Source organism: Neolamprologus multifasciatus, chromosome 20 (assembly GCF_963576455.1).
Source record: "Neolamprologus multifasciatus chromosome 20, fNeoMul1.2, whole genome shotgun sequence".
NCBI classification, from domain to species: Eukaryota; Metazoa; Chordata; class Actinopteri; order Cichliformes; family Cichlidae; genus Neolamprologus; species Neolamprologus multifasciatus.
In genome coordinates, this window is record NC_140458.1 from 15,829,609 (window position 1) to 15,901,697 (window position 72,089).

At 40.5% G+C, this 72,089-nt stretch overlaps 2 protein-coding genes and 1 pseudogene across 3 annotated transcripts; 1 reads left to right on the forward strand and 2 right to left on the reverse strand.

The window, feature by feature from the left end:
- Positions 1-11,873: 11,873 nt before the first annotated feature.
- Positions 11,874-28,871, reverse strand: LOC146494684 (deoxynucleoside triphosphate triphosphohydrolase SAMHD1-like; annotated as a pseudogene). Its single transcript, XR_014871531.1, has 15 exons — positions 27,525-28,871; positions 26,997-27,157; positions 26,314-26,429; positions 25,994-26,144; positions 18,993-19,011; positions 18,067-18,216; positions 17,881-17,981; positions 17,652-17,760; positions 17,473-17,564; positions 17,265-17,378; positions 16,357-16,508; positions 13,320-13,349; positions 13,169-13,234; positions 12,690-13,015; positions 11,874-12,507 (listed from the first exon to the last, which is right to left on the reverse strand). The product of XR_014871531.1 is annotated as a deoxynucleoside triphosphate triphosphohydrolase SAMHD1-like (transcript).
- A 2,745-nt stretch (positions 28,872-31,616) lies between these two features.
- On the reverse strand, positions 31,617-36,131 carry LOC146494685 (uncharacterized). The gene is made up of 3 exons (XM_085147378.1): positions 35,181-36,131; positions 33,066-33,405; positions 31,617-32,316 (listed from the first exon to the last, which is right to left on the reverse strand). The coding sequence occupies exons 1-3, from the start codon at positions 35,603-35,605 to the stop codon at positions 31,981-31,983; spliced, it is 1,101 nt and encodes a 366-aa protein (XP_085003504.1). The 5' UTR covers positions 35,606-36,131; the 3' UTR covers positions 31,617-31,980.
- Positions 36,132-44,555: 8,424 nt separating this feature from the next.
- LOC146494686 (uncharacterized) lies at positions 44,556-49,639 on the forward strand. Its single transcript, XM_085146765.1, has 6 exons — positions 44,556-46,954; positions 47,201-47,336; positions 47,536-48,029; positions 48,212-48,809; positions 49,172-49,344; positions 49,496-49,639. Exons 2-4 carry the CDS (start codon positions 47,214-47,216, stop codon positions 48,540-48,542), a joined length of 948 nt encoding a protein of 315 aa, XP_085002891.1. The 5' UTR covers positions 44,556-46,954; positions 47,201-47,213; the 3' UTR covers positions 48,543-48,809; positions 49,172-49,344; positions 49,496-49,639.
- Positions 49,640-72,089: the final 22,450 nt, after the last annotated feature.

Genomic DNA, 72,089 nt, shown 5'->3' on the forward strand with positions numbered 1-72,089 from the left:
ACACACAGAGTAGGTAGATTCATTTCTAGGTAAGAGTTTGGACATATTTTGCAAGCTTGCAACTGCATTTTGTGCCTGTGTAAGTGATAGTTTGTTGCAGGACGTGCGTCTGATGTTCCAGAGATAAGCGAGAGCAAGACGAGCTACAGGAAAACACCTGGCGTGGAGATGGAGACAATGTTCTTTTCAAACTGTGTCAAAAGTTGCCAACAGAAAATTTGTGGTTTTGAAACTTATGTATGTGTTGTATCTGCTTGACGCATGAGGGGGCGTCATAAGAATACCCTGATGCTATAAAACAACTGCTTGTGTATTGTTTGGGCGGAGATCGATGCTGATTGTGTGACAGTGTTCATCTCCCCACGCGTGTGTTCATTAAAATCATTGTTTTACCTAACCCTCCTGTACCAGTGTTGTTTTTGTATCCCTCCTCAATATCTGAAACCGCAACAATTGCTAAAAGTCACATCTTGCTTTTTTTAATATAAATTCTCTATTCAAGCAGGCAGGTTCATTCCACTGCAGGGCAACCTGCCACTGTATGTGGCGAATAAAATTTGAACTTGAACTTAATTGTTTAGGGAAAATCATTGCAATGACAGAATATTATTCACTGGAAGAATCACCTTTTATCAGTGTTTGCACAGTGTGCCTTATTATCATGAACTTCTGTGTCTCTCTTCCTTTGTGTTGACTGTCTCACTGTTTGTGTATCCAAGGGTGTGGTGCTCCTCCCAGCTACCTGTTTGCACATCTGTCATCAATCATAACATCAGTGCTGTTATACTTCTGTCCACACAATGTATTTATATTGTCAAACACAATAAGTATTCATAATAATTTCTTACTATGATAAGTTGCATTCAACAGCTTATAATGAGCCCTCCATATCTCCCTCCAGGAAACAGGTTCTCTTACACAGAGCCCTCCACCTTTCACCAAAGTTTTGTAATGTTATGTTTATGTTACAGACATCAGAGGTTGTCCCACTGCAAATGGGGGCTATTTCATTTTCATTGTTATATGATGCCTCCAATTTATACTCACTGACCCTTTAAGTCTCCGGCATGACAGCGTCTCAGCCATCAGACTGCATCACCATTGTGCAACTGCCTGCCATTATTTCTACTCCACTCAGCTCCTCATCCCTACCTCTTCATGTGTTGCAATAACTTGCTGCTAACCATCTTCATTCTCTAACATTTCAGAATACTTATTTTAGTAGGCAATACTGTGATGTAAACTTAGGGATTATTTTGGTAGTAATCTTGTGACAAGACTTCTAACAGTAATTTGATACAACTCATGGCTGAAAGTTAAGGGGCCACCTGAAGCCTTACATCACACATAAATATTGTATTTCCTTCTGTGGAGGAAGCAGGAGCTGAGGACTGTTCAGCAACTCAAGTTGGTGCAGTTAACTCATTTAACTCAAGCATGGATGAAACATTTATTCTGATGTTGTTTATTCCAACAGATTCAGAAGATTTCTTATCACCCTGAACATTAAAAATAATAGGTAGTGAAGTAACTATCCAGTTGCTGTGACTGCTGGGTCCTTCAACAGAGCCTCCATCGAGAACATATTTACGTACATGCAACTGTACTGTTTATAAGATTGGGGAAACCTGCAGTCAGCTGAGACTGAAGAAGTCACTTGGATGAGTGATGAAACGTTTCTCCCACTGAAAAAGCTACGTCCAGATGAACAGAATCAACAGTATGCAGCAAGACATATGAATATGCCGTGTGAATTGATTTATTCTTGTACCTCCATGCCACAGTGGCTGAATTCTGCACCCCAGTAAAGGGGTGATCATTTTCTCCTCTCATTTTAATAAACTAAGGTGTTTGGTCTTTGTTCCCTAAAACATATCACAAAAATGTTAATTCGCAAAAATCAAAATTGGGTGTATGTAAGCAGCAATACATGAAAAAAATGTGGGACCCACCCTACAAGCTAGTTTACTATAGCGTTATTTTTGTGCCTCTATTCTGAGCGCACGTAAAACAAAATTGCAAGCACAAATATTGCATTTTGAGCAAAAATTTATTTTGAGCGAAGAAAAGTTTAATTTGAGCGAAACAAAAATTAATTTCTGCGTGCAAGAAATGTATTTCAGTGTTTGCTATTGTCCATATACACACACAATAACAATCGCTCTCACTCAGTTGTTGGCATTTGCTCTTGCTCAGATTTCTGCTCTGTGTGCTGACAGACATCTGTGGACCTGCTCTCAGTGTGTTGTTCGCGCTCACAACATCTCTGCTTCGTGTGCGCTCCACACTCTGTACACCGTTATAAGTGTGCCACAAAACCAATCAATCACAGACTTGAATGCAAACATTCTGATTGGCTGTTACAGTCTCCAATCAGTTCGCTAGCTACTGCATTCCGGAAACATGGTCCAGAATGTAGCTAAATCCATTTTCGGTTAGTATGTTTAATTATTTTATTCTAAATTATATAATTTTCAAGACCATTATTGGTTTTCATCTAGTTTAAATCAAACCACTCCACTGGACTTAGCTACGGTGTGCTGTTAACAAATTGAAAGAATAGAATAGAATAATCCTTTAATTGTCCCACAAGGGGAAATTTGGTTGTAACAGCAGCCAAAAAGACAAATATACTACAAACAGTACACAGGACACGGAACAGAAACATACACAATTTTTCTTACATATTTACATTAAGTACAATGGTTACTATAAACAGAGAGTACTGTACAGTTATTAAATTAAATAAAAATAATTACAGGTAAGAGGCAAACCAGGTTGTAGTGCGAATTGGTTAATTAACTAACTTATTGCAGTTACAGCATTGATGTAAACATCTATGTTTGTTGGGAGCAGTTCAGATTGTACAGTCTGACAGCTGCAGGGAGGAAGGACCTGCGGAAACACTCCTTCATGCATCTAGGATGCAGCAGTCTGTCACTGAAGGAGCTCTGCAGTTCAGCAACATCTACATGCATGGGGTGGGAGACTCTGTCCATCAGAGATGTTATTTTGGCCAGAGTCCTTCTGTCTCCCACCACCTGTACTGGGTCCAGGGTGCATCCCAGAACAGAGCTGGCCTTCCTGATGAGTTTATCCAACCTCTTCCTCTCAGCTGCCGATAAACTGCTGCTCCAACACACTACACTGTAAAAAATGACAGATGCCACCACTAAGTCATAGAAGGTCTTTAAAAGCGCTCCCTGGACTCCAAATGACCTCAGCCGCCTCAGCAGGTAGAGTCTGCTCTGACCCTTCCTGTAAAGAGCATCAGTGTTGTGGCTCCAGTCCAGTTTATTATTCAGGTGAACACCCGGGTACCTATAAGAGTCCACTATCTCAATGTCCACTCCCTGGATGTTCACCGGTGTCAGTGTGGTGGGTCTGCGTCTCCGGAAGTCCACCACCAACTCCTTCGTTTTCCCGGCGTTGATCAGCAGGTGGTTCTGCTGACACCAGTCAACAGAGTCCACTGTCTGTACTCTGAGTCGTCCTCACCTGTGATGAGGCCGACTATGGCAGAGTTGTCAGAGAACTTCTGTAGGTGGCAGCGTGGGGAGTTGATGGAGAAGTCTGCAGTGTAGAGGGTGAAGAGGAACGGTGCCAGCACAGTTCCCTGTGGGGCCCCCGTACTGCAGACCAGCGTGTCAGAGACACAGCCCTGTGACCTCACATACTGTGGACATTCTGTGAGGTAGTCCAGTATCCACTGGGACATGTGGGAAAGTTAACAGCACCTAAGATTAGAGCCCAGATAAGTGTTACACAGAGTTCTAGCTGCAGACACATCTCTGCACCAACTGTTCAGGCCAAAAAGCCGCTAAGAAGCCACTATTAAGGAAAAGCAACAAGCAGATGAGATTTGTTTTGGCCAAGAAACACAAGGAATGGACATCAGACCAGTTAAAATCTTTGCTTTGGTCTGAAGAGTCCAATTTGAGATCTTTGCTTGCGCCCACTGTGTGTTTGTGCAACACAGAAAAGGTGAATGGATGGTCTCTGCATGTATGGTTTCTAACGTGAAGCATGGAGGAGGAGGTGTGATGGTGCTTTTCTGGTTACACTGTTGCAGATTTATTCAAAATTGAAGGCACACTGAAACTTATGATAGTGAAATGTTATTATGAATAGTCTGTTTATGAAAATTTTCCAGCAAAAGGGTTATTTCCTCTAAACAATTAGCTTAAATAGAGAATTTCTAAAACAAAACTAGATATGACTTTAATCAATTTATTTTTAAAATTGCAAGAAGTTGCAAAATGGCACACTGAAGCAGCACCAACAGCTACATGCCATTCTTTCCAGTTTGCGTTTAGTTGAACCATCATCTTTTTTTCTACAGTACTGGACAGCAAAATGAACATCTGAGTCGTGTTGGGTTCTTTGGGTTACAAGGACAATGACCCCAAACACACCTCCAGGCTGTCTAAGGCTATTTGACGATGAAGGAGTGTGATGGAGTGTTGCGCCAGTTTTCTTGGCCTCCACAGTCACCTGATCTAAACACAATAGAGATGTTTGAGTGAAGGCAAAAGTGCAAACAAGTGCTCGGCATCTCTGGGAACTCTTTCAAGACTGTTGGAAAACCTTTTCAGGTGACTACCTCATGAAGCTCATCGAGAGAATGCCAAGAGTGTGCAAAGTATAATATAAAACATGTTTTGAGTTGTTTCACACTTTTTTGTTTACCATATAAACAAACGCATTTTCCATGTGTTCAAAACAGAAGTCGGGCCTAATGTGCTTTAGGATGAAATGAAAATGGAGTTCCTTATTCACTTGTCTACAACATCATTGGTCATTTAGAATTGAATTAATTTATCTTTTAAGAATTTTGAACTGCTATCTTGCAGACTTAGAAGGAGTTTCTAAATTCATGCAGCGTCTGTGAGGGCTGTGGCCGACAGAGATGGGCAGTAACACGTTACTTGTAACGCGTCACAACAGTAACGCGTTATGTGCTGGAATGTGCAGAAAATAGGTTTAAATGTTAAACTAATTTCTTCAAGTCAGAGAATGGTGCATATAATTTCATTTTTACTTAATGCATAAAGTTAAAAGATTAAAACTGATAAAACAAGTTTAAAAAAAGAGACTTTTCCATTTGATTACATTTTGTATGATGGATTATGCCGAAAAAGTAGAATTGGGCTGAAAGATCTATCACTTTATTACCTATTCAGGTTGTAAATCGTGTTTTTAAAATGTAACTAAGTAACTAAGTAATTAATTACTTTTGAAAATAAGTAATCAGTAAAGTAATGGGATTACTTTTTGGGGGAAGTAATCAGTAATTAGTTACTGATTACTTTTTTTAAGTAACTTGACCAACACTGGTGGCTGAGGTAGTAGCACCTACAAATTGAAAAGTCAGTGGATCAATCCCAGATTTTCCAGTCTGTATGCTAAATAAACTTTGGATTAGATATTGAACAGGACATTAGATATGTTTTGTGAAGGCAAGAAAGAAAGAGAAGTCTGGGAGAAAGTTTAGATGCAGCAGTCGACCAAGATTGTGTGCATTTCTGAGTTTCTGTTTGGACATCCATCCATCCATTTCCTTCTGCCTGCCTGGGCCAGGTCACAGGGGCAGCAGCCTAACCAGAGAAAACCCAGACCTCCCGCTTCTGGGCCACCTCCTCCAGCCTTTCCAGGGGAACACTAAGGCGTTCCCTGGCCAGCCTAAAGATAGATTCTCTTGAGTTTGTCCTGGGTCTGCCCCGGGGCCTCTTCTCGCTGGCTCCTTTCGATGTGGAGGAGCAGCGGTTCAACTCTGAGGCCCTCCCAGATGGCCAAACACCTGACCCTATCTCTAAAGGAGACAGGCCAGGTGTTTGCCAGCCACCCTTCAGGCAAAGCTGCTTTATCTGTGATCTTGTTCTTTCGGTCACTACCCAGTGCTCATGACCATAGTTGAGGGTAAGGATTTAGACCAACCGGTAAATTCAGAGCTTCGGTTTTACACTCTCCTTTTACCACAACAGACTGGTACAGCATCAATATCACTGCACTGATAGGTTCCTCACAGAGTTACTGCAAGCCAAGAAAATGCCCTCCAGAGTAAGAATCTGGATAGCCACTGTATTTCTAAGATTTTGAGGGCCATTTACAAAATCCTCAGTTTTATTAAAATTTAGAATCAGAAAATTAGAGCTCATCCAGGTCTTTATGTCTTAAAACACTGCTGCAATTTAACCAATTGATGTGTATTATCTGGCTTCATGGATAGATAAAGTTGGGTATCACCTACATAGCAGTGAAAATGTATGCTATGTCTTCTGATGTTACTGCCTCAGGGACGGATGTTTAATGTAAACAGAAGTGGTCCTAGCATTGAACCCCGTATCCAATGAATACTGAATCCATAATTAACCTTAGTGTGTGAAGAGGACTTTCTGGTTACATGACCAAATTGGAGTCTATTAGATAGATATGATATAAACCAGTGCAGTGTAGTACCCGTAATACCTACAGCATGTTCTAATCGCTGTAATAGAATATTATGGTCGACAGTATTGAAAGCTGCACTGAGGTCTAGCAGGACAAGCACAGAGATGAGTCCACTGTCAGAGGCCATAAGGAGATCATTTGTAACCTTCACTAAAGCTTTTTCTGTGCTGTGATGAGCTCTGAAACCTGACTGAAACTCTTCAAATTAGCCATCCCTCTGCAGATGATCAGTTAGCTGTTTGACAACTACTCTGTCAATAATTTTTGATAAGAAAAGAAGGTTAGGATTGGCCTATAATGAGCTAAGATCACTAAGCAGGAACAGTACAAAATAATCACTGAAAAAAGAATTTGTTGGTAGCTGTAATCAGTCTACTGCCTTTCTGTTTTCTCTTTCAACACATTTTTACTTCAGCTTTCTGCAGTTACTTTCATCCCATTTTCTTAATATGATTAAATGGCTATGAAAATATTCTCCCGAGCATCTTTAAGGTGTGGCTGATTGCACAACAAAAAAGGAAAGAGAAAACATGATGATCAGGAAGACTTGAGTATAGAAGAAGGAATACTTGTGGAACAATCACTCAAGGTTTGTTGTGTTGTTTTTATCCTGTGTGTCCAGTTTTTCTACTGCTTTATTTATTTTTGGTTCATGCATTAGGCGTGTCCAACATTGTTCAGACTTGTTTTACCAATTGTTTGAGCTCATACACGTGTTTTAAAGAAATCATGTGTACACTTAACTTAATGCTTGGACTCACTGCATATTCATGCATCAGCATTTGTATTTTTAAATTATTTTTCTCATATGAGAGTTTTGTATTTTATCTGAGAAACACACTTCACTGCACCAACATATGATTATTGCATGTTAATCATTATGCTCAACATACATTGGCCACCTCGTCTTAAAAAAACGTCTTGACTTCTTTAAGTTTCCTTAAGACGTTTCACCTCTCATCCGAGGAGCTTCTTCAGTTCTGTGAGTGCTTGGTGGAGAGACCAAGATTTAAGCTCTATTACGAATGTACCTAAGAGGGTCATGGACCCCCTATTAATCCTCTGCCTAATCACAGGAGGCAGGGTGTGAAAACGGGTGTAGGTCACAATCAGCCAAGGTAGGAGAATCCATTGTGAGACCTTGCTCACCCTATTATGGGACTAACTGAGATCAAATGACCCAAGATATGAGTGGGCGTTAAGGCATCTGGGAAGGGATCTAAGAACTGAATTATAGATGGCAGACATTTGGTGTCGTAAGCCACCACCTCTGTTAAAAGATGGTTGTTCACAGTGGACCTAGATGGCTTATTTCACTCCTCTTTCAAATCAACTGTCCAAAATGTGCACATTGGCATCCTCGGTTTTCTTGTAAAGTTGGCTCTTCTTGTTGTGCCATGTGTTTTTAAAGTGGCTGTTTGGTTTCTCCAATATAGGGGTCTGAACATTCCTTGCTGCACTGTACACCATATATTACATTGTTACATTTGTGTTTGGGAGCTTTGTTGTTTAGGATGAACCAGTTTTTGTCATACAGAGTGTATGGCTGGGTTTGAAGTACACTGGGATGCCACGCTTGTAGAAGGCTCTCCTGAGTTTTTCTCCCAACAGAAATCTGGGACTCTCCACCAATTACTCTTAGAACTGACAAAGCTTCTTGGATGAGAGAGGTGAAATGTCTTCAAGAAACTTAAAGACGTCCAGATGCTTTTCTCACCAAGCTCCGTAGACTACGATGACCTGGATGACTAAGAACCCTCACAGACATACCCAGTTTAATTTGTTTAGTAAAAATCTAAGTCTCCTTTTGCCTTTTGTTTTGTATTCTTGTTTAATTGTCATCCAACCTTAATAAACGGCTCTTTTGTTAGGACCAGTCCTGTCTCTGAGGGTCTGGGTCCTCTCTTCTAAAACGCAGCTGCGCTTGTCAATCCAGACAGCGCCATCTGTCAGTCCTAAGATCCCAAACATATTTTTGTATTATACCTTCAAGCAGCTGTTTTTCTTAGATTTATAGTGTACATATTAAAACAAATTGCACCACTCTAATACACCATGTCAGTCTTAGTTTTTCTCTTTTTAGCTAACTTAATTTTTACTTTGATTCTGGCTTTTTTTTCCTCTTTTTTCAATCAACGGTGTGTATGTATACATTCTTGCACTCTGGTAATATAAGGCCCTTAACAAGCGTCTGTGGTACTTTAACTTTGTTATTTATTTGTTGCTTAGTGTACATTTTAAACTCTTTTTTGTTTATCGTGTTGCTGTAACACAACAATTTCCCCTTACAGGAAAATCTATCAATTCCACATGGAAATTAGCTTTAAGATAACTCGTAAAATGCATTCAATGGGAACATTATGTTAATATTCTACATTTCATTTTTAAATAAAATCAATTAAATAAAAAAAATATATACAGTAAAGTGGAGTGCTCGTAAGGCAGTTAAACATATTACATTCAGAGATTTTCATAGATGCTAATCTGAAGGTGCTGCTAAGCCTGCACCTGATCAGCCTGCCTGTTTATTAGACCAGACATTTTAAGAGCTGCCGTCCCCTCTCTATCATTGCCAGTTGTCCTTGATAATGTACTAAATGAGTTATTAACAACCTTTCTACCCTCTATATTCTCTACATCACACATGTTGATCAAGGTAATTTTCAAGCAGACACGCATCTGTTACAATTAAAAATCACTGAAGCTTGTGTACATGCTAATGCTAGCTGTGTTTCCACACTAAGAATAAACCATTACTAATCTCACAGCAGTGAAAGCAGAGCCATCAGCTGAGATGAGCAGAGACTGACCTCACAGCCCATTGTTCATCGGTGGTACTACTTTCATTCATAGTGCAAATGTACTGTTAATCTTGTCAGTGCCTTGCTGGAGATCACAGTGATTGTCTGTGCAATTGATTTAGACTGTACTCTGCTGTGATGTTTACTGAATGACACTTAACATATTTTTTTCTTCTTTTTCTTTCAAGTGATTGCCAGATGTGGAGTCCGTGGGAAATCTCAGTATCAGTATAAGTAAGTTATAATCTGTAACATTATATGTTACAGCATCTTATCGTTACACCAGCTACACATATTACTGGTAACTTCCTTAACTGCAGATGATGGCTAATCAGTGCAGCTTAAAACTTTGTTTCCTTGGAAGAATCCATCCAAGTCGCTTTGCCTGTCAAGTTTTTTGTACCACTCTGATGGTTGTAGCAGTTTTTCACTTTGCATGTTGATTTTCATGTTTCATTCAATAGTACATAATGTCAGAACCACACACTTTACTGATCCAGTACCTGGCATTCACTAGCTTTGGCCAGTAGCTTGTAAGTGAACTCCAGCCACAAAACAAAGGAATATTGAAAGTTTCTAACACAAACATGTTATACAAACATATGTGGTCTGATACATGTGTTATAAAGATTCTTCTTAACTTTGTGCCTGCAGTGCACCTGGTTTGCTTGTAAGTTGGAGCACAACCATCTAAATTGTGGCAACAGCTTTTGTGACTGTCCTGTGACACTGTCCAGCCTCTCTTAAACACAGTTCTTGTAATCTCTCGTTTCCCACAAACTATACAAAGGTTTCTGGCATCTCTAAACCTCAGCTGTGGCAAATGGGCTAACAACATATGGGCTTGATCTCTCTGAACAATAATAATTATTACCTAAACTCCACTCCTGCACGAGCATCACTAGGGATCGGAAATCAGATACAATGTGAACTGCTATAAATGTCTATTATGTTTTGCATTATGGATGATTTTTCCAACAGTAACCAGTGGGGATGAGTAGCATAGTGAAATCTATGCAATTTTTTAAAACATATAGTAGGGGAGACCGGGGATAGTTGTAACGTGGGTCAGTTGTAACACTTCCAATTTCTCCAATCAGGGCTAAGTTTCAAATGATGTGACTCATCCTGTGCATGCCCAATTCATTTCTGCTATCACATGTGAAAAATCAGCACATTTTGTCAAACACAGACAATTTAACACGAAAAAAAGTAATTTGTATCCAAAAAAGTAAGTTTTTCTACTTTATTTCAATTTCTAATAGCATTATCTGCTTTGCAGTTAAACTCATCAAACTTAAATTATGTTATTTGTATGTCTATGGGGATATATTCTGTGTAGGTCTTTAGTGCTAATGTTTTAGCCGTTGGCTGTAATGTTAGCTAGTTCATGGCTATAGGAGTCTGGGTCAGTTGTAACATCAATAGTCTGGGTTAGTTGTAACAATAATGCAGATGTTACAACTTACCACACTATTACTGTAACTTATATTAAACAAGTTGGGGCAGCGACATCAGCAGAGAGAGGTTCACTGGTCGCTTTTGTATATGCGTTAATGCTATTGGCAACACAATTCCTCCACTGTTTGTGTTCCCACACATACATTATGCAGACCACTGTGTCAGAGATGGACCAGTAGGAAGAACTGGTAGTGGAAATAAATCAGGATGGGTGCAAGAAACAGATTTCCTCATCTTTCTGAAGCACTTTGCAAACCACACCAAGGTAAGCCATGATAAAAAGTAATGGAATTGCGATGCTGGTGAACAACTACATTTTTTCAGCTTCATTGTTATGTTCAAAATTGGTGCAAGAGTTGTAGGTTATAATGCCCACTGAGCCAATGAGGCCAAACTCAAGGAAGACCAACCAAAATTAATGAAATATTCAGTTGCAGAAAATTCCATAATTTATCTTTTTGGGGGGTTGGAATATGTTCAAAAGCTAGATTTCTGCATTCTGTCACACACACACATAGTTACATAAATGGCTCTAAGTGCATTCATGTGTTGAATAAACAAAGATTACATGTTAATGTTTTGTCAGTACCCTTATTTCATTGTGTTACATTTCACCCCAGGATATGTTACAACTAACCCAGACTATGGGGTTAATTGTAACATTTCACTCTTTGTGTTTGAGACCATACCATGCAATGGGTAATTGTGCTGCAGAGAAAATAGCTGCACTATTTAATAGCCGAGACATGTAAATACTTTGCATTACATTTTGAATCCACTACCTTAAAAGAGCTCCAATTTACAGACAGAAATGTCAAAAATGTTACAACTATCCCCGGTCTCCCCTATTTGTGTCCTAGGTGTGTGAAGGTTCTCAGTCATCCAGGTCATCGTAGTCTACGGAGCTTGGAAAGAAAAAGCGTCTGGACTTCTTTAAGTTGCTTGAAGACGTTTCACCTCTCATCCGAGAAGCTTCTTCACTTATGAGGTCAAATGGTGGAGTCCCAGAATTTATGATCCTATACCTAATCACATGAGCCAAGGTGTGAAAATAGGTGTAGGTCACAATCAGCCAAGGTTTCAGTTGAGCTCATTGTGAAACCCAGCCCAACCCTATCATGTGATTTCCTGAGGTCAGATGGCCCAGGATGTGAGTGGGCGTTAAGGCGCCTGGAAAGTGATCCCTTCCCAGACGCCCACTGAACAATGATTGTGACCTTCACCAGTTTTTACCTAATGTGATTAGGTAGACGATCATTTGACCCTAGAACTGAAGAAGCTTCTAGGATAAGAGGTAAAATGTCTTCAAGAATCTTAAAGAAGTCCAGACACTTCTCTTTTTGAGCTCGTTAGACTATTTGTGTCATCGTTCCATCTTATCTTTTAAGAGCTATTACTTAAAAATAACACACAAAGAGAAAATAAACTTTATTTTGAATTGATCAGAAACCAGCAGTAAACACATATAAAGATGAAACAGCAGAAAGATTCTGTTATCCTTTGGTAAAATTTTCATCTTGAACTGTTATATAATAAATAATGATTTTTCACACAATGAGCAAATCACAACAGTAGCCTTTATCTAAACGTTTGAGCCAAGTTGAGCTATATAGTTTGATTATAGTGACAATGTGTGATAAATAGTATAAATAACTAATAATAAATATAAACAATATAATCACCAAACTACTTTAGTTCATCGATTTACCTGTTTTTAAATCTCTGCAGTAACACAAAAAAACCTAATTTCTCATTGTTTCCCATCTTCATTTCATGGAGTTGCTCTGTCTCGATCCTGTAGATATATAACGACACAGACAAGTTCATTAGTACAACCAAAAGGTCAAAAGTGTAATGCTAACTCGAGGCTCTGACAGGATATGCAGGTTTAACTGCAGCTTTCTTCTTTATGTTCTCAACACATTGCTTGTAACATGGTAATGCCTGTCACTGCCATCAAACAGAATAAAGTGTTACCTCAGTTAGAAAGTCATTTTCGTGACACCACCTTTGAAAGCAGAACTTAGCATCTCTCAGACTCGCTGAGTTCTTACACTAAACTCTGAGGATCTTCTCAGCAAAGCACACTGGGAGAAGCTTGGACACCTGACAACAAGGACAGTAACATAAAAGCTAATTTACAGAGACATCTACAGAAAGAACACACAGCTCATGCAAAGACATGCAGTAGTTCTGACCTGTTCTCTGGGAATCTTGAATGCTTCAGTAGGGTTAGCCTTAGTGTAGAAATATGTGGTATTGATGGGGTCCTTGTTTTTCATTCCATAGTCCAAAGTGACAACCTAAAAGAGGAGTGTGACAGACCAGCCTGTGTTGATGTTCACATGTACATTATGACTCAGTGGAGGTTGGCAACACAATTTAACTAAAAAACAAAACAAAAGCCAAGATTTTAGGAAGATTCGTTACTGAGTATAATTAGAATAAAAACTGACAGTAATTTCAAAGTTGTCTTTTGGAATGACTTTAATTAGTTCATTTTCCAAGCTGTCCTTCATCTTCTGACAGATGGAGGAGAGAACATGTGCTGTCATTGTGTTATCATTGTTTTGCTGATCTATTTTTATGATCACTTTTCACTCTTACTTGTATTTCCTCTTGGTCTTCTTTCTTGAGCTGAGAAAGGGAGAGAAGAGTCACATCATCTCTCTCTTTTTTAGCGCACTCACACACCACAAATATTGTAATCAACTAGATGTTTTCTTGCAATAAAATAAAATGCAGGTTAAACTGGGCCAATAAGCTATTATTTAGGTGACTATGAATGACTCACTTAGGATTTAAATGGTTTCAAAATGGTATTAAAATCAGCTACGATGAATTCAGCTTAACTCTGTCTCAAATATTGAGAACATCGGGCAGTACAGTGGCGTGGTGATTAGCACTGTTCCCTCACAGCAAGAAGGTCCTGAGTTCAACTTCACCATCTGGCCGGGACCTTTCTGTGTGGAGTTTAATGTTCTTTTGGAGGTTTTCTCCAGGTACTCCAGCTTCCTCCCACAGTCCAATAACATGTAAGTAGTGGGGTTAGGTTAAGTGGGGAATCTAAATTGCCCGCAGGTGGGTATGGTTGTCTGTCTCTCTGCATAAGCCCTGCGTCAGGCTGGCTCAGTGCTTTTGGCTAGTTTTGCTTTTGGCAAGGGTTAGTGTCACTACTGGAAGACTGAGGCAATACATGGTCCCTACAGAGGCTGTCCAAATCTTCCAGAATGGCACATTAATACATGCCACTGCCAGATGTTTTTTCTGTGTCTCCCAGTACAGTCTCAAGACAATGGAGGAGAATCCAGGGCATTAACAGCAGTAACTCTAGGAGAGCAGGAAAGGGCCATAGAAGGTCCAGTCCAGAGCAGTATCTGCTCTTTTGCACCACGCATTTGCCATTAAATACCAGAAATGGCAAGTCTACTACTGGAACCCTGCACTTTTCACAGATGAGAGCTGAACATATAAGAAAGGGTCACATTGGACAGCCGTGAAATGGTCTGGAGAAGCCATTGAAAATGTGATGCTGCCTGTAACATTGTTTAGCATGACCAGTTTGAGGGCTTATAAGTGATGGTCTGGGGAGCCATATCCATGGAGAGACACACAAACCTCTACAGGTTATGCAACAGATCTTGGGTTGAAGTCCCACGCTTACAGACCGTATGCTGGTGCATTGGGTCCTGGATTCCTCCTGGTGCATGACAATATCAGTCCTGGTGTGGCGGGAGTATGCAGGCAGTTCCCGGAGGACAATTTCCATTTATTTTATGGCTAGATACTAGCCTGTACAGGCCTTTGCACATCTACAGTAATTTCCTCCCTTTTTTCTAATGTAAATCTTACAGAAGCTTTTTAGTTCAAACTCTCAATGTACACCTGGTAGTCTGTTGGGATCGAGTTTGAATTATGTTCATACCATAAATGAACCTTCTCCAAAAGCCCCTTTTTATTAGTACCTAATTGGATCTACTCGCCACTGTTTTCAGGGTTTTCTATTAGGTCATAGTACCTTATACCAGGTACTAAAATAGCGCCTGCTCAGTCAGGGTTCAAAGCGATCTGAGCAGGTACTAAAATGTGATGTGGTCAGACCTCATGCCACCAACTGACTGGTCAGTGGTGTCACTCGATGAGTCATGAGATCATCTGATGAGGTCAAAGGGTCTTGGTGCAGTTGTTTTGGTCCATACCTGAGAGAAAACAATAAAAATAAACTAACAGATGCAGCAAAATGTGTCAAATTAACCACCATGATAGCTGCTGCACCGTTATCGCACCAGCTGTGGAGAGGTGGGGAAGAGAAGAGCAGTGATGAGAATAACAGCATTTTTCAGTAACTAGTAATCTAACTCATTACTATTTCTACTGTTACAATGCTGTTACCGTTACTAAAAAGAAAATGCTGCACGGACGCATTACTATTTGTAAACACACAGACAGTTGAAGCTGTCTACAGCTTACCGGGAGCTATGGGGGCGAAACAATTGCACAAGTGCTGCTGATTGGCTGAGAAAGAAAAGTAAGAAACCATGGTAAACCAATCACATGACCAATTTAAGATGACATAGCAACAAGATGTTATGTGGACCCAAAACTTGTGTGTAAAGTGAGGTATTCAGACTATATACCAATTTTTAAATTGTGTTGACAAGAACACGTAAAACCAGAGCCATGATAAAGAATGTTCACTTTTTTTTTTACCTGAATACTATTGTCAAATTTACATCTAAGGACAGCGCTAGCAAGCACTCTCTGCTTATGACCAAACAAATATAAAATAAAATAAAAAACACCCCTTTCCTATTGGTGGAAAAATGTACCATGTCAACCAATCAAAAAATCATATGGCAACATGGGGCATTTGTTGTTTAGGAAGAAGAGTAATTTTTTTAGAGTGACAGCAGCGAGAGAGAGTTTTGAGATGTGAGAGATTTGTGACATTTAATGTATTTGGAGTGTGTAGTTAGTGTGTAGTTGCTAGTTTTTTTGTGTGTGTGTCAGAACAATGAGGCGACTGGTGAATGTCACAGTTGCAGCTAAAAAGTCACCAGACACAGATTACAGTGTAAATGTTGTCTCTAGGTGGAAAATGGGATGAGTGATACACCTCGTGCAGTCAGGCCTGTTGGTATCAGGCTTGAGATGATGTCTTTTGTCTTATAGTGGACAAAAAATATTTTTTGGAGTGGCACAAATAATTTGTATGGCATCTTATTTGATGCAGAACACCAGATTGTTCTGTAAATAGTTTGAAATGGCTATAAAAGAACGCCATGGCTGCAAATAGTTGCAAATAACTATTTGCAATAACTGTCATTTGTTTATAAATTTACAATTTATTTTTACATTTCAAGTTATGAAAATGATCTGTTAAACATGTTTGTAGTTGTTACAGTAAAAAATATAACTTTTTCTACTCAGATTTTATGTTTTTTATCTGATTTTAGATCAGTTATGGTAATTGTGTCAAAATGAAAAAATAACTGTAAATTCAGAAATATGAGGTTGTCCTGAAAAGAATGATACCAAATGATAACAAAGCAAGATAAATAGTTTTTAAAGGTGATATGCAGAGGTGGGTGGGCCAAAAAAGCCTGGGCCAAGTTTTTGTCCCAGTCCAGCCCTGATTGCACACCTTGGTTTCACCCACAAACTGGTACAGGTCTCGAGACATGATCCTCTGCAGAATCATCCTTGCTTCCTCCAGAGGAGAGGGAGTGAATTCATTTGAACAAGAACAAGGGTGGAGTATTCTTTCAATCATTTGATCTGCAGAGTAAACAGACAAATAAAGTTAAGATCAGGTCGTCAAAGGAGCTTGCAAAGAAAAGCGTCTGGACTTCTTTAAGTTACTTGAAGACGTTTCACCTCTCATCCGAGAGGCTTCTTCAGTTCTAAGGTCAAATGGTGGAGAGTCCCAGATATAAACCTGGTGGGAGTGTCCCCCCACAGAGGGACAAAAGGACCCCCTGATGATCCTCTAATCGCCTGAGCCAAGGTGTGGAACTGGGTGTGGGTCCCAATCAGCCAGAGTTTCGGGTGAGTTCATTGTGAAACCTGGCCCCACCTTATCATGCGAATTCCTGAGGTCAGATGGCCCAGGGTGTGAGTGGGCGTTAAGGCGTCTGGGAAGGGATCTCAAAACTGGATTATAGATGGATTATAGATTAATCCAGTTTTGAGATCCCAATATGGCAAGGCCATGATGATCCACTTGGTAAAATAAATCCGCTTGGCATCTTTCTTGGCCTTAAGACAACAATTCTGATGGCTAAAGATCCAAACGGGACAAGAACAACAAAAAAATGAATTACTTACTTGACAGAACAACAACAACAACAACAACTTCTATCTATCTATCTATCTATCTATCTATCTATCTATCTATCTATCTATCTATCTATCTATTCTGCACTGAAAACACTTAAAATCAATGAGATAGTAGAATTATTTCAAAGTAAGACAAATCACTTGACAGAACATGTATGTATAGACATTTTAGCATGGTTTAAAAGGAAATATGTAGAGCATGTTTTCCACTACTTGTCAGCTTTGTGTAGGCTTCCATGTCAGTTTTAGCTTTGGAGAGAGAGCATTGTTCCTCCTGAACCTTTAGTCAGGATGTACTGATCCGCTTTCAAGAGGGCGTCTTTGATCCTGGATAAAAAAAAGACCCAGTATATGACTTTATGGGAACTCTGTAGATGAAATAAATGTTGTCTTACAATAGAATTACACAGTTGGTACTCACATAATTTCTACACTCTTGGTTACTCTGTGCTGGTAGGCTCTTCTGTGGAGAGAGTTCCTTGTGTGGAACATGTCATACAGGTTTGCCACTTCCTGTTGAGACCATCGCCTATAGTTTAGTTACAGCCAATCAGATAATGAATTACTCATTAAAAACTGATAAAAAGCAGGGATCAACACCTTGTCTCTAGAGCAAATGTGCTTCCTCCCATTCACATCACACACCCTGGCAAACATGATGAAGCGTTGATGGTCAAAGTTGTTCCGGATGCCTAGGTAGTGACAATCCCTGAGATAGGAGTGAGGAAATAGAGAAATTTAATTACATTTATTATGGCAAACCCTCCAAAACACCTTTAAGACTTGCTGTATATAGAAATACTGAGTTTGTCATCAACACAAGTCCCACCTGGCAAAGTAGTCGAATTTGTCCACATCAATCCCATTTTGCTTGTTTGACACAATTTCATAGAGAAAGGATTTATTCTCATCTCGACCTTCATACGGCCACTGTGGAGACGACACCAGAATTGACCTTCATGACAGAGACAATAACAAATGGTTTCATAATATTCAGACAGTAACTGACCAGTACCTCAGCGTCATCACTCTTTAGAGGTTTAATCATCTCCTTGATAAATGTCAGGTCAGGTGGGAGTATCAGTCCATAACACCCCATCTCTTGTGCCAGACCACTCGCCACCACCAGATGATCAAACATCTCTTTTTTTTTCTTTTCTTTTTTTTTTTTTTGCCTGTCCCATTTGGTTCTTTAGCCGTCAGAATTGTTGTCTGAAGACCAACAAGGATACCCAATGGATTTATTTTGCCAAATGGATCATCATGGCATTGCCGTATTGGTCCATTTGATCGACCTTTGTTTTTATTATTTATTTTATTTTATTTTCAGTTGTTACAGACGGGACAGACATGAGTGAGGGATAGGAAAGGGAGAAAGAAAGAGGAAGGAAAAGAAAAACAGAAGGGGAGAGGGACAGTGAGAAAGGGGGAAAAAAAATATCTCCGGGATCACCTGTTGAGAGAAAAAGAATAGAAAACAAGCAAAACAAAACAAAGCAACATACTAAACACTACACCATCGCATTAATCTAGCTAAGTGTAAACAGCAGTAAATACTAAATATTGAATGTTGTTGTGCAGCACGCAGGACAGACAATGTGCTTTGAAGTAGCAGCCAAGAAAGGTGTGATTTAAGTCTACGAACAGTGAACACCCGTGTGCACACCTGTGTGGATCGGCGTGCTTGTATTCAAATGGTTTCCCCATGTAATGGTCTGCAAGAGGATGTAGAGAGCCATAGCCCTGTCGCCCAGGGCATGAAGCAGGCATGGAGGAGATCCAGGCCCCAGACATCCAGAGGCCCCAGAGTGCAAGAGCCCAAGGAGGACCACCGGAGGGGCATCCGTGCAACCCTCATGGGAAGGGCTGAGGATCCCCAGACGAGGGGTCACCCAGTAGCCACCGGGCAGAAGCTAGAGGGGGCTGCACCGGCGTACCCACCGGCTCTGCCAGCAGCCAGCTGTGCCAGAGTGAACCGAGCTGCAGGCACAGAGGCCGGAGGCCCGAGGGCCCCCCGCACCCTGGAAGAGGCCTGACCGAGCAACAGGCGCCAGGCCCCGCCAAGTAGCCACCGGGAGTGAGCTGGTACATACCTGAGCGCCCAGCCCCGGACACCAAGAACCACCAATGCACCGACCTCTGAGGGCATCAGTCACCGGCAGGGAGTGTGGTGAGGGGAGATAGGCCTCCACACTTTGGAGGGCCTGGGAGTTCCCAGAGAGGTGGAGTCTAAGACCCGACCTGACATATAGACACAGACAAACAGGCACACACAGACACAGACATGCATTCCCACCCTCATGCACACATATACAAACACTCAGCACTCACCCAATGTAGGAATAAACGTAAATGGACATGTACACACAATCACACTCCCCAAACATACTCTATACCCCGGGTCCAGGTACCCTCGCCCCCAGAGGGGGAAACGGCACCCAGACCCAAGAGATGTTACCCTTCCCTCCGGGGTGGAGGCAAGCAGACCGCTCTGCAGCAGCAGGGAGGCCAATCGGACAGCCAGCATCTCTTCCCAGCCCCCCCCCCCCCCACCCGCCCCGATGGCTAGCAGAGAACGGGGGGGTGTTAAGACCCCATACCTCCCTCCTCCCGCTCAAGTGTAGTGTTGCTGCGTGTTGCTCTAAAGTGCATTTAAAACAAGGGAGAGCATGGTGCTGCTGCCAGAGAGCAGCAGGTGTTAGCACGGCCCCTCCCGAGAACCCTCAGTGTCTACATGGATTTAAAATTGAGAGGTGGGCACCGGCACCAGAGGTAGGTTTGAATACACAGACCGTCTACTGGACGCCGTTAACGTGCCCACCCTCAAGGCCCTATATATATATATGTGTGTGTTATGAGAGTGTAAGTAATGTGGATGTCTAAGTTGTGAGATAAAATTAAGGCACAGGTGGCCAGAAGGGGACAGGGGGATGTCTCCCCTGCACCCTGGTGACACACCCGCACCCCAAGGCCCTACCTGTGTGGGTGGGTGTGGTGGAGCGGGAACAGGGAGGTAGCCAGGGATGGGGAGGAAAAGAAGGGAGGGGAGGATGTCCCTCCCAAGGGCCAGCTCCCCCGCTGACCCCAGTAGGCACCCCCGTCCTCTGGTATCCACCAAGGCAAGGGAGCCCAGGCCCATCCAGACCGGGGCCTATGGCAGCAACACCGCCAAGCCCCACAGGACCCGGGGCAGCCCACCCTACCCCACCGCAGAGGAAACTGTACCCACCCCAACATTCAATCATCTCCCAGACTACACAAGACAACAGACACCCAGGTTAAGTTTATTCTCCACCTCTCCTATGTCTCTCCCCCACCTGCAGAGTGGACTCCTGCAAGGATAGAACAACCTCCCTGCCAGTTGAAGAGCCCCCCAGTTAGGCCGATGCACAAGAGGCCCTCTGCGCCAGGGCTGAGCCCCCGTGCACCCACCCGCCCACAACCTCGGCGACACACCGACGAGGACCGAAGCCCCCAAGGCACAGCCAGAGCCCCAGCACGGAGGTGAAGCACCCCCGAACCCCAAACCCCCACGCCTGCCCCGGATCCACTCAGGGGCAGCCAGACCACCAGGCCAGTAACCTACGTCCGCCAGCACAGACCATCCTCCAGCCCTGCTGCACGCAGCCACGAGGAGAACAACCTCTAAGAGCGACCAGAGCCACTAACCAGGTTATGAACACAACCCCCGGGTTAAGCCCTCCAGGGATAACGTCTCTAGGGGTCCTCCAGGTGCCCTAAGCCCGTCCCAACCTCCACATCAACCACAATAGCTAAGGCGGGACCAAACCACGACCCCCTACCCCCGCTAGGTGATGGAGCCGATCAAAGGAGCCCAGAGGGATTGATCTAATGTGGTGGCAGAGGCTATATCAAGACTAATGTGATCTATTAGATAGTTTCTATATTGGCTAGAATTAAGATTATTTTTATTTTTCCAGTTCATGAGGACCGTTTTCTTGGCGATGCATAGGGCAGTAAAAACCATGTGGACTGTATTAATTTCTGTAGTGACATCATCCAAATTTCCCAATAAGCATACTAAAGGGGAGGTTGGAATTTTACATTTCAGACACTTTGATAAGTCTTCACATATCTCGTGCCAAAACTTCTGCACTGGTGGACAGAACCAAAGAGCGTGGATGTAATTGTCTGGTGTATTGCCTTGACAGTGTGAGCAGTTGTTGGCGGATGTAAAGCCCATCTTGAACATTCGATGACCTGTATAGTGCACTCTATGTAGTATTTTGTATTGTATTAATTGCAGACTGGGATTTTTAATCAATTTAAAGGTTTTTAAGCAAATCTGAGACCAGACGTTTTGGTCTAAGCTGACTGATAAATCTGCTTCCCACTTTGCAATAGGAAGGGATATTGATTCATCTATTTTAGAAAGTGTTCTGTATATTTTAGATAATAATTTGGGGGATTTAAGAGTAAGAAAATGTACCGCACATGGTGGTGTTTGTAATTCAACTTGACTGAGGTTAAATTTCTTTTTTACTATGGATTTAATTTGTTGATATTCTAAAAATCTTTTCTTGTTGATCCCATATTGTGTAACTAGTCTGTCAAATGGAATAAATTCTGTTCCCTCTAATATATGTTCTAAGTATTTAATTCCTTTACAACTCCATTCTGGGAAATTAATCATATTATTGTTTTGTAATATGTCAGGGTTATTCCAGATAGGTGTACGTTTGCATGGGATTAATGAAGACTCCGTTATTTTTAGAAACTCCCACCATGCTGTCAGAGAAAAGCTGATGTTGATGCTTTTAAAGCATTCGTGTCTTTTGATGTCTGAGCTAATAAATGGTAGGTCTGAAATCTCTAGATCATTGCATAGTGCCTGTTCAACATCTAGCCAGGGCTCATCTAAGAGGGTACATTTTAACCATTCTGAGATGAACTGAAGCCTGTTGGCTAAGAAGTATTGGTGAAAATTAGGCAGATCTAATCCTCCTCTATCCTTGGTTCTTTGTAGCGTTTTTAAGCTGATACGCGGGGGTTTATCTTTCCAAAGGAATTTAGAAATATGTGAATCCAGAGATCTGAACCAATCTTGTGATGGTTTGTTAGGGATCATTAAAAATAAGTAATTTATTTTTGGCAAGATCATCATTTTTATAGTGGCGACCCTTCCCATGAGTGATATGGGTAGAGATTTCCATCTAGTCAGATCGCCTTCTACTTTCTTTAGAAGTGTGATGTGGTTTAATTTAGTGAAGTCTGAAAGCTTAGGAGAAACATTAATACCTAAATATTTAATATTTCCAGATTGTAGTGGGGCAGAAGAAGAATTATGGAAGGAGCAGTTAATGGGAAGAACTGTAGATTTTGGCCAGTTAATTGAATAATCTGAAACTCTTGAAAACCAGTTTATTAGAGTAATTACCTCAGAGAGGTTAATTTGTGAGTTTTGCAGAAAAAGCAACACATCATCCGCATAGAGACTGATTTTATGTTCTACGTACTTACATTTTATGCCCTTAATTGTTGTAGCCTGTCTAAATGCTGCTGCTAGAGGTTCGATAAAAATTGCAAAAAGTGAAGGGGAGAGTGGGCATCCCTGTCTGGTGCCCCTCAGGAGACAAAAGCTGGAGGATGTCTAGTCATTTGTTCTGATACGAGCTGTTGGGGAATTGTATAATATTCTTATCCAGTTTATGAAAGAGTTTCCAAAACCAAATTTGTGTAAAGTTGCAAATAAAAATTTCCAGTTAACTCTGTCAAATGCTTTTTCTGCATCTAGAGATAATATTATGGTTTCAATGTTTTTATTGTATGAGTAGTCTATTAAATTAAGTAATCTACGAGTGTTTGTTGAGGAGTGCCGACCTTTTATGAAACCAGTTTGGTCAGGATGAATTAAGAGGGGGGTTATTTTCTCTAATCTCTTTGAGAGAGCTTTGCAGATTATTTTAAGGTCTACATTTATAAGGGATATTGGACGATAACTTGAGGGAAATAAAGGGTCTTTTCCTGGTTTTAGCAGGAGACTAATGTTGGCAGAATTCATATTTGGTGGTAGTCTGCCATTTTTCTCGATTTCCTGCAACATTCCATGGAATACTGGTGCCAAAATTGTCCAGAATTCTTTGTAGAATTCTGCAGGAAAGCCGTCTGGACCTGGAGCCTTATTATTGGGCATACTTATCAGGGCTTCCTGGAATTCACCTGGCGTCAGTGGCGAATCCAGTGCCATTGCTTGACTGTCTAGTAATTTTGGAAGAGTTACGTTGTCAAGAAACAAATCAATTTAATTTTTAGACGGGTTTATTTGTGGTGAGTATAAAGTTTCATAGAAATCCCTAAAAATGTTGTTTTTAGGGTCATATATTGTGTTCCCCAATAAATCTTTAGTAGCACATATAATTGTTTTTTCTTTATTTATTTTTAACTGGTTTGCTAGAAATCGACCTGATTTGTTACTGTGTTCAAAATTCTGCAAGCGAAGTCTTTGTACAAGGAATTGTGTTTTTCTATTAATAATTTCATTTAATTCTAGTTTTGTTTTGCATATTTTGTTCATTATTTCTTGATCTTGGTGGAACGCGTAGGTTTCTTCTAAGGATTTGATGGTTTTTTCTAATTCCTGAATGTTTTTGTCTTCTTCTTTCTTTTTGTGTGATGAGAAAGAAATTATTTTACCTCTCATCACAGCTTTTCCTGCTTCCCATAGAACAGAAGCAGATGTTCCGGGAGTGTCATTAAAGTCTAAATATGAAATCCATTCCTTTTTAAAATATTTAATAAAGTCTTCATCTTTAAGTAGTGATGTGTTAAATCTCCAGTTTTTACTTGGCGTAGTATTATTCTTGTGCATTAGTGTTAAAGATACAGGAGCATGATCGCTGACAGCTATAGGGTGAATCTCAGTGTCTGAAATGTCACTCAGCAGTGAGCTGCTGACCAAAAAATAATCCAGACGAGAATAGGAGTGATGAACATGTGAGAAGAAAGAATATTCCTTACTGTTGGGGTGAAGGGAGCGCCATCGCAAAGGCCATAGTCGCTCATATACTGTTTGATTATATTTGTGGATTGCCAATTGCGCTGAGTTCCTGTTGTGTTGAGCCTATCCATTTCTTCATTTAGTCCAAGGTTGAGGTCGCCTCCAAGAATGAGTGTGCAATCAAGGTGTTCAGAGAGTGCACTAAAAAATCCGTGGAAGAATGAGGGTTCATCAACATTTGGACCATATATACTTACAATACATAGTTTTTTGTTCGATATTGATAGTTTAATAATTAGAAATCTACCCTCTGGATCTATAACTGTATCGAGTACTGTAAAATTAAGATTTTTATGTATTAAAATTGCTACTCCTCTTTGTCTAGAATTATAACAGGCTGCAAACACATTAGGAAACTCAGGTGTTTTAAGTTCATTTAAACCTGTAACAGGTCTGTGAGTTTCTTGTAATAAAACAACATCTGCCTGTAGTTTTTTAAGCTGGTTAAATATCTTTAATCTCTTCCCTCTGGTGCCAGCCCCATTTACATTCCATGTGACAAACCTCAGCGTGCCCATAATTGTGTGTGTATGTCTAATGATGTAAGCTGGGTGTTTCGTTTAGACGGGTGGAGAGAATGTGGAAACATCACTTGTTTGTAAATAGAAAGAGAAAAAAGTGTGATGATAGGCTCCATAAGTCTGACTATGTGTGTGTATATTCACTAATATGAACAAGCGTGGCTTGCGTATGTGTCCTGCAAGTCTGTGCTTGCTGTGAGGCTGTTGTAAATGTGCTGCCATTGAGCGCATGTGTTTGCGTGATCGTGGTGTGAAAATATGGAGAAATAGAGGGTGTTGTTTGTAGGTGAGTGGGGAAGTAGGTGATCACAGCAGTGAAAGACAAGAGAAAGAAAGAAACCACATAAACTGTGAGCGACAACAAAAAAAAGAAAAGAAACGGAAACATTCCAATTAAAGTAATGACGGAGGGTGACGGTGTTATATCTGCTATGACATCATACTGATATTACTAGGTTAAACCCATGTTAAAGGAGAAAGTGTGAATGAATAAGAAAAGAGTGTAGCGGGTTCTTATCTGGAGTGCAGTCAATATAACCACGGTGTGGTGCTGGGGTCGCGGTAGAGCTGTCCGTCCACGTAGAGCCGGTCCAGGGCGATGACAGCACGGGAGCCTTTCTGGATGAAGCTACGTCGAACTGGGAACAGGACCTTGCGTTGTTCCAGGATCTCTTTGGGGAACTGGTCATTCACGCTGAAGTCCGTTCCTTTCAGCTCCCTGCCGCAACTCTTCACCTGTTCCTTCTGTTTGAATTGACCAAATTTGGCCACAATAGGACGTGGTCTCCCGGTCCGCGACCTCACGCCCCCCATGATCAAACATCTCTAAAGAGGCATCCTCATGCTGCAAGAGATACATTATTACTGTTTATATTAAGAACAGAATTCAAATGGTTGAAAGTTTAAAATGATCAGATACAACATACAGAATCAAATTTGAGCACATGACCATCTCTTAATAGAGGCAATTAGTGTCAGTATTCCAGTTTTAACCAGAGGTTCTCAACTTTTATGAGTTAGACATGATGAGCGTGGACATAACAGTGGTATGGCTTCTTCTAGCAGAAAATGATGTTTGTGTATGTTTGCAAATTAAAGACGCTTTGACTGATTTAAAAACTCAGAATCAGTTTAGAATCAAAGTTTGAGAAAAAGATCCTTCATCAAATAATAATGTTATTACTGCAAGAGAACACATTTTGCCACTGAGACGATTTGTGTTACAGAAAAAGTTGCTCAGACACATTAAATTTTATCCTTTGACAAGCATTTTTCCTTGTCAGCTGTGATTTAGCCTAATAAGATTTTTATTTTTTTGGCTGATGTGCTGACAATTGTTAACACTGTGTTGTTTCTATCATTTAGTGCCATGTGTACTTTATTTCCTCAAGATGGCATCTGACAGTGTTTTCAAATATATTTGATTTTTGTGGGTGGCCATTATGTCGCGTCTCACGGTAGAAATATTTTTTTTTCGTACCTTCCAGTCTTTATGTTCTGGATCTGCTTCGGGGTTGAACATTCCATCAAAAAGATGGGAGAAAGGTCCATGTCCTTCATGGAGAAACAAATGTAAAAAATAATAATAATAATTAATGCCTCCTGTTATATTTCACACACACACACACTGACCATTTGCCTTTTTCATTTTACCAAGTCTTATTTTACACTGGCTAGTATTATAAACTTGATGCTATTAGAGTGAAAGACGTGCAGCACTTACCCAGGTCATGACAGAGACCTGCAATTTGCACACAAAGGACATCTCGTTCACTGATGTTGAGTTCTGGCTGTTTCAGCTTCAGAGTTTTTGCAAGTTCTCCTGCTAAGTGCCCCACCCTGTATCACCAAAAACCACACAAACACACACACACACACACACACACATTTCATCATGCAGCACTGAAAGAAAAGTATTACTAGTGTATGTGGACTGCTGGGTCTGTCTAGCACAGACCCACCGCTGGAATGAGACAATTCTACTACAACAGCAACAGTAACACGAAGTTCTTTGTGTTACTCGTACACGAGGGCGAGAACTGTGACGAACGCCGTTCCTTCGCTTGACCCCAGTTGCTCTCATCTCGGGGGTCAAGATGTGACCCTGTGAAGACTCCCCAAAGCTGGTGCCAGGAGTCCAGCGGTCCACCTAAACAAAGGGATCTTATACTTAAACAGATACAGAGTAGGTGTCCTCCTATAGTATAAATCAGAAAGAGAAGGTATGACCTCTCTCATGACCTTGAGAGATGCCAGAACACTCTGGAAGGCACACAGAGTCTTTACAGACTGCTAAGGATCAAACCTCTATCAATCTACAAAAATTTATATACTTCTAAGCATAAATGATTATAAATTTCTAAGCAAAAATGACAATAATAAAACACAAACCCAACATGGACATACCCTATTGAGTGTTCAAAGCGGTTGTGCGATGCTCCTGGAAAAACGAAATAACCGCCCCCAAGCTGCTTGATGTTTCGTAGTCTCTGAAACTGAGGTGTGTCTATGATCTTGACAAGTAGTGGATGTAACTCGATGTGGCCATGGATGGGATCATTAAACACCTGTGTGAAGAGAAAGGAAAAAAATAGACAAACTTAAAGGGTTTTGGAGGGCTTGGTCTCAGATTTTCGTTCAGCACTCACGTCTTGGTGAGTAAACAAGTAAACATGTGCCTCATGCTAGGTCAAATTTTCTGTCACCTTGCCTTTGACCAAGGCACTGGCAGCTGGCCAGCCTACTGACGTTATGTCTAAGGTGAGTTAAATATAAAGATGGGATTTCCCTAAAAAGATCATCAAATGATATCTTACATAAACAAATCTGACACACATATATTAGGAATTCACATTTTCATATTGCTAATTGCAGCAGTAAGTTAGACCACACACCAAAGACCATATTATATAAGATACTTTCATGTTACATCACCTTGTTTAAATCTTTGATGTTCAAGTGCTTCTCCATAGTGCTGTAAATGTTTAAATGACCAAAGATTACAGTTTTGCACATCATGCATTCTGGATATGAAAGGAAATAGTCAATGAATGTGTATTTGTAATTTTTCAATACTGGTCAAGTATGAGAACTCACCAGTTCTTCCAGTTTTTTTATTGAAACTCTTCAGTTTCTCATTGTTCTCTGAATTAAAGCACAGAACAAATAAACAACTTTTTAAGTTAAGGAAATCATAGAATATATTTATAAACCAAATGTTTTCTAATCTTCTGACTCATCAAAGTAGCTGCCTTTAACAGATATAACAGTTGAATGCATTCATGCCCTTCTTTCTACATCAGAAGCCAAATATTCTTCAGAAAGGTCTTCCTAACTGTTGCATAAATGTGTGGCTCTTCTGGGTTGCTTTGCTTTCACTCTTCTGTCCAGTTCATTCCAAACCAGCTTGATGTGGTTTAAGTCTGGAGACTGTGCTGGCCACTCCATGTTGTCAAACTTGCCTTCTTGTTCTTTTTTCCTAAGATAGATCTGTAATAGCCTGGACTTATGTTTTGGGTCATTATCTTGCTGTAGGATGAACCCCTGACCAACTAGGTGCATAACAGAGGCCACTGCAGAATGCTATGGTAGCCATTTTGGTTCAGGATGTCTCTCACTCTGTAAAAGCCACCTGTATCCAACAAAAAGGCCCAAACCATCATTCTTCCTTCTTAATGTTTGACATTTCATGCCACAGAGTAAGGTACCAACCTTTTGCCTACTCAACAGCGTACAAAAATCCTGCATGAAGAACCAAAGATTTCAAATTTTGATTCATCAGTCCATAACACCTTCCATTATTCAGCAGTCCATTGGTGGCATTTCATGGCCCAGGCAAACCTCTTTCTTATTTTTAAGTCTTACTAATGGTTTTTATGCCACAGTGTACTGTTCCTTCTGAGTTCTTGTATTGATGTGTTTTTGTATTGATATAGACTAACCATGACAGAGACACATAACCATTAACTTCTTTATGAATTAGAAAAAAGAGATGTTAAATCTTGTCATATTATAATTTTCTTTTTTCAAATGCATTAGATTAGTGCTATCACTACAGGGGACAATGCTGCCGCCTAATTTGGTCTTCAGCTGCACATGGAAAGAGGATGATGCTTTACCTTCTTTTACTTTAAATGCAAATCTCACTTCAGTTCTATTCACTGATGCTGTGTGGACATTTTTAGATTTGGTAGAAACTCTAATATGATTTCATTCACAGCAAAAAAGTGTCCAGTATGTATTTCATCTACTGGCAAGCACAAGCCCCTTAATTAAAATTATAATTATAATTATTATTTGACAAATTAATTATTGATTATTTTCTGAATTCTCAGAAAATAATCTGCAGGCCAAAATAAGGGTATAAAACATGAGTTCAGTTTAATGACTTTGACTTTTAGATTTAAACTTTTAAGTTTTTGACAGATTTAAATACAATATTTGTGCTTTCTTGTTTTTAATGACAGCTGGTCTAATAAATGTGTTAAGCACTGCAACAGTATGACATGTATTCATTTTAACATCAAAACTATTTACACAATTTCTTTTGCACAATTCGGAGTTTTGATCAATTAATCTTGGAACTCTCCTGTGAGTAAAGTTGGCATACAAACATGAAATCACTTAAAATACAAGAAAAAGCCCACTGAGCCTGGTTGAACTAAACCCTGAAACACTGTTTACAGAAAAAGAGTCTGATCCACCTCATCACACATTGTCTCTCTCACCGGGGCTGACAGGAGAGGCCAATATTCCTGACCAAGCACCCGCTGAACCACGATCTTGTCCCGTAATACTGACTGTTAGAAGAGGTCATTGTCTTACTGATTTGATCAGTGCCTTTAAGGACTCAAACATTATTTCATCTGAGGTCAATATCAAAATGTTGTTACCAAATGGAGAGCTTGAACAGGGGGAAGGAAGTGGTGTTTTGCGGGACTGCCTGACAGAATTTTGGATGGATTTCTATGACAGCTGCACATTGGGAGTTGAGGTGAAAGTCCCATTCATCCGGCATGACTTGCAGTGTGAAGAATGGCAGGCTATAGCTAGAGTGTTTGTTGTAGGGTGGAAACAAGCTGGTTACTTCCCAGTGAAGCTTGCAATACCCTTTCTGGAGGAGATATTGTACGGCTCGACAACCAGTAGTTTAAAAGATTCCTTTCTTTTGTACGTCTCACAAGAAGAGCGATCTGTTCTCTTGAAGGCTTTGGATGACTTCAATTCAGTGGATACAGATGAATTGCTGGAAGTACTTGATGCACATGAGTGCATGCAGGTTCCTACCAAGGACACACTGCTCCCTCTTTAGGTACAGATAGGACACAAAGTACTTATTCAGGCCCCAATGTTTGTAATCAAGTGCTGGCGTCCCGTTGTGGGTTCTGTAGCTGGTTTACTCCCACCAGAAGGACTGCATCATTTCATTGCAGAAAAAAAACAACTGTAAAAACAGTGAACGAGCTTCTAATCTTTCCAGAGGAGATGACAGCTGCCCAGTCAACAGTTTCTCGTTACCTGAAAAGGTACATTGGAGAAATTGATTTCAATTATCTTCAGCTTTTCCTGCGGTTCTGTACAGGATCCAATCTGTTGGATAAAGCCATACTAATTGAGTTCATAGAAACTACAGATTTCCTCATTTCCACCACAATCCCACACATGTGGATGTGTACTAAAGCTGCCCCTTGGTTATCACAGCTATCCAGACTTTTGCAGTGAATTTAACAGCATTCTCGCAAGCTCTATGTGGGTGATGGATGTGGTGTAGGTCAGTGTTACCCAACCTTGGTCCTCAAGGCACTCTGCCCTACACGTTTTAGGTTTTCCACCCTAACAGTTCATAGAAACACGGGTGTAGTTAACAGTAACATGAAGGAATGAATGTGAATGTTCAATAGACTGGGTGGTTAAGTTCTCTTAACAGTGTAGCCCATTGTGCCTTTTTCATGTGCAGCCTTTTTTTTCATCTGGTCAATAAGTGCTTTCTTAGTTTCTCCCCCCAATTAAAATAGTAAGCTAAAAGGAATGTTCAGGTTTTTTGAAGTGGAGTTACCTGTAGTAGACAGCCCTTAGCACTCTGACTTTTCAAAAGCAGCAGTGAGTGTTGGGGACAAAATAAGGCAACAAATTGCTTGGGGAATGAAACCACAAAACAACACCAGTTGAAAATACATATACATATTTAAATAACATTTTCAGTGCTTCACCTGGTAGGAATCTGTACACTAAACATAGAAGTGCATCTGTTCCTGCTGCACACATTGTTACTGTGATTTTGGCTAGTGCCAAAAAAAATTACTAATTTTAACATTCTAATACTTTTTTACTACAGGAAGAGTAACAAATATTTCCAATATAGCATACAGTAACAGTTCTACAAACTGGAAGATTGCTGAGTGCTGTCTACTGTATATACAAACACAAGTACAACACCATTACAAATACCATATTCCAAGTGATTAAGCATGTTCTATATTAAAGTATTTCAGATGTTTGCAGAAATCTTAATAGAAACAAGAATGTGAACCTTTATGTTCCTAATGGGTTTAGAAGAAAAATTGTCAATTACAGAGATTGGTTACATTGTAAAGAGGTTTGTATAACATTTTAGAAATAACTGTTATTTTATCCTGTTATTATATGCAAAATACAACCTGTTTTTGAGTATGGTGTATTTTGAAAGACACCAGTAAACCATTCTCATTTGTACAAAATATTGTCCTCTCTGTTACATTCTATACATCTTTAAACATGAACATGTCTAATGACACCGCTGAAAGTTATTTAACTACTCATTCTATAATGTCATACACGTGCTGTGATTTTTAAGAAAAGAAGCCGTCCTTTATCAAACATGGGATTGCTTTAATCTATTCCACAATAACAAAATTATAGGCTCAAGAAACATTTGGGGCATTGGTGACACAACTATGATTCTACACTTTAGCCTACTTGGTCTTCTTGTCTAATTGATCACAACATTAGATATATTGCCAGTCTATGTGGTTGTTATCCAAGGTGCTCTTGTTTTTGTTAGAAATGAACACATTTTTGCTACCAAAAACTATTATGAACAACTTTTGATGCCTTAACAGTGTGATAAGTTTAACTCAATCCCAAAAGGATTTATTTTTTTCTAACCTGTATCATATTTTAGTTTAATACTCCACGCTTTGTAGCTACCAAGAGCAAGCAACACTTCATGATGAGTTAATTTACTGTCATGGATAAAATGAAAATTATGTTATACAGTCTTTTCTGATAATTTTGATACAAAAACAAGATAACTACACACTGGAGAAAAATAATTACTTAATAATAGGTACATTAAGCTGTAGGAATACGTACTAAAGTACAAAATGTACTACATTTGTATGTTTGTGTCCATTTAAGTAACCTCAAATAACTGTGAACGAACTGTATCCCTGAGATGAAAATATAAATCAAGGGCCTGGGACATGGTAGATGGGAATTCCAAGCTTGATTCCTCCATTATTATTGTGCACAAATCAAACACTTGCACATCACATGGGACTGAACTAACAAAAGTGCAGCTATTTTTACACAAGGTCAAATCTTCTGTCAGTGGAACGAGACAGTCTTCTGCACCCCAAAGGTGAGGGGCCATGTACATGACATCAGGTATCCCACAGGGCACGTTGTTATTCTTTGAGGGCCTTATACGGTGAGCATTCCAAACACTCCGGATGTCATTCAATACCTCCTGATGAAGAAACAAGAATTAGGTCAGAGCTGTAATACAAGGCATTTTTAAAATGTCATTATGGCCAAAAATAAGTGTGGTGCATCCTTAAATGAATTGAAAAGCAGCAATGTTTGGATGCAGTTTAATGAAAACCAAAGGAAGAGGGAGTGATGGCAAAAAAAGAAAAGAAAGAACCACACCAGGCAAACCACAGAGTTGTGGGATCTGGGCTTTATACTAATACTAATACTAATACTAATCTTGGTGCGGATGTGCAAAGCTTTTCAACTTTATGCGCATAATACAGGTGACAAAATCAATATTTTTCAATCCCATGAGGGGATCCAATATCATCTCAGACCTGAAAGTACCAATGATAGAGCGCTGAAGACTTACTGATGCATGAAGCCTCTGACTGCTTTTGACAGACTGGCAGTGACAGATCGGTAGCTGCAGCATAACTGCTGATGCAGAATGAGCGCAGACAAGGATAATGTCCTCCGATCAGAAAAAAACAACATTTAAGTCGTGCTGACTTCTGATCAGTTCAATTGGCAAAGTGTTCCCTGATTTCAAAACTTTGGATGGGTTGATGCTTCAGCCTCCATTACGCACATACAGAGCGCATGCGCTCTGTATGTGCGTAATGGAGGCTGGTAACGTCGTTTTAACGATGTAAACGATAATTTTGTTACCCTTACTGCTAAAACAGCGTACTTTAATGTAATTAATTACCACCACTGGTTATCATAATAAGGGCCATTTACCTGAATGATTGGCATGAAGCAGAACTGTGACAGAGCTTTGTCAATGAAATTTCCAAAGAAGAATCCTTCGTCCTTCAGTTCTCCTAGAAGCGTGATCCATGGCTCGACGACTTCTTTTCTCATCACTCCCCACCAGCTCTCAATTCTCTGGTTTGCGGTACTTGCTCCTGTGACGTAGCTTCTGTCTCCTGCTCTATCATCCCCGTCATTTCTCCGTAAATAACGCTGGAGGTCTCTGACCAACACGTTCTCAGTGCCCATGTCAGTTCGTACGAGCCTGGGGAAACCCCCACGACTCTCCACTGCTTCCACAAAGTAACCTCCGATAACCTTTGGGTCACTGTTAGCAGGCACGTGCAGAGAGGGGGGCTAGAGGGGCTTGAGCACCCGCCCCTTTCCTGATGGGTGCCCAAAGTGCCCTTTTGTTGAGGCAACTTTTTAAAAAAAAAATTTTATTTTTTATTTTTTTATGTGTGTGTGCGTGCGGAGTCCTGTCTATTCCCCTCAACAATAATATTTAACTATTAATCACAGTTTTGCTAAATAAAAGGATCTGGCTTGCATTAGTCACATGATCACATTTAACCAATGATCGCCCTTGACGGCAGAACGTGCTGGTTACGAGCCGGGAACGAGCTCACAAAGAGCACGCGCATTTTTAGCGGTCCGGAGCTGTAGGAGAAACACAAGTTAACTCAGAGACAGACTTACTATATTTCTTCCATACAGACTGATGCGACAAAACCAGTAAGTAGGTGTACAGCGTACACTGTAGTGTATAGCACACAGGAGTATTAGCTTATTACGTACATGTTGGTAAGCTGTCTTGTGGCAACTGACGAACTGAAACAAACGAGCGTGCTGTGTGTGCAACAGCGTGACAAACATTACCTGTCCTTTTATTAACTGCACAAGTAGTGCTGGTCATAGCTGCTGGCTACCTGTGTAAGGCTGTCATGGGTCTGTAGCTCTGTCACTGTTTTATTGAACATATTTTAAAGTAAGTTACCGGGCTTTTCCTGCCTTTCTGGAGGGATTATATTTCACTAAAAAACGATCTAATATGCATGTCCACATAATTATGCATTATTATAATTATAATATTTTAAAAAACACACGCTGTATTTTAAAGAACATACATTAAGAAGCAGATTATTTTAGATTTATATTTTAAATAAGACAAAATTTGGATTTTACAGCAGTAAAATTATTGTATCTCTACAGTTTAAAAATGTAATAAGCTTTGCCCCTGCACAGAGTGGATCGTGAAACAAATGGAATCATCATAAATACATTATTTCATATTTATTACTTCCCCCTCCTCATTGCTTTATTATTGTAGCTCTAGTAATAAATAAAAATGTAAGGATTCTGAATCAGCACCATGATGCCCATAGTATATACAGTATTCTGAAGAAGGTCTAAAACGTCACTGTGTGTGCGTGCATGTGTGTGAGTGCATGTGTGTGTTTTATTTAGGTGGATTTTTAAAAACAATATTACTCATGATATAACATTGTCCAGACATGGCTGGTAAGGACATGAGGAGGAAACAGTAGGAGCTGTGTGAGGCTACTAAAGGCAGGGCTATAACATTTTTCTGTCATCATTTTATTATAGATTAAGTGCAAGAGTTGTTAGGTGTGGATAATTAGATTATAGTTTATTGCAACAGCAAGTTGTGCCTTGTTCTCAGATAGACAGCAAGTGGAGAGTGATATATGAAAAGATGGGATGGAAGGAAGAAGTGAAGCAAAGAGCAAAGAGTGATTCACAGGCAGAGCTGAGTTTATTTCTCACAGTTTTTTGTTGCCTTATGGTTCCAAGCGCTGTCACCAATCTTTGCATTTTGTTATTATCTCATGACACTTGTTTAATCAGCTACCATCTCTCCTATGGACTTTTTAATGTCTACAGTCTCAGATCAACACAGCCCTGCCCTCCAGCACTATCCACAGAAACCCCTCAACAGCAACATTGTACCCATCAGGTAAAGCATCGGCTACGTTTGCTTTGCCTTGTTGCCCATATTAGATTCTTGATGAATGTGTGTTGTTGTTATTCAGCCTGTTTCATTGTGCCCCTTTTTAACTTTGAGCACCCGCCCCTTTAAACCTCTCTGCACGGCCCTGACTGTTAGTGTGTGTGGCCCGCAGCCAAATGATGTTGCATGAGAAACCATCGATGCATCCATTAATACATATCCCATATGGCTTTAGTTTGTCATAAGAGTCTATTTGCCACACAAAGTTAGGCCCCTGAGCAAAATATTGTCTCCTTCTGAGACGTCTGGTCTGGCGTACCTGGGAACCTACTGGGTCCAGTAAAGAGATGAGGATCCTGACGTCTTCTTTCCGGATCGCAATGCCGTGTTGTTTGCACTTTGTAAACAGCCACCGATAACCGTGATCCTTCCCAGGCCCTTGCAGTTGGTTCACAATAAAATCTATCCCGGCGTCCAGGTCGTACTTACGTCTGTAAAGCAACTTGGCTCTCAATATCCGGTTTAAATGTCTCTCCGTAATGATGGTTCCTTGCATTGCCAGTGTGGCGGAGGTGTGGTCCCGGGTACGGCTGCAGAGGAGGAGTGGTGCGGTGAGCTCAACGGGGCGGTGCTGGAGATGCAGGTGAGAACAGCTGATGGCGTTTTGGACTGATCATGGTTTCCTTCCCCTTTTATAGTGAGACGGGAGAGGAGCGGAGGAGGGCTGGAAATCAGCTGAGACCGACAGCTGTCAGACTGTGGTCGGTCATAACAAAGGAAAGAATAAATAAACGTAGCATCTGGAGACAAAGACCTGGGCGTGTGTGTGCCTGTGTGTAGTGCATTTCACAGCCAGGCTTTTCAAAATGCATTTGTAGCTCATTCCCAGCCTAAAATAAAACTCAATCAGACTGTCTCTGTCCATGGTGTATAGGTTTAGCCTACTTTTATGCTTGTGTCTCTACGCAGCTGTCCAGGAATTCTATAATATGATGTGCGCATGTTATCTATTTCGTGGCCACAAATGCGTAATTTGTTGCCACGTTATACACAAATTAGCATTTCGTGGGCACGTTATACCTATTTCGTGGCCTCGAAGTAGTATTTTATGGCCACAATTTATTTACTTTTTGGACCATGTTATCAGAGGGGCTCCGTAGTATTTACCTTAATTAAACGAGTCGCAGTAAACCAGCAAAAAACTCGAGCTGCCGGCTAAGTAAAAAGTGTAGAGGGGCGTGTTTGTGGTCACGTCCAGTGGGTGTGTGGGCGGGAGCGTTACACAGTCGCTCCACCTCAAGTCACTACTGCGCAGAGTCTGGCTCCAAATTTGCAAGATGGCAGCCTCCACAAGCGGGGTATTTTGGCTTCATTTTTGCACAATGGGAGGAGGCGCTGTCGCGTCGTCCATCTTTTATACAGTCATTGAGGCAGACTGACAGAAGCGAGGCTGCCATATCGTGCCATCGGCCCCTCTGGCCTCTATTTATGTAATTAACACATTTTTAAAGAAATATAACAAAAGGAAAGACACCAAGCTGAACTAAAATGATCCATGTAGCAAACAAAAACTGTTGTGAGCTGCCACCCTTAACAATAAGTACTAAATAAGCACTTTCAATATATTAATTTTGGGACAATCACCTTTGGGCTTTTGAAGCCTTGACCTGGCTTTTAAAAAATAATTGGAAAAAAAGCACTATGTTGCTAAAAACAAAAAAAGGAAAATAGATATTTGCAAAATTCTATCTAAATGTGTATTTTACCTGGTTAATGTGTGTGGCGGGGCGTGGTCTGCAGCACCGGTGCAGGGGAGGCGGACGCACCTGAGCGGCACCCGCAATCACGCCTCACGGCCTTAACGTCTGTGCTATCTATGCTGTTGTTGGTATGTGTCGGGCTGTGAGCTGAAAAGCTACAGCCGGCTGTATGCGTACAGCAACCGTGTGTGAAAAGTGGTCAATAAAGAGATGCTGAAAAGCATGTTCATGGATACATCGTCAGGTCTGCCGTGGTATGTTTACAGTGGGACTTCTGCTCCTGAACCTCTGCGCACAGCGTCTGCAAATCGGGGCTGTACGAAGTCACTTTCATCTTTACGCAGGACTAAGCTGTCATCTGTGAGGCGTGAGCGGTGTTTGTTTTTAACATAGTTCACGGTGGAGAATAGCTGCTGACATAATGTGGATCCAAAGATCCAATTAGCCTACCTGGGGTTGAAAGTCTCGATAAATGCACGGCGTTTTGGAAGGTACACTGGCTTCCGCGAGTGTGACGCTTATTTTGAGTGATGAAAAAATAATAAAATATAATTTTATTTTTATATTTCAATATCACAATAATATTCCAAATTAGAACTACAAGTTAAAAAAGAACTAACATAAATAAAATACACTTTAGCAAAATACTTCTAATTTATTTTCCCAAACCACGCGGAGCCGCACTATAAGGACTAAAGAGCCGCAGGTTGCCGACCCCTGGTTTAGACTGTTCTTCTCATTTTATGCAAGGCCACCTGGGTTGGCTGGAAGACTGTTTACTTAGCCTGGCAGGGCGAAGGACACTGTCTCAGCTGAACTCTGGACACATACACACACACACACGCACACAGACATATATACACATGCAGATGTACACTCATCCCCCCTCCCCTTCCAAAAGCCTTCGACGCTTATTCCCCTCCAATGCTGACAGTGGATCAAGGAGACCAGCGCTTATGCTGCAGGCCCGGATGCGCTGTCTACATTGGCTGTCTCTCACCCTTTACCCATCCCTGTTGCTTGTCATGTGTTTCTTTGGTGTATTAAGAGTTTTTTTCATGTGCTATGTGCAGAGGTGTTTTTTTCTGTTCTCAAACTGATCTCCCTGTTGGAGCTCAGTCTGGGGGGAGTTATTTTTTTCTCCTTATCTTTCCTCATGTTGTGCATTTTTCCATTGTTATACCTCTCTGACCTGTCTTCCCCATGTGATGTTTGTGTAATGTATGTATGGTCAGAAGGGTAAGATGGCGCTGGCAAAGGTTGGCAGCCTTAACCCAAGTTCCTTCGGGTCAACCTTCAGGATCAATAAAGTTTTATTGAATTGAATTGAACACACACAGTTTGTAGGTTATTTTGCATGTTGAAAGGGAGCAAATAGGGAAAATGGATTTGAATGTGGAAACATTTACATGTGTACTTTGAAACCCAAATACATGGTCAATGTCCAGCATTTTGCATTTAACCAAATAAGTGAAAATGTAAGACACTGAGTTTGTGGAACATCTTTGGATCACAGCCCTACATAATTGTCTGAAATAATTTCCAATGCAAACAAAACTTATTTAGAAATGCATGTGTGTTTCAAGAGGAACATTTTCCTAGCAAACATACATTTTCAGGCCCACATGAAACAAAACAGAAAGAAATTAAAGAAATCAACAAAACAAAATCTAATCAACAAAAAAAGACAAAAGGTGTGTTCAAATAGTTAATTTTTTTCATTAATAAATGAGACAGGTAACCTGGAAGTATATGCGTGGTAGCCATTGTAAGAGCTGCTCCAACTCTCCAAATAATACGGAAAGGAGTTTTGGTGTTTCCTTTGTTGTATTTTTTACAGTGATATCATTACAAAGGTATTTGTAGCACTTTCTACAGTGGGCCTGTGAGGTCAAATGTACTGAAACTTAAGGAAGAACCAACAAATAGAAAAATGCTGCTTAAGCATATGCCTTGTTTGTCCTTTATTTTGACCTGTGTTAAACAATAGGGTAAAAATACCTTGTGTCTAAGAAGCACATTTTGTAGTCCATTTTCTGTTTCAATTCTCAGAGAATGGCTTTTCTCTTTTCTGAAGTCCTTATCAATGACAAATGACCTTGATGACATTTTCGTCAAGGTCAAGGAAAAGACATTAGGAATAGTAGATAGAGGGTAACATTTGGAGCTCACCGAAAGACTTTGCTTGATGTAAGAAAACACTCTGAAGATCAGATTAAGCCGAAATAGAAGGACTTAACTGAAAATCCTGAAGAAAATTGAATTCCAAACAAGAACAAAATACTAGCAGCAAAAAATGACCCACTGCTAATTTACTGCAAACATCCTGAGGATGGACAATTACAGTGCAAAATGTGTTAAACATTATAGACTCAAGTTACAATTGTTTCTGGACCATTTTGCTTGGAAAATGGAACAAATGTACAGACCTATTTGAACTGGAACACTCACCTTCAGGCACGTGCAGGGGGTGGGGGGTGGGGGGCCTGAAGGGGCTTGAGCACCCACCCCTTTCCTGATGGGTGCCCAAAGTGCCCTTTTGTTGAGGCAACTTTTAAAAAAAAATATTTATTTGGTTTTTTTTTTATGTGTGTGGCCGTGCGGAGTCCTGTCTGTGCCCCTCAACAATAATATATACTATTAATCACAGTTTTGCTAAATAAAAGGATCTGGCTTGCATCAGTCACATGATCACATTTAACCAATGATCGCCCTTGACGGCAGAACGCGATGGTTACGAGCCGGGAACGAGCTCACAAAGAGCACGTGCATTTTTTTGTAGTTCGGAGCAGTAGGAGAAACACAAATTAACTCAGACACAGACTGATGCGACAAAACCAGTAAGTAGGTGTACAGCGTAAACTGTAGTGTATAGCACACAGGAGTATTAGCTTATTACGTACACGTTGGTAAGTTGTCTTGTGGCAACTGACGAACTGAAACAAACGATCGTGCTGTGTGTGCAACAGTGCGACAAACATTACCTGTCCTTTTATTAACTGCACAAGTAGTGCTGGTCATAGCTGCTGGCTTGGATTCCAAGATGGCGGCGCGTGAACAACGCGAGGCTCAGTGTCTCTCCAGAATCTGCTATTTAGCAGTTTTTTATCTACTTCTAACCGGATTATTCATCCAGAATTGCTGTGCGTTGCTGACCTACAGCAGACAAGAGCTTCTAGACATCTGGACTCATAACTCCAACAGTTTTATCGCAGATCTCCGACTTATGCCAGAGATCTCCAGAACACCGGGGGCTGCCCACTCTCCCAGGCCGGGCGGAAGTGCACGCAGACGGCGCCGAGATCGTAAACAAAGGCGAGGTAGGCGCGGAGGGCTATGGGCTAAGCTAAAGCTAACACCACACCGGCTGCCTTTACCCAGTATTTTCCTCGCCAATGTCCGTTCTCTGGCAAACAAAATGGATGAGATATGGCTCTCCATCACTAACAACAGACGGATTATGGACTCAAATGTCATGTTTTTCACCGAAACATGGTTGAACAACAGCTGCCCGGACAATGCTATCGAGTTTGCAGGACGCCGCACACACCGAGCCGACAGGCTAGCAGATGACTCCGGCAAGACCAGAGGTGGAGGTTTGTGCATTTATATTAACAATACTTGGTGCATGAACTCCACTACTACTGAGAGTCACTGCTCACCTAATGCGGAGTTTTTAATGGTCAAATGCAGACCTTATTATCTCCCCAGAGAACTCACTTCGATCATACTCACTGCCGTGTATATCCCCCCTGACGCTAATGCTAGGTTGGCCATGAAAGAACTTTCTGCAGCCATTAACAAACACCAGAATAAACACCCCGAGGCTGCTTTCATTGTTGCTGGCGACTTCAACCACACCAACTTAAAGACAGTCCTCCCCAGATTCCACCAACATGTCTCCTGCCACACCAGAGGAGACAAGACTTTAGACCATGTGTATTCCAACCTGGCTGCAGCCTACAAAGCCACACCCCTCCCCCACATTGGACAATCGGACCATCTCTCCCTGTTCCTCACACCTACGTATTCACCACTCATCCAATGTGTGAAACCTGCTGTGAGGACAATTAAAGTGTAGCCAGAGGGGACAGACGCAGTGCTCCAGGACAGATTTAAAAACACAGACTGGAATATGTTCACCCACACAGACCTGGACCAGTATGCCTCATCTGTACTGGATTACATCTCCGAAACCACAGACAGTGTCACCACCCAGAAACGGATCACCATGTACCCCAATCAGAAGCCTTGGATGAACCGGGATGTTCGTCTCCTCCTGAAGGCCCGCAACACTGCCTTTAGGTCAGGAGATGCACATGCCTACAGTACAGCCAGGGCTAATCTAAAGAAGGGCATCAAAAAAGCCAAACACCATTACAAAAAGAAGGTAGAAGAACACTTCTCCAACTCCAACCCCCGACGCATGTGGCAAGGACTCCAGACCATTACAGACTACAGGACCACCAAACCCTCCCCCGCATCCTCTGATGTCTCCTTCCTCAACGAGCTCAACAACTTTTATGCTCGTTTTGAGCAAGGGAATCCAACAACCACAACCAAAACAGACATGACGCCAGACCACCAACCTCTGACTCTCCCCCACCAATGTAGGAGCGGTGCTGAGCAGGATCAATGTCCACAAGGCTGCAGGTCCTGATGGCATCCCCGGGCGTGTTCTCAGAGCGTGTTCTGGGGAGCTTGCAGGAGTGCTCACAGACATATTCAATCTGTCCTTGGCCCACGCTGTGGTACCGGCCTGCTTCAAATCCACCTCCATTGTCCCGATACCCAAAAACTCCAACCCATCTAGCCTCAATGACTACCGCCCAGTAGCACTCACCCCCATCATCACTGAGTACTTAGAGCAGCTGGTCCTAGCACACTTCAAATCCTGTCTTCCCCCCACCCTGGACCCCCACCAATTCGCATACCGCCAGAACAGGAGCACAGAGGATGCAGTTTCCATCACACTGCACTCTGTCCTCTCACACCTGGACAACAACAACACATACGCCAGAATGCTGTTTATAGACTTCAGTTCAGCATTCAATACAATCCACCCCTCACAACTCATCAGGAAACTGACAGACCTGGGCATCAGTTCCCTCATCTGCAAATGGTTACTGGACTTCCTGACCAACCGCCCCCAACATGTCCGGCTGGATAACCGCTGCTCATCTACAATTACAATGAACACCGGTGTACCACAAGGCTGTGTGATGAGCCCCTTCCTCTACTCCCTCTTCACCCACGACTGCAGACCTGCTGATGGTTCCAACACCATCATTAAGTTTGCAGATGACACCACGGTGATTGTCCTCATCAGTGACAACAATGAGGCCGCCTACAGGGAGGAGGTGGATCATCTGGCTGAGTGGTGCGACAGAAACAACCTGCTGCTTAACACAGAGAAGACCAAGGAGCTCATCATGGACTACAGGAGGAATGCTGACCCACATCCACCCATCCACATTAAGGGGACGGCTGTGGAGCGTGCGAGCAGCTTCAAGTTCCTGGGAGTCCACATCTCCGAGGATCTCATCTGGACGACCAACTGCTCCAAGCTGGTCAAGAAGTTCTCACCAGCGCCTCTTCTTCTTGAGGACTCTGAGGAAGAACCACCTGTCCTCAGACATCCTGGTGAACTTCTATCGCTGCACCATCGAGAGCATCCTGACCAACTGTATAACAGTCTCGTACGGGAACTGCTCTGCCTCGGACCGGAAGGAGTTGCAGAGGGTCATGAAAACTGCCCAGCGCATCGCCGGAGCACCACTTCCTGCCATAAAAGACATCTACAGGAAGCGGTGTCTGAAAAGGGCTGGGAAAATCATCAAAGACCTCAGTCACCCATCACATGGACTCTTCACCCTCCTGCCCTCTGGGAGGCGCTACAGGAGCCTCCGGACTAAGACCACCAGGTACCGGAACAGCTTCTTCCCCACAGCTGTCAGACTCCTGCACTCTGCCTCCTGACATCTGACCCACATTAAACTGCCACTCCACTCATGGACTGGACATACACACACCCACAACCACCTACACACACACACAATGGACAACCGTACCCTCAAACACACAATAATAACATGGACTGAACCACCACTCACAACCACTAGCACTTTATATACCTCTGTAGAAATTATCCACATATCTCACTTATCTTAATTGCACTACTGTATAGCTCTGTGTAAATAATCATTCTGTACATACGATAATTTTTAATCCTACAACTGTTTATAACTTGCATAGTTCACATTTCTGTATAACTGTATATCTCAGATTTCTGTATAGTTTTTTTTTTATTTCATATTTATATCCTGTTCATAGCTTGTACATAGCTTGTACTCACTACAGCCTGTACATACTTATAGTTATAGAATATTCATAACATACTTCATACCGTGTACATTATAACATACCATAATAGACCCATTTCTGTAATATACTTACATATCTATATTATTGCTAATATATATTGTAATATATCTATATCACTAAAGCACTTCTGGATGGATGCAAACTGCATTTCGTTGCCCTGTACCTGTGCATGTGCAATGACAATAAAGTTGAATTCTATTCTATTCTATTCTAACTGGGTAAGGCTGTCATAGGTCTGTAGCTCTGTCACCGTTTTAGGGAACATATTTAGTTTTAAAGTAAGTTACAGGGCTTTTCCTGCCTTTCTGGGGGGATTATATTTCACTAAAAAACGATCTAATATGCATGTCCACATAGTTATGCATTATTATAATATTTTAAAAAACACACGCTGTATTTTAAAGAACATACATTAAGAAGCAGATTATATTTATATTTTAAATAAGACAAAATTTGGATTTTACAGCAGTAAAATTATTGTATCTCTACAGTTTAAAAATGTAATAAGTTTTCCCCCTGCACAGAGTGGATAGTGAAACAAATGGAATCATCATAAATACATTATTTCATATTGTCAATGGAAAATTGTACTTAGTAGTCAGTATAGTCTTTTAATGATATAAGTTTGCATATGGTAGAATACTGCATGTAATCATTTGTGTTTAGAAGTATATAGTTGGTGGCATATTGAAAGAATGTCTCATCCTAGGAGGTCTGTAACATTCCAGGGTGTTCTGGCGTTCACCCCCACATCCTAGGAGCATGGGAAAGGTTGTACCTTGTCTTATTGTTTTACGGTAGGATTAACATAGCTATGTCAGTTTTAGTCTAAGTGCCTTTTTTACATATAGATGAACTGTTGGATTTTCCAGACCAGCAGGTTAAGCGAAGTCGTTTATGGGGTCACACTCTGACACACGCACACACACACACGTACATATACACATCCACATTCCAATGTAAGGAACAAGCACCCACTGAAGTATAAATAAAGAGGGGGGGGGGGGGGGGGGGTTTAGAGGGGCTTGAGCACCCGCCCCTTTCCTGATGGGTGCCCAAAGTGCCCTTTTGTTGAGGCAACTTTTTAAAAAAAATTATTTATTTGGTTTTTTTTTAATGTATGTGGCCGTGCGGAGTCCTGTCTGTGCCCCTCAACAATAATATATACTATTAATCACAGTTTTGCTAAATAAAAGGATCTGGCTTGCATCAGTCACATGGTCACATTTAACCAATGATCGCCCTTGACGGCAGAACGCGCTGATTACAAGCCGGGAACGAGCTCACAAAGAGCACGTGCATTTTTTGCGGTCCGGAGCTGTAGGAGAAACACAAATTAACTCAGACACAGACTGATGCGACAAAACCAGTAAGTAGGTGTACAGCGTACACTGTAGTGTATAGCACACAGGAGTATTAGCTTATTACGTACACGTTGGTAAGCTGTCTTGTTGCAGCTGACGAACTGAAACAAATGAGCGTGCTGTGTGTGCAACAGCGCGATGAACATTACCTGTCCTTTTATTTACTGCACAAGTAGTGCTGGTCATAGCTGCTAGCTCACTGGGTAAGGCTGTCATGGGTCTGTAGCTCTGTCACCGTTTTAGTGAACATATTTAGTTTTAAAGTATGCTACAAAGCTTTTCCTGCCTTTCTGGGGGGATTATATTTCACTAAAAAACGATCTAATATGCATGTCCACATAATTATGCATTATTATAATTATAATATATTAAAAAACACACGCTGTATTTTAAAGAACATACATTAAGAAGCAGATTATATTAGATTCATATTTTAAATAAGACAAAATTTGGATTTTACAGCAGTGAAATTATTGTATCTCTACAGTTTAAAAATGTAATAAGCTTTGCCCCTGCACAGAGTGGATAGTGAAACAAATGGAATCATCATAATGACATTATTTCATATTTATTACTTCCCCCTCCTCATTGCTTTATTATTGTAGCTCTAGTAATAAATAATAATGTAAGGATTCTGGATCAGCACAGTGATGCCCATAGTATATACAGTATTCTGAAGAAGGTCTAAAATGTCACTGTGTGTGCGTGCATATGTTTGTTTTATATATATGGATTATTTTAAATTATTACTCATGATATAACATTGTCCAGACATGCCTGGTAAGGACATGAGGAGGAAACTATGAGGTGCCGTAAGGGACATTATTACCGAAACGCTCTCACACACACAACTGAAACGCTCTCACACACACTACTGAAATGCTCTCACACACACTACTGAAATTTTACCTCTCACACACACTACTGAAATTTTGCCTCTCACACACACTACTGAAATGCTCTCACACACACTACTGAAAAACCAAGGCATTTCAGTTGAACAGGAAGGCATTTCAGTTAAACAGGAAGCCGTTTCAGTTAAACAGGAAGGAGTTTCAGATGAACAGGAAGTTGTGTCCAGACCAGGAAAGTGAAGGAAAAAGTGGTACACTTCAAACCACTACACAGATGTCTACTCAGCAACCTGCTAGTAGCCTAAGTGAAGCAGCCGCATTACTCAACAGTATATTAGCCTCAGCAGAGACCATCAGAACTTTGTCAAATGCGACAGTAGTGGGGCAGCAACCTGTTGCAAGTACCAGTGTGGACGGACTGGATTGTCACTTAACATCCCTCTTTCCCTCACGTCAACGTAGCAGCTTGCCCATGCCAGCGACATCTACAGTCAGGAGAGAATGTGCACCTGCACCACGTTATCAAACTCGACAATGCTTCGGCAGCTGGACATCAGGCACCAGAAGAAAAAGGTAGTTACAAAGTTTAATGAGTTTGTATTCACTTGCCTGAAATGGGGCGATATGTAATAGTCTGATATTTAAGACTATACTGAGGGAGAAGATTTACTAAATGGGGAAAAATAGCACAGCTCATAGGTGTAGTTAGCTTTACGGGTGCGCTATTTTCTAAACCACTGAGTTCATTATGTATCAAGCCTTAGTAAATCGGTTTGCAGACTTGCTTTACCCCATCTACCCATTCCATATTTTGTACATTAAGAAAACGAACTTCCAGAAATGCATATGTCACAGGGTCAGTTGCAAAAAATTCCTGCAAAAGTTACCGTGTCTTGCACGCAATATTGTCACTGCGTTGTCTTTTAAAATACCAACAGTATTTTATTTCGTTCTTTTTTTTTACGCACTGTTGCAAAGCGTTTGTAAGTCTGGCTCCTATGTACTGCAATACCTTAGTGTAACATATTCCTATAATGGCAAAGTTTCCAGTATTTTAATTTAATTTATTTAATTAATATAAATTAATTTATTTAATTTAATAACAGACTGCCACTCATTATCACCCTACCAAGGCAGATACTATAATTATATAGAATACAATACAATACAGTATATAAAATTAACCCTTATGTTTGCCTAACTACAACAATTTTGTCTATGAAAGCATTCTGTGTAGGGGTTTGGATAGTGTTCTGCTGTCTGCATTTCAGTATTATTAGTTATCACTTGCTGTTGTTTATGGTATCTAATAGTTATATTTATATTTCAGAGCTATAGCCCAGCAGCATGACCATTTCAACAAAGATGTTATACTACTTCCAACTCCATCATGAGGAGTAGTGTGCAAACAAGGTTCAAAATTATGGTTACACAAACATGGGCACATCCTCAGTGCTTTTGAATTCCAGAAGACCTGGGACAACCGAACTGTCGTGAAACACATCAAGGAAAGCTTTGGTGAACGCATTCCAGAGGATGTCAGGTAAAATACTATTGTTTATTGTTACTGTGTGTATTCATGTAATGACTTGGACTTAAAGATGATATACCAAAGTAAAGAAGTTTAAAATATTATTCATCATTATAAAAACATATGGACTATACCAGTAGAATTTAAAAGTCATAAAAGCATACACACAAACAGAACAGTATATAATAAAATATTTAACTAATATTTAAAATATTTAACTAATTAGCAATTGCTGTTGTCCCTATTTATTTTTTGTAGCCTTGAGTTTCTGATGGCTTGTGGCAATAAGCTGGTGTCTCCAAAGCTCCAAGATGGCCAGGAGCTGAATGGGATGCTGATCCTAAAGGTTTTTAAAACCAAAGCCCTCTATGTAAGGCCATCAAGGACACTTTTAGTAAGTTCCTAAAAGAATGAAAAGTAATCTTGATTTGGGAAAAAACATGTCAACAATTGGGCTTCTAGCAAAATAGAATATATTTATTTAAAACAAGTGTTTGGGAGCAATCAATATGGATATTTCTTATTTTAATCTTTTTAAGATAAGCTATAATTACTTGCTTTTGATATATGTTTTTGGTCTTTCTCTGTTGAAGAGTGAATCAGATGAAGACAAAGATTCTTCCCACATCAGCTCCAAATCAGCATTAAGCAGTTGTGCAACTGATAAGGACAGTGACAATGATTGTTTTGAAGTTGATAGTTCAAAAATCCAACAAGACATGAGCAGCCAAGTCACTACAAGGTTAAGAAGTCATGTTAAAAGTGATAACCCTAGCACTAGCAGTGATGAAGAAGATGATACTGGGACCAACTGTATTGGAAGGAGTGTTGGTAAAAGGCGACGAGCAAAGCAAGGAAGTGATGGGAACAGCATTTGTGATGAAGGCTACATGGCAAGAAGTGATGACAAACCTAGCACAAGCAGTCACAGCAGAGATTTCAATGCAAGAAGTGAAGACATCCCTGCCATGAGCGTTAATGATGAAGATTATTCTTCATATTTAACTCTCGTGGCATCGCTTTCTGACAATTCTTCAGATGATGAGGATTTAAATCAAGCTATAATTGCGTGCTTGGAGAATCGGATGTGAGTAACAAATATACATAATTTGAGTTTGAGACATGATTATAGCTTTCCAGAATTGTCAAATCAATATAAAACTTTTAAGCTTTAAATCTCTATGATCAGTGTGACACATATTCTCAAATTCTGTAACATGACTACATGGCTGATATATTTTTATTTTCTGTTTTATTTTCTTTTTGTAGTGCAGAAAAAGTACCTGTTCAAGAGATACTGCTGGAACTATCAAGCAAAATTAGCACAAAACAGCAGTGCAAATTTAATATAAATCGCTCTGCTGTGTGGGAGGGAGCCTTGCGTGGTTTTCAAAGGCTATCTTATGATCCCAACTTGATGATCTGTGTGAAATTCTCAGATGATATGGGTAAAAATGAGGAAGGGGTTGATTTAGGAGGGGCAAGGAGGGAATTCTTGAGACTATTGATGGACACCATTGCCAGGTCAGCCATGTTTGAGGGGAAAGAAAACTGCAAGAACTTGGCTCTTGACAGTACTGGTAATTACCTATTTTTCTAAGATTTATAGTGGGAACTGTTTAACTGATATTTATTTTTACAGGCAACATTACTGACAATTTTGCTTTTCCTTTTATTCTGTTGCTTTGCAGCTCTCAGAGGGGACTGGTACTACATCTCTGGCAGAGCCATTGCAGTGAGCTTGGTACATGGTGGTCCACCACCTAACTTTCTGTCACCAACAGTATTTTCCCTTCTGGTTGGAAATTGAGCAAATCCAGCCCTGGAAGACATAGCTGACCTGGAACTCTTTGAAAAAGTCAAAAAGGTCTCTATATGTTTATTTTATAAATCTTATAGTGAATTGGAAAAGTTTTTGTTCCAGTTTTCTTTTGCCGGGAATGTTTATCCGGATCAGTCTGGCCATTGCTGAATGCCAAGTTTTTATATGTTGCTGCTGTATTAAACGAAGACTCAGCAGATAAGGGTAGACGAAAGAGTATATTTTCTTATTTTTTTAAGCACATTGTAAACATATTAAAAAAACTATGTGCAGTCATTTGACTTCCAGTGTACACTTCGGCATATTGTGATTGAGTAGACCACTAGTGGCTGGGTTCCTTCTAATAGGTTATACGACTACTAAGTAACTTCCATAACAAGCCCTTCCTGTGCTCTTTGTGATGCTAGATATCTCAAAGTACAACCCTTGAGGACCTTGAAAAGTCAAAAGAACCTCTGCTTGATTACTTGGCCAATGCAGGATGCCTGAGGCCTATGTGTTCACTAAGAGACAGGGATCTGCTGGTACATGACATTGTCATGTTTCAGGTCATCCACAGGGTTCAAGGTCCATTTCAAAGGTATTTGTGTATTCTGTGTTTTTCAGATTAATCAAAATGGTCAGTTAATAACCTAGTATAATTGCTTGTGCCAAATTGATAATATACAATTAACTTAGAAGCATGAAATTGCAGAATTATTGAATACAATTTCTTTGTGCTGTTTATCCAGATTTTGTGAAGGTCTGAAAACTCTTGGGGTTCTCGAGAAAATGAGAAGGCATCCAGACAGTTTTCACCCTCTGTTCTGCTATGAGCCACATATGCTGACTGCTGACCAGGTGGATGATCTTTTTAATTTGTTAAGGTTTTAATATTTCCAAATTTACCTGCCTCAGTCAAATTGATGTTTTAAAACATTTGTCAAATGTCTCAAAATTTGTCTCACTTTACTCATTTCATGTGTATGTGCATCTGTTTTTGATATGGTTGTCTTTGTGTCTGTTTATTCTTCTGCCTGTGTCAGTTTCTGTTTGAGAGAGCTGTCATTTTAAAGAAAATGGTTTCAATATGTTAGTTTCGATCAGATGTTTTCTGAATTTTTTTTTTATATTTTTTATTTTTTGCAAAATAATTTATTTAATGTAGAAGGTGTAAAAGTGAAGAAAACGCATCTATTCCATGATTTCCATCATTTTCTAATGGATTCACTTGTTGAATTATGTTCATTGCAGTCTCATTTATGTTGATGTCAATATCTGGAATATTGACATTATTGTTTGTTTGAAGTTCTGGTAATGGCCCTTCTTCATCAACGCCATAATAGTTATCAACATGAAAAATGTCATTTATAAACGACAGGATTCCCACATTGTTTGTGACACCTGTATGCCACAGCTGAAGAGGGGTCTGTCCTCCTTGTGTAGAGAGACCATGGTTGTTCCACTGATTGACAAATTCTGTTAATGCTCTTTCAGTCCTTGGCAAATAAACATAATGCAGACAAAAACAATGTAGCTCATTCAGTGAATCCAACATACCCTGTTCTTCCATAAAGTTAAAGATATTTATAAAGTGTCTTGATACAACTCTGTTGAGTTCTGCCCACAGTCTTTCAATTCTTTGGTTATGTACTGAAACACCTGTAATAACACTGCCTACTCCTCTTCTCTGTAACATAAAACGAGCAACCTGTATATTTTCCATACCATGGTCACACCTGATCCTTAAGGGCAAACAAAAGTTTTGTATTCCTTCCAAAAATTAAGACACTTGAGGCTCTGTTATTGGATAAGCAACGTTAGTATATGATAGTTCGGCTGAAGCCATCAACAAAGCCATGCAGGACCAAGCGCCATCTAATCAACTTGTGGTTGCCGTCAAAATGCCTGTTGAGAGATCAGAAAGCATTACTACAGTTCCACATGTTTGTTCATATTATTTAGTAGTGAATTCCTGACCCTGTACCTAAACAAAAACTAGAGGTTTCATTTTGTACATTTACTTCTACAACACCACACCTCTCTCTCTCTCACACACACACACACACACACACGTGCTTACACGTGCACACACATACACACAGTGGCATAAAATGTCTTTTTCCACACTACGTTTACCTGGTACAATCAATGTTAGAGATTAAAATTGTGATGTGAAATAAAGGATTAAACAACTCAACAGTATATACATTAGACGACATCTAAATTGATGTACTATGAATCCCCCAAATATTTAACATACTTATAGCAATTTCAGTTTTTTTGGTTATTGTTTTTTTTTATATATATTATTATTACCTTATGCTGATCATATAGATTAACTTCAGTAATGTTTTGAATGAAGGACCTTTAATTTTGATGTATTGTGTTAATACTTTTAAACACTAGGCCTGACCATTTGTTTCAAACCAGTGAACTTACCATAAGTGGATGGGGGCCTGAACACAATAGATCCTTCGCCTTATCGCATGACAACGTCTAAATGCACGTCCAATAGGATCCACTTGCTGTAGACTTAGTCTGACCCTCCAACGTTGAACTCTTAAGCCACGAGATCTCAGACTTCCAAGAATGTATACTTCCCCTGCATTTGGAGTGTTCTGTAGGATATCCGTCACAAGGCCATTCAGTTCTTGATTTGAAATATCCACATAGCTTAATGGCTCAACTCCCAAAGTTTGTCTGTGTCTGTACAGGGTCTGCCATGTCATACCAATGGAAACAAAGTGAGAAATCTGTTCAGCAGATATAGTGTATCGTGGCCGACCTGGATGACCACTCAAGGTGGTTGGGGGTAACAATCTGTGGGTCACATAAGTAGATCTTTGTCTAGCATCATATTCATGTAGCAAGCTGCAAAAGCATCTATACAAGGATCCTAGTGGGTTGGTGGCAACCCTATTATTGGGATCATGCGGGCTATGCGCTTACCTGCTCTCTGGCAGGTAGCTCCATGCCCTCCTGGGTTTTAAATGCACCTTAGAACACACATACATCAACACTACAATGAGCGGGTGGAGGGAGGTTTGGAGTCTTCTCTCACCCCCGTTCTCTGCGGCCTGCTGGAGCGGGGGGGGCTAGGAGGAGGAGTTGGCCGTCCGACTGGGGTCTGGAATGTGGGGCCTCCCTGCTGCTGCAGAATCGGGGCGGTCTGCTTCTCCCCACCGCAGGGAAAAGAGTAACACCACCTGGGTCTGGGTGCAGTTCCCCCCTCCAGGGGCAAGGGTACCTAGACCCAGTTCGTAGAGTACGCTTGGGGAGTGTGATTGTGTGTACAGCGTCTCTCTATGTCTGTCTCCACGTTGGTTGGGTGTGGAGTAAATGCATATGAGAGCATGAGGGTGGGAATGGATGTTTGTATCTGTGTGTGCCTGTATGTCTGTGTCTATATGTCAGGTTGGGTATCAGACGCCACCTCTCTGGGGACATCTCAGGCCCTCCAAGGTTTGGAGGCCTATCTCCCCCCACCACTTCCCCTGCCAGGGGCGGACTCCCTCAGACATCGGTGCGTTGGTGGTTCTTTGTGTCCGAGGGTGGGCGTCCAGGTACACACCGGCTCACTCCTTGGCGGCTGCTTATCGGGGCCTGGAGCCTGGGGCTCGCTCGGGCCACTTCGGAGGTGGGGTGCCCCCGGCCTCTCGGCCTGGGGCTCGGTCACTCAGGCGCAGCTGGCTGCCGGCGGAGCTCATGGGCACGTCACCGCAACCCCCCTTGGCTTCTGCTCCGCAGCTGCTGAGTGACCCCTCATCTGGGACTCTCCTCAGCTCTTTCTGGGACAGTGGCACGGCTGCCCCTCTGTTGGTCTTCCTTGGTCTCTTGTGTTCTGGGGACCTCTGGATGTCTGGAGTTTTGATCTCCTCCATACCTGCTTCATGCCCTGGAGGATGGGGGAGTGGCTTCCCACACCCTCTAGCAGATCATTACATGAAGGAACCTTTTAAAAAACAAGCGCGTCCATGCTCACAGGTGTACACACGGGTGATCACACACACAAACTACACCCTTTTTGGCTCCTACCTCAAAGCACACTGTGTGCTGTCGATCTTACGTGCTGCACAATAATGTTTAATATTTAGTATTTACTGTCATATTCCCATATATCATTGTGATGCTGTTTATTCTATTACTCTTGTTTTCTTCTGCTTGTTTTCTTTTTTCTTTCTCAACAGGTGATCCAGGTGATTGATATGTGTATTTTTTTTTCTGCTTATTCTGTTGGTTTTTGTTTTTTGCCCTTCTCCTCCGTCCCTCTTCTCAGCTGTTTTTCTTTCCCTCTTTCTTTCTCCCTTTTCTTTCCCCTAGTCAAGTCTGTCCCGTATTCAGCAAGTGAAAATAAAATACACAATAAAAGGTGAATCAAATGGACCATTACGGCAAAGCTGGGATGGTCAATTTGGTAAAGTAAATCCGTTGGGCATCTTTCTTCGCCTTTAGACAATAATTCTGATGGCAAAAGGGCCAAACGGGACAGGCAAAAAAAAAAAGAAAAAAAAAGAAAAAAGAAAAAAATATTATTGGGATCATATCGAGATACAGCAGCAAGAAATTCTGATAGAGTTCGTGTATGATCATCTAGCTCTCTATAAAGCCGCTCTTGTCTGATATTGCCCGAATTTTCATTTTGAAGCGCCTCAATACATTGCAGAGCACAAGTAAAAAATCTTTCAACATCTTCTTCATTGGTTCTCACCTCAAACAACAAAGAATGTATGTAAAAAATGACAAGGATCCGATGTAATTTTATTGTAGATGAGGTACTGTCAGACACAGTCTGTCCAGATTATACGGGCAGCTAGCCCCGACTTGTTGCAATAGGCTGCTACCCTACAACAATGTTTGGATAGTCGCTGATGAAGGCAAAAGATTTTTCAATTATACCTCTAACAGACTGTTGGAGACGTCACCGCGGTGTTAGCTGTGCATTAATGTGTTATTTGTTTTTCCTCACCTTCCTGTGCAGCTAAAATACCTTCCTGTTCAATTGAAATCTTCTTGGTTTTCAGTAGTGTGTGTGAGAGCGTTTCAGTTGTGTGTGTGAGAACGTTTCAGTAGTGTGTGAGAGCGTTTCAGTAGTGTGTGTGTGAGAGGTAAAATTTCAGTAGTGTGTGTGAAAGCGTTTCAGTAGTGTGTGTGAGAGCGTTTCAGTAATAATGTCCCTTACGGCACCTCATAGGAAACAGTAGGAGCTGTGTGAGGCTACTAAAAGCAGTGCTATAACATCATCATTTTATTATAGATTAAATGCAAGAGTTGTTAGGTGTGGATAATTAGATTATAGTTTATTGCAATAGCAAGTTGTGCCTTGTTCTCAGATAGACAGCAAGTGGAGAGTGATATATGAAAAGATGGGATGGAAGGAAGAAGAGAAGCAAAGAGTGATTCACAGGCAGAGCCTAGTTTATTTCTCACAGTTTTTTGTTGCCTTATGGTTCCAAGCGCTGTCACCAATCTTTGCATTTTGTTATTATCTCATGATACTTGCTTAATCAACTACCATCTCTCCTATGGACTTTTTAATGTCTACAGTCTCAGATCAGCACAGCCCTGCCCTCCAGCACTATCAGCAGCAGGAGCAGCAGAAACCCCTCAACAGCAACCCATCAGGTAAAATATAGGCTACGTTTGCTTTGCCTTGTCGCCACCTCACAACAGTGATATAGTATGATGCGATTCCATATTAGATTCTTGATGAATGTGTGTTGTTGTTATTCAGCCTGGTTCAATGTGCCCCTTTTTAACTTTGAGCACCCGCCCCTTTAAATGTCTCTGCACAGCCCTGCTCACCTTTTATCAGTGTTTACACAGTGTGCCTTATTATCACGCACTTCTGTGTATCTCTTCCTTTGTGTTGACTGTCTCTCTGTTTGTGTATCCAAGAGTGTGGTGCTCCTCCCAGCTACCTGTTTGCACATCTGTCATCGATCATAACATCAGTGCTGTTATACTGCTGTCAATACAATGTATTTATATTGTCAAACACAGAGTATTCATAATAATTTCTTACTATCATAAGTTTGCATTCAACAGCTTATAATGAGTCCTCCATATCTCCCTCCAGGAAGCAGGTTCTCTTACACAGAGCCCTCCACCTTTCACCAAACTTTTGTAATGTTAAGTTTATGTTACAGACATCAGAGGTTGTCCCAACACATTTTCATTGTTATATAATGCCACCAATTTATACTGACCCTTTAAGCCTCCGGCATGACAGCGTCTCAGCCATCAGACTCCATCTCCATTGTACAACTGCCTGCTATTATTTCTACTCCACTCAGCTCCTCATCCCTACCTTTTCAAGTATTGCAATAACTTGCTGCTAACCATCTTCATTCTCTAACATTTCAGAATACTTATTTTAGTAGGCAATACTGTGATGTAAACTTATGGATTATTTTAATCTTGTGACAACACTTCTAACAGTAATTTGATACAACTCATGGCTGAAAGTTAAGGGGCCACCTGAAGCCTTACATCACACATAAATATTGTATTTCCTTCAGTGGAGGAAGCAGGAGCTGAGGACTGTTCGGCAACTCAAGTTGGTGCAGTTAACTCATTTAAATCAAGCATGGATGAAAAATCTGATGTTGTTTATTCCAACAGATTCAGAAGATTTCTTACCACCCTGAACATGAAGTACTATCCAGTTGCCGTCATTTAAGGTGATGATCTTTTGAAGCCTTTCTTCTGTGGAAAATAGTGACAACCAATGTTAATAAACCATGTAAACTAGTGTTACAAAGCAAACTAACCATGGTTTCTGTCATCTAGTTAGGCTAGCAATGGACTTTCTACAAGAAATAAACATAAAGACACAAACCGGAGAAGAATGACACAGGTAGCTCAGATAATACAGAAAATGGTCTTTAGTCAGATGTCTAAGGAACTTGGGAAAAAAAGCATCTGGACTTCTTTAAGTTCCTTGAAGACATTTCACCTGTCATCCGAGACAAGAAACACAAGGAATGGACATCAGACCAATTAAAATCTTTGCTTTGGTCTGATGATTCCAAATTTGAGTCCTTTGCTTGCACCCACCGCGTCTTAGTGCGGTGCAGAAAAGGTCAATGGATGGTCTCTGCATGTATGGTTCCCAGGCAAGGCAAGGCAATTTTATTTGTATAGCATACTTTCAGCACAAGGCAATTCAAGGTGCTTCACATGATTAAAATAAAAACACATAAAATAGATCATAAATCACTTTAAAAGTTAAAATACAAGAAAACATTTACAAAAAAGCACTTACAATAAAACAATAATCAAGACAATAATTTGTATGAAAATGAAAACAAGCAAGTAGAAAGCCATCACAGTATCAGTTACTCATAAGCAAGTTTAAATAAGTAAGTTTTAACTTTAGACTTAAAAGAGTTCAGTGTCTCTGCAGCTTTGCATTCTCCTGATAGTGTGTTCCAGATGTGAGGAGCATAGAAACTAAAAGCTGCTTCTCCATGTTTAGTTCTGGTTCTAGAGACAGTCAGTAAACTAGAGCTGGAGGACCAAACTGATCTAGATGGTTTGTACCACGATAGCAGATCTCTAATGTACTCTGGTGCTAATCCATTCAAGGATTTTTAAATTAATAAAAGCACTTTAAAGTCTGTTCTCTGACCTACAGGGAGCCAGTGTAATGACTTTAAAACTGGGGTAATGTGCTCTATTTTCTTGGTTCTAGTGAGAACACGAGCAGCAGCGTTCTGGATCAGCTGCAGTTGTCTGATTGATTTTTTAGGTAAACTTGTGAAGATACTGTTACAGTAATCAAGGCGGCTAGAGATAAATGTATGGATGAGTCCTAACGTGAAGCATGGAGGAGGAGGTGTATTGCTGGTGACACTGTTGGGGGTTTATTCAAAATTGAAGGCACACTGAAACTTATGATAGTAAAGAATTATTATGAATACTCTGTTTATGAAAGTGTGTATACATTGTATGGACAGCAGTATAACAGCATTGATGTCATGATCGATGACCGGTGTGCAAACAGGTAGCTGGGAGGGAGGAGCACCACACCCTTGGATACAAAAACAGAGAGACAGAGAAACACAGAACTGTGCAATCATAAGGTACACTGTGCAAACACTGATAGAAGGTGAGTGTCTTCCAGTTCAAATAGGTCTTTGTATTTGTTGCATTTTCCAAGCAAAAGAGTTATTTCCTCCAAACAATTAGCTTAAATAGAAAATTTATAAAACAAAACTAAATATGACTTTAATCAATGTAATTTTAAAATTGCAGGAATTCGCAAAATGGCACACTGAAGCAGCACCAACAGCGACATGCCATTATTTCTAGATTGCCTGTAGTTGGTTTAGTATGTTTAGTATTTGGTTTCCTGGACTCCACAGTCACCTGATCTAAACACAATAGAGATGGTTTGGGATGAGACTGACCGAGTAAGGGCCAAAGGTCAAACAAGTGCTCGGCATCTCTGGGAACTCTTTCAAGGTTGCAGGAAAACCTTTTCATGTGACTACCTCGTGAAGCTCATCGAGAGAATGCCAAGAGTGTGCAAAGCTGTATTCAAAGCAAAGCCTGGTTATTTGAAAAATCTAAAATCTAAAATATGTTTTGAGTTGTTTCACACTTTTTTGTTTACCACATAAACAAACACATTTTCCATGTGTTCAAAACAGAAGTGCTAATGTGCTTAAAGATGAAATGAAAATGCAGTTCCTTATTCACTTGTCTACAACATCATTGGTCATTTAGAATTGAATTAATTTATCTTTTAAGAATTTTGAACTGGTATCCTGCAGACTTAAGAGGAGTTTCTAAATTCCTGCAGCGTATGTGAGGGTTGTGGCTCAGGTAGTAGCCCCTACAAATTGAAAAGTCTGGGAGAAAGTTTAGATGCAGCAGTCGACCAAGATTGTGTGTATTTCTGAGTCCCTGTTTGGACATCCATCCATCCATTTCCTTCTGCCTGCCTGGGCCAGGTCACAGGGGCAGCAGCCTAACCAGAGAAAACCCAGACCTCCCGCTCCTGGGCCACCTCCTCCAGCCTTTCCAGGGGAACACCAAGGCATTCCCAGGCCAGCCAAAAGATAGATTCTCTTGAGTTTGTCCTGGGTCTGCCCAGGGGCCTCTTCTTGCTGGGACATGCCCAGAATACCCCACCCAGGAGGCATCATAATGAGATGGCCAGATGGCCAAACACCAGACCCTATCTCCTTTAGAGATAGGGTCAGGTGGACCTGACCTGACCCTATCTCCTTTAGAGATAGTGTTTGCCAGCCACCCTTCGGACAAAGCCGCTTATATCTGTGATCTTGTTCTTTCGGTCACTATCCAGTGCTCATGACCATAGGTAATGGTAAATTCAGAGCTTCGGTTTTACACTCAGCTCTCCCTTTACCACAACAGACCGGTACAGCATCAATATCACTGCAGGATACAGCAAATGTATGAACAAACAAAATGTACTAGAAATACTGGGGACAGCACATTAACACAATACTATGAAAAAAATGAAAACAATATGGAGTGGGTAATAGATAGTGATTTGTAAATAACTGGACAGGAATAACTTGAGCGTATTATATTATATCATACTACAGTCCTAACTAACTAGGCAGCTCATTGTCTTTCTCTTGTCAACACTTTTAAAAATAGAACTCGTTTTAGGGTTGTGCCTGCCAGCAGGGTCTGATATCCTCGTGTTGGTGTTGTTCCCACATCATCATAATTAATGTTGTTCAAGGTTCAACATTGCAAGTGACCACTCACATTGTTGTGATGTCATAGTTTTGCAACTTCCAAAAAAAAGCCCCTTAAAAAAAAAAATGACTTCACTTGCGAGAAACTGCCTCTGTCCCATCCAACAATTTGAATTCTTTCCATTTCAGGATACATTTCTTTAATCAACGGTAAGCATTATACATATTTTTGTTGCGACATTGGAATTTCATATATGAATTCATGGCTTGGCTTGCTGTTTGCTTACGACAGCATTAGCTAACCAGTGTCCTCTAGACAGAGAATTGAGTGTCAGTGTATGAAAGTACAGTTAAATATAGCTGTCATAAAAATTGTTGTTAGGCAAAAATGCAGTAGTTTCCCCTGATCATTTTACTAATAAGTAAAGAGAAAAGCATCTAAATAGCCCACCCTAATGGTTGTGTGCTGAATCAATGAATAAAAATATCAACTGTAAAAATAACTAGCCCATAGTGTCATGGATCGCTGTGTGGCAGGCAGGCAAGCAGGAGTGGTGGACCCAAAATGCAGAACTCAGACACGGAAGTGAAACTTAAAGCGCAGCTTTATTGATGGGAAAAACCTTGTACTAACTAAACTCACCAAAAGTCTGAACCGAGGAACCAAGGACTGAAACACTGGAAACAAATTACTAAACTGGAGCAGGAGACTAAACACTAGGAACAAAGAAGCAGAACACACAGCTAGTAGAGGTAAGAGGATGAACAGACGTTAACGACGCGACACCGAGTAGGGGAAGACACAGACACTAAATACACATAGCAGCAATCAAGGGAATGGCACACAGCTGGAACGAATGGGCATAACGAGACACAGACCTACAAAGTAAAACAGGAAACACACAGACTGTTTTACAACACAAAACTCAAGGACCCGTACAGAGCACAGAGGGAGACACAGGTAGGGAAAATAAACACGACAACCAAACCCCAAGAACTAATACAAAATCAGAATAAACTAGAAAATAATAATCATAAACTCAAAGCGCTGGGTCACCGACCCAGGACCATGACACATAGCTGTGGAAATTGACTTGAATTCTTGAGTTTGTGGAGATTAACAGTAATTTAAAAAGAGCTAAACTTGTCCTGAGCCATCATGTAAATGTTTTTCCAAACCTGTACTCGAATAGAGAATGTGTGGCATATTTTGAACTGCAAAATGCCACAACGAAGACCCCGTATTGTTGCCCACCTTAAGACTTGTTTGCAGTAAGAATGGGACAAAATTACACCTGAAACACTTCACTTGGTGTCTTCAGTGCCTAAATATTTAAGTGTTGTATTAATACTGTGTGTCCAGTTTTTCTACATCATTTTTTTGGTTCATGCATTAGGCCTGTCCAACTTTGTTCAATTCTGTTTTTTCAACTGTTAAGAGATATATTCTAAAACACTTCTTCAGTAGAGAATCAGAGAAGAGAAACACACAGAATTTCTTGCTAGCAAGGGCATCTCTCAGAACTCACACCCCAAGAGTGAGTCTCAGAGAGTGGCCCTGAGCACTGCCCTGGTCCTTTATTTATACACTTCAGTGGGTGCTTGTGTTGTGTGTGTGTGTGTGTGTGGTTAGAGTGTGACCCCATAAATGACTTCCCTAAACCTGCTGGACTTCCAGTCCTGCAGTTCATCTAAACAAAAAGCACTTAAACTATAACTACGTTAATCCTACCGTAAAACAATAAAACAAGGTACGAACTTTCCCATGCTCCCAGGATGTGAGAGTGAAAGCCAGAACACCCTGGAATGTTACAGACTTCCTAGGATGAGACCAACTACATACTTCTAAACACAAATGATTACATGCAGTATTCTACCATATTCAAACTTATATCATTAAAAGATTATACTGACTACTAAGTACAATTTTCCATTGACATCAACAGTACAAAATAATTACTGAAAAATTATTTGTTGCTAGCTGTAATCAGTCTGCCTCTCCGTTTACTCTTTCAAACCAATATTTACTTCAGCTTTCTGCAGTTTCTTCACCTGATTAAATGGCTATGAAAATATTCTCCTGAGCATCTTTAAGTTGTGTCTGATTGCACAACAAAAAAGGAAACAGAAAACATGATGATCAGGAAGACTTGAGTATAAAACAAGAAATACTTGTGGAACAGTCACTCAAGGTTCGTTGTGTTGGGTTCGTCCTGTGTTTCCAGTTTTTAACTGCTATTTATGTTCATGCATTAGGCGTGTCCAACATTGTTCAGACTTGTTTTACCAATTGTTTGAGCTCATACACGTGTTTTAAACAAGTCATGTGTACACTTAACTTGATGCTTGGACTTACTATGTGGCTAATCTGAAGGTGCTGCTAAGCCTGCACTTAATCAGCCTGCCTGTTTATTAGACCAGACATTTTCAGAGCTGCCGTCCCCTCTCCATCATTGCCCGTTGTCCTTGATAATGTACTCAATGAGTTATTAACAAACTTTCTAACCTCTATCTTCTCTACATCACACATGTTGATCAAGGTAATTTTCAAGCAGACACGCATCTGTTACAATTAAAAATCACTGAAGCTTGTGTACATGCTAATGCTAGCTGTGTTTCCACACTAAGAACAAACCATTACTAATTTCAGAGCAGTGAAAGCAGAGCCATCAGCTGATGATGAGCACAGACTGACCTCACAGCTGGAGATCACAGTGATTGGCTGTGCAATGGATTTAGACTGTACTCTGCTGTGATGTTTACTGAATGACACTTAACATATTTTTTTCTTCTTTTTCTTTCAAGTGATTGCCAGATGTGTAATCGGTAACATTATGTGTTACAGCATCTTATCGTTGCACCAACTACACATATTACTGGTAACTTCCTTAACTGCAGACGATGGCTAATCAGTGCAGCTTAAAACTTTTGTTTCCTTGGAAGAATCCATCCAAGTCGCTTTGCCTGTCAAGTTTTTTGTACCACTCTGATGGTTGTAGCAGTCTTTCACTTTGCATGTTCATTTTCATGTTTCATTCAATAGCACGTAATGTCAGCACCACACACTTTACTGATCCAGTACCTGGCATTCACTAGCTTTGGCCAGTAGCTTGTAAGTGAACTCCAGCCACAAAACAAAGGAATATTGAAAGTTTCTAACACAAACATGTTATACAAACATATGTGGTCTGATACATGTGTTATAAAGATTCTTCTCAACTTTGTGACTGCAGTGCACCTGGTTTGCTTGTAAGTTGGAGCACAACCATCTAAATTGTGCCAACAGCTTTTGTGACTGTCCTGTGACACTGTCCAGCATCTCTTAAACACAGTTCTTGTAATCTCTCGTTTCCCACAAACTATACAAAGGTTTCTGGCGTCTCTAAATCTCAGCTGTAGCAAAGGGGCTAACAACATATGGGCTTGATCTCTCTGAACAATAATAATTATTACCTAAACTCCACTCCTGCACAAGCATCACTAGGGATCGGAAATCAGATACAATGTGAACTGCTATAAATGTCTGTTATGTTTTGCATTATGGATGATTTTTCCAACAGTAACCAGCGGGGATGAGTAGCATAGTGAAATCTATGCAATTTTTTAAAACATATAGTATTTGTGTCCTAGATGTGTGAAGGTTCTCAGTCATCCAGGTCATCGTAGTCTACGGAGCTTGGAAAGAAAAAGCGTCTGGACTTCTTTAAGTTGCTTGAAGACGTTTCACCTCTCATCCGAGAAGCTTCTTCACTTATGAGGTCAAATGGTGGAGTCCCAGAATTTATGATCCTATACCTAATCACATGAGCCAAGGTGTGAAAATAGGTGTAGGTCACAATCAGCCAAGGTTTCAGTTGAGCTCATTGTGAAACCCAGCCCAACCCTATCATGTGATTTCCTGAGGTCAGATGGCCCAGGATGTGAGTGGGCATTAAGGCGCCTGGAAAGTGATCCCTTCCCAGACGCCCACTGAACAATGATTGTGACCTTCACCAGTTTTTGGTCACCAGTTTTAGAGGATCACATGGTGATCCTCTACCTAATCGCATGGTGATTAGGTAGAGGATCATTTGACCCTAGAACTGAAGAAGCTTCTCGGATAAGAGGTAAAATGTCTTCAAGAATCTTAAAGAAGTCCAGACACTTCTCCTTTTGAGCTCGTTAGACTATTTGTGTCATCGTTCCATCTTATCTTTTAAGAGCTATTACTTAAAAATAACACACAAAGAGAAAATAAACTTTATTTTGAATTGATCAGAAACCAGCAGTAAACACATATAAAGATGAAACAGCAGAAAGATTCTGTTATCCTTTGGTAAAATCTAGATTTGTTATATAATAAATAATGATTTTTCACACAATGAGCAAATCACAACAGTAGCCTTTATCTAAACGTTTGAGCCAAGTTGAGCTATATACAGTGGGGCAAAAAAGTATTTAGTCAGCCACCGATTGTGCAAGTTCCCCCACTTAAAATGATGACAGAGGTCAGTAATTTGCACCAGAGGTACACTTCAACTGTGAGAGACAGAATGTGAAAAAAAAATCCATGAATTCACATGGTAGGATTTGTAAAGAATTTATTCGTAAATCAGGGTGGAAAATAAGTATTTGGTCACCTCAAACAAGGAAAATCCCTGGCTCTCACAGACCTGTAACGTCTTCTGTAAGAAGCTTTTCTGTCCCCCACTCGTTACCTGTATGAATGGCACCTGTTTGACCTCATCATCTGTATAAAAGACACCTGTCCACAGCCTCAACCAGTCAGACTCCAAACTCTGCCATGGCCAAGACCAAAGAGCTTTCGAAGGACACCAGGAAAAGATTTGTAGACCTGCACCAGACTGGGAAGAGTGAATCTACAATAGGCAAGCAGCTTGGTGTGAAAAAATCAACTGTGGGAGCAATCATCAGAAAATGGAAGACATACAAGACCACTGATAATCTCCCTCGATCTGGGGCTCCACGCAAGATCTCATCCCGTGGGGTCAAAATGATCATGAGAACGGTGAGCAAAGATCCCAGAACCACACGGGGGAACCTGGTGAATGACCTGCAGAGAGCTGGGACCAAAGTAACAAAGGTCACCATCAGTAACACACTACAACGGCAGGGAATCAAATCCCGCAGTGCCAGACGTGTTCCGCTGCTGACGCCAGTGCATGTCCAGGCCCGTCTGAAGTTTGCCAGAGAGCACATGGATGATACAGCAGAGGATTGGGAGAATGTCATGTGGTCAGATGAAACCAAAGTAGAACTTTTTGGTATAAACTCAACTCGTCGTGTTTGGAGGAAGAAGAATACTGAGTTGCATCCCAAGAACACCATACCTACTGTGAAGCATGGGGGTGGAAACATCATGCTATGGGGCTGTTTTTCTACCAAGGGGACAGGACGACTGATCCGTGTTAAGGACAGAATGAATGGGGGCCAAGTATCGTGAGATTTTGAGCCAAAACCTCCTTCCATCAGTGAGAACTTTGAAGATGAAACGAGGCTGGGTCTTCCAACATGACAATGATCCAAAACACACCGCCCGGGCAACAAAGGAGTGGCTCCGTAAGAAGCATTTGAAAGTCCTGGAGTGGCCTAGCCAGTCTCCAGACCTCAACCCCATAGAAAATCTGTGGCGGGAGTTGAAAGTCCGTGTTGCTCGGCGACAGCCCCAAAACATCACTGCTCTTGAGAAGATCTGCATGGAGGAATGGGCCAAAATACCAGCTACTGTGTGTGCAAACCTGGTAAAGACCTATAGTAAACGTTTGACCTCTGTTATTGCCAACAAAGGTTATGTTACAAAGTATTGAGTTGTATTTTTGTTATTGACCAAATACTTATTTTCCACCCTGATTTACGAATAAATTCTTTACAAATCCTACCATGTGAATTCATGGATTTTTTTTTCACATTCTGTCTCTCACAGTTGAAGTGTACCTCTGGTGCAAATTACTGACCTCTGTCATCATTTTAAGTGGGGGAACTTGCACAATCGGTGGCTGACTAAATACTTTTTTGCCCCACTGTAGTTTAATTATAGTGACAATGTGTGATAAATAGTATAAATAACTAATAATAAATATAAACAATATAATCACCAAAGTACTTTAGTTCATCGATTTACCTGTTTTTAAATCTCTGCAGTAACACAAAAAAACAAATTTCTCAGTGTTTCACATCTTCATTTCATGGAGTTGCTCTGTCTTAATCCTGTAGATATATAACGACACAGACAAGTTCATTAGTACAACCAAAAGGTCAAAAGTGTAATGCTAACTCGAGGCTCTGACAGGATATGCAAGTTTAACTGCAGCTTTCTTCTTTATGTTCTCATTACATTGCTTGTAACATGGTAATGCCTGTCACTGCCATCGAACAGAATAAAGTGTTACCTCAGTTAGAAAGTCATTTTCGTGACACCACCTTTGAAAGCAGAACTTAGCATCTCTCAGACTCGCTGAGTTCTTACAGTAAACTCTGAGGATCTTCTCAGCAAAGCACACTGGGAGAAGCTTGGACACCTGACAACAAGGACAGTAACATAAAAGCTTTTTTACAGAGACATCTACAGAAAGAACACACAGCTCATGCAAAGACATGCAGTAGTTCTGACCTGTTCTCTGGAAATCTTGAATACTTCAGTAGGTTTAGCCTTAGTGTAGAAATATGTGGTATTGATGGGGTCCTTGTTTTTCATCCCATAGTCCAAAGTGACAACCTACAAGAAGAGTGTGACAGACCAGCCTGTGTTGATGTTCACATGTACATTATGACTCAATGGAGGTTGGCAACACAATTTAACTAAAAACAAAAACAACAAATACACTTCACTGCTCAACTGCAAGAAGTTATAACATCAAACCAAGAAATAAAAGACGCAATTGGAGTGTTTTCAGAGAGGCTTACCTCAGCAGAAACTCGCATTAGCAAAGTTGAAGACGACGTCTCTTCCCTCACAAGTAAAGAGGCTTCCCTTCATAAGAAACTTCAGGAACTCCAGCTAAAAGTGGACGACCTCGAAAACAGAAGCCGGAGATCCAATTTGAGACTCGTCGGATTACCCGAGAATACCGAACAAGGAGAAATCACAAGATTTTTGCAAACATGGCTAGTTGACGTTTTCCAATCCCCACCTATCATTGAGCGAGCACACAGGCTACAAGGCCGAAATACCCCAAATGGCCCACCCCGTGTGATCATCATGAAGTTCTTGAATTATCAAGACAAGATGAGGGTGATGAGAGCGGCACGTCTGAAGGGAAAAATAATACACAACGGACATCACGTGATGTTTTTCCCTGACCTGTCGACGGAGGTCCAGAAACAACGGAAACAATACAACCAGGTAAAACAACAACTCCATGAAATGCACATAAATTTCGGACTGATCTTTCCAGCAAAAATGAGGATTTTCCACCATGACAACAGGCTCCTTTTCCACACACCAGCGGAGGTGGAAGATTTCATACGAAGAGTCCGCCAACAAAATGAGGGATAAATTCACGCCCACTCCGAAACACTATCTACATATCTAACATATCTAAAATGTGTAATTCTGATGAACAATTTCAGCTCGGACTTACAGTGGCTGTTGGTGTACAGGTATGATATAGATGGCCTTAGATATGTTATGTTTAAATCTTTTCATTCAATTTATATTATGTGGCCACTTCTTTAGTTAATACGGTCGGATCTAAGTTTGAAGCTTCGAATCAATAATAGGACGCTTTATCAGCTCCTTTTCATGGATCTGATGCATAACCAAGCTGTAATGACTTTGGGGGGGAAGGTTTTGAGATCTACACCGATGGGAGGTCTCTGGGTTGTTTTGTTTTTTTGTTTTTTTGTTTGTAAGAGTTTGTCTTTAAAATGTAGTGCTCTTGAAATAATAATTTGTGAGTTCCGACAGGAGAGACGAGATGTAGTCAGGTTTAGGTTACGAAGGGCACAAACGGTATGAGTAGTTATTCAAATATTGAACTAATTTCCTGGAATGTAAGAGGCCTTAGGAAATGCATTAAACTGAAAAGAGTAATGGATAGAATTAAACAATATCACCCAAAGATAGTCTTTATTCAAGAAACACACTTACCTGCGAGTGAAATTGCCCGGATAAGGAGGAGATGGCCAGGTCAGGTTTTCTCTAGCCACTTCTCAACGCATGCTAGAGGAGTGGCAACACTCATTCATAAATCAGTGCCCATGTGTATTAAAAAAAACATTTTGGACCCTGCAGGGAGATTCATCATCCTACAATGCTCTGTGCTGAACCAAGACTTAATTTTAGTTAATTTATATGGCCCCAATATCGACGATTCCACCTTTTATAACAATCTATTCCTCTCTATTGCAGCCCTCCACGGTGAGATAATTGTTGGGGGGGACTTTAACTGTACCCTAGAGCCTGAGCTTGATAGATCATCAGGTTCAGACTCTTCCCATCCAAAATCTAGACAAGCCATACAACACTTTATGTCTGAATTGAATCTTAAAGATATATGGAGATTTAAAAATCCAACAGGGAGAGAATACTCCTGCTATTCAGCCAGTCATAATAGCCGCAGTCGCATAGATTATTTTCTTATTTCAAACTCTCTTATCCCCAGAATTAACAGCTGTTCATATAAAAGTGTGCTTATATCTGACCACTCATTAACTACGCTTAACTTCTCAGTTACAACAGCTCTTAGACATAATCCTATTTGGCGTTTAAAACCACACTGGGTGCATAATCAAAAATTCTTGGAATATGTAGGCAAAAATATTGATGACTATTTCTACTTTAATAAATCCGAAACTACAGCCTCAGTAAGATGGGAAGCCTTTAAGGTTTTTATTCGTGGGCAGATGATAAGCTACACCAAAAACAAAGCAAATAAAAATTATACTGAGATGTTGGACCTCGAAGGTCAAATAAAAGAAGTGGAACTTGAGATAAACCTAAATGACTCTAAAGAAAAACAACAAACACTTTTAAGATTGAGAGCAAAATATGATAAATTAACTACTGAGAAAGCCTCAGCAGGACTACTTAGACTGAGACAGACCTACTATGACCAGGGAGAGAAGGCAGGAAAACGTTTGGCATGGCGCATAAAAACGCTACTGAACGAACAAACAATAAATGAAATTAGAACTGCAGACGAAAACACCACAGATCCTCACAGAATAAATGAACTCTTTGAACTCTACTACTCACAATTATATACCTCAATAGGAGATGCGACTCAAGAATCACTAGAATCCTTCTTTGACTCAATAAGCTTCCCTTCACTCTCTGAAGAAGCTCGATGCGAATTAGACTCTCAGTTATCTATGAGTGAACTGTCGATTGCAATTGATAAATTAAAAATGGGAAAAACTCCCGGCCCAGATGGAATCCCACTAGACCTTTTCAAAATATTTAAAGACAAATTAGTACGCCCTCTGTACGACATGTTAGTGGAAAGTTATGATTTAAAAGAGCTTCCCCCCTCCTTGCGTAATGCACTCATAATGGTATTCCCTAAGCCTGGGAAACCACCTACAAAATGTGAATCTTATAGACCAATCTCATTAATAAACTCTGACGCCAAGATAATAAGTAAAGTACTGGCAAACAGACTTGAACAGTACCTTCATCTTCTTGCTGACACTGACCAGAATGGTTTTGTAAAAGGCGGGCAAGCGCAGCATGGTATTCGCAGAGTACTGAATGTACTTTACTCAAATTCAGAACATCCAGACATGGCTCTGCTCTCCTTGGACGCAGAAAAAGCTTTTGATAGGGTCGAACATAACTATCTCTATAAGGTACTGTCTCAATTTGGCTTTGGCAGTCATTTCATGACCTGGGTCAAAATATTATATGATAAACCTATAGCCTCAGTTAGAACTAACAATATCATATCTAGACCATTCTATCTAGGCAGAGGTACACGTCAAGGCTGTCCCCTTTCGCCTCTTCTTTTCGTCCTAGCAATAGAACCATTGGCTATTGCGATAAGGAGCAATCAAAATATCTCTGGCATTAGAACAAATAATATTGAGTCCAAAATTGGATTATTCGCAGATGACATTATCTTAATGCTGTCCAAATTAAAGAGCTCAATTCCCCAGCTACTCAAAACAATTAATCTCTTTGGCAACATCTCCGGTTATAAAATTAATGAATCTAAGTCGGCCATCCTCTTCTTTAAACATTCTGAAAGAATTAAACCACCTATTCAAACAATGTTTCAAGTTGCCAGAGACAGTCTTACCTATCTAGGTATAAAAATCACACCAAAAATTAACGATTTGGTACATGCAAATTACACTCCTACTATCAACTCTGTTGTTGACTTAATCAATAGATGGTCTATGCTGCCAATCTCTTTGATTGGACGTGTAAATATTCTCAAGATGAACGTTCTTCCAAAATTTCTATATCTCTTCCAAGTCATTCCTCTCAGCCCTCCAGATGACTTCTTCACAAAGGCAAAAACAATATTCATTAAATTCATTTGGAATAACAGACGAGCCAGACTGCGCCTTTCGCTACTATATCTCCCGTATGACAGGGGAGGTCTGTGTGTTCCAAACCTCAAATGGTACTACTGGGCTGCCCAGCTTTCTGCGGCCTCATGCTGGTTTTCAACAACAACCTTACCCTGGGTAAATCTAGAAAGGACAAGCACTACCCCCTTATCGCTCAGCACTTACCTGTACTCCGCAAAGTATAAAGATCTGATGAAAGATACACCAAACCTCTTTGTTAAAAATACCATCCGTGTCTGGTTCGACGCACTCAAGTTTAAAAATGAAACGCCAGCACTATCCCAATTCTCACCTATCTGGGGCAATAGGGCCTTTAAACCCGGCTGGAAAGATTTGGGCTTTAAAATGTGGGCCGTCAGAGGCCTGTGCAAAGTTGCAGACCTATTTGACAAGGACACCCTACTATGTTTTAATGGCTTGACAGAGAAATTTGGCATTCCAACTAAACACTTTTTCAAATTTCTTCAAATCAGAAGCTTCATTTCAAAAACTCAAAAATCCCTAACATTGCCCACTCTAAACTCATTAGAGGACATAGCAATAAACCATCAGCTGAAGAAGGGTTTAATATCCCGTTTTTACAGCAACCTCAGAGACGGCTCTCAAACATCCTCAGAAAAAGAAAGACTTGCATGGTGTCAAGACTTAGAGTGTAGAATAACTACAGAGGAATGGCAAAAAGCCTGCTTGAAAGCCCAAACACAATCTATAAACACCCAATTTAAACTAATTCAGTATAAATGGTTAATGAGAACATATATCACCCCAACATTATTAAACAAATTTGACCCCAAAACCCCAGACATATGTGTTAAATGTGGGGAAAAAGGCACACTGATGCATTGCCTATGGGAATGCTCAAAAATCCAAAAGTTTTGGAAAGAAGTTTTAGATGTAATTGCGCACATTACAAGTGTCAAGCTGAATCTATGTCCTAAACTATGCATCCTAGGAATTTTCCCCGCTGAAATCCAGCTGAGTAAGGTTAACCAAAAAACCACAATCTTCTGCCTGTTACAGGCGAAATATAGCACAGCCAAATCATGGAGATCCATTAGTAGACCACACCTGAGAACTTGGTTATCGACACTGTCAAAATCCCTTGCTTTGGAGAAACTTACGTCTATGATAAAGGGTAAACATGCTTCCTTTAAAAAAATGTGGGGGAATTTTTTGTTATTTTTGGAAAGTGAGGAGACGATTGATAGTGAATAGAAATGACTATATCCAGTCAAACTGTATGGGAGAAGTAGTGTTGCAGCTGTTAAAGAGAACCTGGGGGGCCTGCGAGTGCTGGACTACTCAATAGGACAGGAGAAGAGATGTGAAATTAAATGGACTGGAACTGAAGAGGACACAGTTTATTTAGCAACCGTTAGTTCAGATGCCTCTCTAACTAACTTGACACCCTTGGACTAAACTTCAGCCTGAAGCCCTGGAATAATGCACTCAAACCTATGTCTCACTATGTTATACTTGTTTTATATTTTTCTGGAGCACTATCTGTTAACCCTGTGTTTTGTTTTTTTTTGTTTTTTTTTTTTTGTTTTGTTTTTTTTGGGGGGGGGGGTTTATTTTGTTTTTATTTTTGTTTTGTTTTGTTTTATTTACCTATATATATATATATATATATATATATATATATATATATATATATTTATTTATTTATTTTTTCCTGTAATAATATCTGATTGATCTACATGGGAGAGTATGTATAATTATATCTATGTGTTCCCCTAACACTATTCATATATAATGTACATAATTACTATTATACACTTAAAAAAATTTTTTTTTATTAATTTTCTCCTTTATTTTATTTGAACTCTCTCTTCCTGTTGGTTAAAATGTTGTTGGAAAAGCAATAAATAAATCTTTGAGAAAAAAAAAACAAAAACAAAACAAAAGCCAAGATTTTAGGAAGATTCATTAATATATAATATTATTTACTATTATTTATTATATAACAATTATATTATTTTATTATATTTAATTATACTCTTATATTATATATATTCATTATATAATAATAGTAAAAGTAGAATAAAAACTCACAGTAATTTCAAAGTTGTCCTTTCGAATGACTTTAACCAGTTCATTTTCCAAGCTGTCCTTCATCTTCTGACAGATGGAGGACAGAACATGTGCTGTCATTTATATCATTATTGTTTTGTCAAACTCTTTCTATGATCACTTTTCACTCTTACTTTTATTTCCTCTTGGTCTTCTTTGTTGAGCTGAGAAAGAGAGAGAAGATTCACATCAACATCTCTCTTTTTCTTTTTTAGTGCACTCACACACCACAAATATTGTAATCAACCTGATATTACCAAAAAAGTGTGATCATTTTGTTTTTTCCAACATTGCAGCTTGGGCATGACTATTTTTCAGTTTTCTTTTTTAAAAACTGTTTACTTGCAATGAAAAAATTGAGTAACTGCAGGTTAAACTGAGCTAATAAGCTAGTATGCAGGTGACTATGAATTAATCACTATGAATTTAAATAGTTTCAGTCAAAATCAGCTACAAAGAATTTAGTTTAACTCTGACTCAAATACTAAGTCAAATAACTACAATAACTAAAAATCGAGCAGCACAGTGGTGATTGCATGTTCTCCCCGTGGGTTCTCTCTGGGTACTCCAGGTTCCTCCCACAGTCAAAGACATGTAAGTAGTGGGGTTAAGTTAAGTGGTTGAATGGTTGTCTGTCTCTCTGCCTTAGCCTTGCTTCAGGCTATTGACCTTTCCAGGGTGTACCCTGCCTCTTACCCTATGGTAGCTGGGATAGACTCCTCCTTATCTTTGCTGACTGTGTTTCACTAGTTTTGCTTTTAGCTAAAGCCAGTGTCACTACTGGAAGACTGACGCAATACCTGGACCCTACAGTGGCTGCACAGGTAATCCAAATGCTCCAGGATGGCACATTGATACATGCCATTGCTAGATGGTTTGCTTTGTCTGCCAGCACAGTCTTAACCCTTTAAGACATAGGTGTCAAACTCTGGCCCGTGGGCCAAATTTGGCTCGTAGCCTAATTACATTTGGCCCGCGAAGCCATACCAAATTACTATTAGAGCTGGCCTACTGGTATTATACAGCTAATATAATGTAATCTTTTGGCTCTCAGCGAAGGCGGTCACACTTTTCTCCT

What these genes read in the sequence shown, in the direction of transcription:
- LOC146494686 (XM_085146765.1), top strand. Translation starts at nt 47,214, where the DNA reads ATGGCTTGTGGCAATAAGCTGGTGTCTCCAAAGCTCCAAGATGGCCAG. An exon ending in GGCCATCAAGGACACTTTTA is followed by an intron (nt 47,337 to 47,535) that starts GTAAGTTCCTAA and finishes TCTCTGTTGAAG; the next exon opens with AGTGAATCAGATGAAGACAA. An exon ending in GCGTGCTTGGAGAATCGGAT is followed by an intron (nt 48,030 to 48,211) that starts GTGAGTAACAAA and finishes TTCTTTTTGTAG; the next exon opens with TGCAGAAAAAGTACCTGTTC.
- LOC146494685 (XM_085147378.1), bottom strand. Translation starts at nt 35,605, where the DNA reads ATGCAAGGAACCATCATTACGGAGAGACATTTAAACCGGATATTGAGA. An exon ending in AGTCAGGGCCGTGCAGAGAG is followed by an intron (nt 33,406 to 35,180) that starts GTTTAAAGGGGC and finishes GCCTGCTAACAG; the next exon opens with TGACCCAAAGGTTATCGGAG. An exon ending in GCTTCATGCCAATCATTCAG is followed by an intron (nt 32,317 to 33,065) that starts GTAAATGGCCCT and finishes TTTCTTCATCAG; the next exon opens with GAGGTATTGAATGACATCCG.